This window comes from Erigeron canadensis, chromosome 8 (assembly GCF_010389155.1).
Source record: "Erigeron canadensis isolate Cc75 chromosome 8, C_canadensis_v1, whole genome shotgun sequence".
Classification (NCBI taxonomy): domain Eukaryota; kingdom Viridiplantae; phylum Streptophyta; class Magnoliopsida; order Asterales; family Asteraceae; genus Erigeron; species Erigeron canadensis.
Window position 1 is genome coordinate 26,409,803 of NC_057768.1, and position 72,089 is coordinate 26,481,891.

At 32.7% G+C, this 72,089-nt stretch overlaps 5 protein-coding genes across 5 annotated transcripts; 3 read left to right on the plus strand and 2 right to left on the minus strand.

Annotated features, from left to right (window-relative positions):
• Positions 1-7,828: 7,828 nt before the first annotated feature.
• On the plus strand, positions 7,829-10,583 carry LOC122579597 (cyclin-D4-1-like). Its single transcript, XM_043751794.1, has 6 exons — positions 7,829-8,437; positions 8,640-8,726; positions 8,878-8,976; positions 9,071-9,272; positions 9,490-9,593; positions 10,192-10,583. Exons 1-6 carry the CDS (start codon positions 8,105-8,107, stop codon positions 10,375-10,377), a joined length of 1,011 nt encoding a protein of 336 aa, XP_043607729.1. The 5' UTR covers positions 7,829-8,104; the 3' UTR covers positions 10,378-10,583.
• Positions 10,584-18,068: 7,485 nt separating this feature from the next.
• On the minus strand, positions 18,069-26,747 carry LOC122578593 (beta-adaptin-like protein A). The gene is made up of 11 exons (XM_043750578.1): positions 26,617-26,747; positions 25,417-25,933; positions 24,486-24,610; positions 24,079-24,277; positions 23,678-23,906; positions 23,419-23,585; positions 23,109-23,318; positions 22,894-23,004; positions 22,636-22,812; positions 19,649-20,062; positions 18,069-18,522 (listed from the first exon to the last, which is right to left on the minus strand). Exons 1-11 carry the CDS (start codon positions 26,658-26,660, stop codon positions 18,232-18,234), a joined length of 2,484 nt encoding a protein of 827 aa, XP_043606513.1. The 5' UTR covers positions 26,661-26,747; the 3' UTR covers positions 18,069-18,231.
• A 1,316-nt stretch (positions 26,748-28,063) lies between these two features.
• On the plus strand, positions 28,064-29,205 carry LOC122610514. Its single transcript, XM_043783496.1, has 3 exons — positions 28,064-28,307; positions 28,389-28,480; positions 28,579-29,205. Exons 1-3 carry the CDS (start codon positions 28,064-28,066, stop codon positions 29,203-29,205), a joined length of 963 nt encoding a protein of 320 aa, XP_043639431.1.
• A 1,193-nt stretch (positions 29,206-30,398) lies between these two features.
• On the minus strand, positions 30,399-39,161 carry LOC122580208 (sodium/hydrogen exchanger 8-like). Its single transcript, XM_043752486.1, has 23 exons — positions 39,011-39,161; positions 38,315-38,521; positions 37,459-37,509; positions 37,287-37,378; positions 36,976-37,053; positions 36,733-36,890; positions 36,533-36,631; positions 36,348-36,465; positions 36,055-36,107; positions 35,819-35,884; positions 35,218-35,262; positions 34,917-34,972; positions 34,311-34,495; positions 33,827-33,874; positions 33,610-33,717; positions 33,218-33,449; positions 32,758-33,060; positions 32,383-32,480; positions 32,153-32,284; positions 31,855-32,073; positions 31,561-31,767; positions 31,227-31,488; positions 30,399-30,847 (listed from the first exon to the last, which is right to left on the minus strand). The coding sequence occupies exons 2-23, from the start codon at positions 38,511-38,513 to the stop codon at positions 30,666-30,668; spliced, it is 2,991 nt and encodes a 996-aa protein (XP_043608421.1). The 5' UTR covers positions 38,514-38,521; positions 39,011-39,161; the 3' UTR covers positions 30,399-30,665.
• Positions 39,162-44,018: 4,857 nt separating this feature from the next.
• LOC122610516 lies at positions 44,019-45,062 on the plus strand. Its single transcript, XM_043783497.1, has 2 exons — positions 44,019-44,482; positions 44,591-45,062. The coding sequence occupies exons 1-2, from the start codon at positions 44,019-44,021 to the stop codon at positions 45,060-45,062; spliced, it is 936 nt and encodes a 311-aa protein (XP_043639432.1).
• The last annotated feature ends 27,027 nt before the right edge of the window (positions 45,063-72,089 follow it).

A 72,089-nucleotide genomic window follows, 5' to 3' on the forward strand; every position in this document is an offset into this window, starting at 1 on the left:
AAAAGATGGTGGAACACTAATCTTTTTGATTTCGATATGGTATCATTTTGAAAAAGAAAATGAGACATTGCACACTGCTTTCAACATGTTCAAAACAACAATCAAGCAATTTTCAAAATTCTAGTCATTTCTTGTTAGAATATGAGCACATAAATATATAATAATTCACCAGTGGAAAGAAAGTAAATATGCATTCATATTAATTAACAAAGAGAGAATCGAAACGTGTACCTTTGCGCAAAACTTCCAATATTATTAATAAGATTATTATTATTTAGGGTTTAAAGTAAACCCCTCTACGATCGCACACTAGACACCCCTATACCGTATGCTAGTACTCAATCACAAATCAAACAACCCTATGTTTATCTCCCTTATATCGAAAACCCTTACGAACCGTAACCTTTTGTTGTCAACTAACAAAACCAAAACCTTAATTAATGCAAAGCATTAATTGTATGTATATTTGTTCCATGTGGTTATTCGAACGGCACAAAACCAAAACCTTTTAGAGGGTTTCGATCGAACCAAATAAGAAAGGAGAAAGAGGATAGAATTTCACAACTATATTGTATTGTGAATGTGTGTTAAAACCCTTAAGCCTATCTCTCTATTTATAAGCTTAAATAGGAGGGTTTTAAACTTGATGGGCAAGTAATCTCAAAGACCGAAAAGCCCTTAAGATTTTCGACCCTATGGTGTAGAAATTAGGAAACTACTCTAATTTCTAATTTCACTCCAACAACCCCTCTTTAATTAATTAAACACAATTAATCTTTTATTTTAGTTTAAATAATTAATTCGTGATTATATTAATTAAATATTATTTTAATATACTAATTAATAATATAGAGTTACCGTGTCATTTTGTGTGACCCCGTTGGCTTAAATTATTTCCGGACATGCGTTTATTATAACATAATCACATACTAACAATTATTGGGAAAGGTTAAACATAATCTATGTGGCTATAGTTAATTTGTTTAGACATGCATGATACTATTGTACTCTAATATTTATGCATATTTTTACGAAGTGGTAAATTGAAATGCACAACACTTTAAACATGTCATAACAAATTAAATATAGCTCAATGGGTTATGTTTATCATTATATTTACTTGGTTTGAATTTGGATACCCGAAACTCAATCCAACTCGAACCCAAATAACGTGAATTTTTTTCGGGTTGGGTCACTAGCTAAGTTATAAGTTTTAAAACCTGAATAACCCAAAACCAAATTGATCCGACCGAATAACATCCCTACTTATCAGTGTTCGTACCTTTTGTAAACATCTTTTGTATTTTAGCCTGTAAGCTTGTATCACCAAGAGATGTCGACTTCGACTTCTTTAGGCTTTAATTTCTGAAGTACAATGATTCTGATTATACCATATATGAGTAACTAATTGTTAACTGAAAAAAATAACTATTCACACATTTACATCCTATTGCCATTACCTAAAATGAACCAGGCACACCCTAATTGTTAACTGAGAAAAATAACTGTTCACACATTTACATCCTAATGTCAGTCAAGTAGTCAACAAAATTTGGATGCTCTCAAAAGGTGCAAAAGCAACAAGATACACCTTTTTCTCTATTCTCCTGTCTATAAGTTCTTCAACGACAAAAAGTGAAATATATTAAGTTGTTTCCCTCAAAAATTCATCAAAGTTTTACTATGAATCATAGATATTTGCCCTTCAAAAGAAACACATAATAAACAATTGTGGTATATTTACTAAGTTTTATGGCAAACATATCATTTCTTATTATAGGCTTGTAACCATATGTGTAGCTTTAATGTAGTAAATACCATTAATTGGATGAATTCTATTCGAAGGATATTACTCGTAATAAACAAACTTACCATTTTTTTTTTCAATTTTCTACTTTTAAAATACCCAAAATACCTTTAGGGGTGCCTGGTTGGGGGTTTTGGGGGTAAGGAATAGCAAAGGGGATGAATACTAGTGCTTGGTAAGGGTAAGCAAAGGTAATCAATACTTAGGAGTGGCTAATGGAGCATTACCCAATAAATTGAGGAAGGTAATGATTACTCACAAATTTCTTCTTCACCCTTTCTTTCTTCTTTTTCTGCCGGACTTGCTGGAATCCACCACTGGCCACTGCCACCCGACATCACCTCCAGCAGCCACCGTCATCCGACAGACCGACATCACTCCGGCAGCCACCCATCCGACAACCTCCATCGCCTCCAACAGCCTCCACCACTCAAAAACGTATGTATATATGTGTGTGTGTGTGTGTATGGTGGCCGGAGACATCACCATCGGACTTCACCTCCACCAACCGCCATCCGGTGGGTGGTGGAATGGTGGTGGTTGTTAAAGATATGTATTATTAGAGAAGAAGAGGGAGATGAGATATGGTGATGGTGGTCGGAGACAACTTCGGTGGGTGGTGGTGGTGGTTGAAAATATGTATATTATTAGAGAGAGATAAATAGATATATATATACATATATATATATATATAGAGAGAGAGAGAGAGAGAGGAAGGAGATGATCTGCAATAAAGTTAAATATGGGTGCTTTATGTTTTGATTTTTTTTATATATTATTATAATACTCCATTCTATAATGATAGTATTCCCTTTCCCTTAACCAAGCACCCCCTTAATTTTTTACACATTTCTAACTCTCACACTAAATCTACCTAATATATCCCTAAAATATTTTACATCTATATCTATCCAAACTATCTATCTTCTTTATTAGTTAATTTAAATATTTCCACCTAATATCTCTATAATATTCTTAATAGAGTTATTTATAAAAGATACATCATTTAACCATAAAATAACTACACGATCATTTACGTCAATTACTTTTAGATTAATAACCACATTGTGACCACCACCGCCACTAGCACCGCTCTATGCCGCCACCGCTGCCGCATTGTGCAGGTACCCATCTCGTATTTGAAGGAAGGTATCTATTTAAGTGTTTATAAAATTCTACATCGGTAATTTTGATTCAACGTAAAGACAAACTAAAGGTGTCTGTATCTGGTGCGTTGATGAATTGTGATGTAAAGAAAGCAATCTTAAATTTGATTATCAAAAAATATATTAAAAGTTTAAGTTGATAGGTTAATTATAATTTTATTACATATTAATGACTTATTATATTTAGGTGTTTAAAATTTTTTATTTTATTTTATTTTATATCAAACGATTTATATAATAGTATAGATATAGATAAACTTACTTATCTATTAAAGTAACAAATTTTTCTAGTTGAATTAACTTATTTGTGTATATGTGGTTAACAATTACTTGATTTCATGTTCATATATAGGCTGATATTATTCAACCAATATAACACGTTTAAAAGTCAAATTTTAAACTTGGCAAGTAACAACAAAACATAAAATGAAATTCCAAGAATGCAACCGGATGTATTTCGTGAACTTATCTTGTTTTTTTCATCTCGGCTTTTTGTAAGAGTGTGTAAAAACTAAAATGGAACCCGATGATGTTTAATTATATTTACATGTAGACGGCATACGAACAATCTAATGTTAGTTACAAAGTACACGATAAAATTATTTTTAGAAATGTTATTTACGTGTTTATTCCTTGTTGCTAAATTGCTTCTAATTTTTTTTTTCTTTCAAAATTACCCAATTTATAATGAACAGTTTGATACATGGTTATATTTCAAGAAAATAAGTAATCACAAACATCGCGATTTTGGTTTTATAGAATATACTAGATTATAACCCGCGTGAAACGCGGAAGAAACATATAAAAGAAATTACATTTAGACGTATTAAAAGTTAACACAATGGTATAATAAATACTTAAAAGCTATTGAAAAATGCCAGAATAGTAAATAAAATTAAAAAAATGAAAACAAACGGGTTTTTTTTTCCATAAATCAACCATGGTATAAATATAATTTCAAAGACTATGGTTTGACAATTGTTTCTGATCAACCACCTTACATGTGTTTTATAGATTCACGTAGTATCATAAATGATTATATTTTTAAAGATTACAACATACGTTTTTTTCCAGTAAATTGAAAGCTAAAACGATTGGTCCAATGCATGGACGTAGTTAACTACATATAATATAAAAAGTTATAAGGATTCACGGTATCCACAAGATAATTGGATACACAAATAGTAGTGGTTTTGTAGAAGCTGATTTTATGCCTATGATCCACAAGCATGTAATCACCTTCGTTGAAGCCATAGCGAAGTTATTGATTTTCCTAACGCCTCCTCCATTAAAGAGGGACTCGAATGACAATTTTTGGGTTGTACTTATACGTCTGCATCCAAAGTAAGACAATTTTAACCCATATACAATTTTAACACATATGTTCCAAGATTCCTTGAATGCATCGATGTCAGCCATCCTATCAAACACAATTTGATCTGCCATGATATTGTATATAGTGATATGGAAGCAAATATGTAATCTTTATTATGCTAATGTGTAGTTGATGTATAATATTCATACATTTTTCATATCACGATAATGGCTGTTTGTTACAATATACTTATGAACTCATTCAATGATTCACTATAAACAATAAAAATCCTATTCTCCAACCTTAATTATATATCATCAAGTGTATAGTTATACTTCATAACATAAGGTTAATAACAATAATCCAATACAATATTATTTGTTATTAATTATTTGTAAGAAAATCATATACGAAAAATAAACTATAATGGAACATATATAGATCAAAATATTACTTGACACAAATTTAGCAACTGTAAATATAAATGCTAACACTTATTAAAAAATTAAATATTTAAAAAGTTATAAGATGGATCGACATAGCTTTTTTGAAACAATCATTATTTGTTAATAAATCAAGAGAACACATTTTTTTTAATAATACTAATCTATACGAAAATTTATAAAAAAATCAAATATGAAATCAAAATAAAATTAAAAGAAAGATAGACGATGATGTAGATCAAAAAAGGTATTAAAAAAGTTAGACATATTAAAGGGTATTCAAAAAGTTAGTATTATTAATTTAGATGTGATTAGTAGAATATTAATTAATAATATGTATTGTTGGAACATTTTATCCATAGTTGAAGGACTAAAAGAGTATTTGATTAAAAATTGAATCAATGATGATGTCATCATCTTGATTTAAGGGTGGAGAATTAAGAAGAAAATTTAATAAAGGGTCTAGATTACTTTATTTTTGAATTAAGGGTTCTCCTTTAGTATATATTAAAGATTTTTAAAAGTCTTATGTTATCACAATTCTTTTTTAATTATATAATATAATATAATAATTTTAAAAAGATTATTAACTAAATATGACATCATAAATAGAATAAAAATATTTTGAAAAAATTTGTAGACATGACACATCATAATTGTTTTTAAAAATAGTTTAAAAAACAATCCTTCTTTATTACATATAAAGATTCAAAATGAATGTTTTTTCAATTAGCATAAAAAACCAAGTTACAATTTTGTTATACCAAAAATTTTCACATTGTGATAACATGTATTAGCATAAACAACAAAGTCATCTTTTCATAACAATTATTTTTATGTATGGATTCATTTTCAATGGACAAAAAGGAATATCAAGTGTTGACACTTTCTTATAAACTGCAGCCTGCAGCATCAGATACAAACCAACGAAACAAAAATATTGTCCTTTTGATACATCCGATCGTGTAAATGTAGTAGCTATCGTGACTATATATATTTGATATTTCTATGCGCCAACGTTTGTAAGTTTCTATTAATTCTTAAGGTTATTACACATAACTCTAGACAAGTAAAGCCTAGTGTTACTTGAATATATTCTTTAATATCATGAAACACAAATCTTAAGTATTCTGTTTTAGAGTTCATTTTCAAATAAATTGATAGAGTAAAACAATTAACAAAACTAGAGTTATATCAGCGCAATGCATGATAGTGATTGGTTTTTCAAGGGTGGCGAGGACTAAGGTTGATGGTAAATTCAACTTGCACATATAACTTCGTCAACAGTTTGACTTTGATTTTTTTTTCCCAAATGGAAACGATATTAATATTAACAGGGCAAACTAGCAAGACGCTAGTTGCCGAAAAATACAATTACAATTGTAGTCATGCAATGTATAGCTTTAGTGTAGTAAATTTCATCAATACTATGAACTATATTTGAAGGAAGACATCTATTTAAGTCTTTAAAAATTCTATATCCGTAGGTTCGTTTCAACGTAAAGACAAACTAAGGGTGTCGGTGTCTGGCTTCGTCGATCATCGATGATCAATTGTGATATAGGGTCACCCATTCAAGAATATTTTGTCGTGAAATATCTTGAAGGACAAAGAAAGGTTTTCTAACCATGACCTTTGTGTTTCAAGAAAAAAAAAATACTAATAAAGGTTAAAAAAATCCCTCTATGAATTAGACGCTGATAAATATGACCGGGTTAAGAATTATGGGAATCAAAACAAAAATTCACCTCCACACAAAAGGTCAGGAAGTCCCAAGTATAAATTAAAACAAAAATTCACCTCCACCCAAAAGGTCAGATATTGATGATTTCGAATACTCTTCGGTTGAAAACTTTGTTCCAAGTATAAACCAAAATTCTCGACTCTTACATTTATGAGATCGTGTGGGAAGGGGATTCCCTCAAGTTAGACTAACATGACTAGTCATGTTAGGCTAATCTTGGCTCTTGGATGAAAATCAAGGGTCAAGATTCAAAGACAATGATTGAATCTTAGCCCTTGATTTTCAATCAAGGGTCAAGATGTCTCCAACTTGACTCAAGTTATAAAAATAACTTGAGGGACGATCGTGTGAGGTTGCTTAGAAATTCGCACGTTGATCTTGAAATGTGGCGCTCCTCGGGAGCAAAACAAAGAAAATACGATATAAAAATGAAAAATGATACCAATGTGGAGATGAATTCGCTTAAAAATTCGCACAAATTAGCCTTATAAACTTTTTAGGGGAAAATAATCTGTGTGTGTATGTATTATGTAACTTGTCTTCAGTTACTATTGTAGGAAATAAACTTTGTTTTGGTTCATTGTATGTAAGTTTGTCTCAAAACTAAACGAATTGTGTAAGAAATTGGTTGGATACTAACGTGACACCATCAAACATCTGATACGTGGCCCAATGAGAGACCACCAAATCAGCATTTAGCAGATTATTTACACGATTCGTTCAGTTTAGCAGTTTACTTACATACAATGAACCAAAACAAAGTTTATTTCCTACAATATTACTGAAGACAAGTTACATACACATACAGATTCTTTCCCAGACTTTTTAGAAACAAAATCATCACGATTGAAAAATCAGTAGATGAATTATATTATAAATGTGATAATATTATAGTTTGAAGGTACCAATAAGGAGTTAGTCTGGTGCTAAGAAAAACACTTGATGACCTTAGGTCTCATGTTTGATTTTCGCTTGGCAAAAAAAATAATTTCTTTAAGGTATCCGTTACCAATGAAACCTAGACCGACATGTGAAGTTTAAATAAGCGGGTTCGGTCTCTCGGGGTCCCCAGATCATGTGGGTATTAGGATAGAGATATTGTACCAGTATCATATGACTCATACAAGGTGGAGTCGATGAGTATCCAATTGTGGTACCGAGCAAAGTTTTCTTCCATTATCCTTTATTATGGTTTTAAAAAAAAGTTAATACCAAAATATTTCAAAAACAAAATATCATTTTTGTAAGTTATAATGAAAAACTTATTAATTGCAAATTTAAAACGTACATGTATGTATATACATGTGTGCTATATATACACTTGCATATATTCATCTCTTTTTCTCACTATAGTAACCATGCCCTAAAGCCAAAAACCCCTTCACACACGCCGCATTCTTTGCTCTTTATTATTTAACTCTCACTCTGTTTCTTGATACTTAAAAAACAACGGAGCAAATATAGCCTTGATTCATCTCAAATCTTCAATCAAGATCCATTTTATTTTCTACACAATACCCATCTTTTAATTTGTATATATTTCTTCATTTCTATATATTAAATCATTAAATCACACACATTGGGGAAAACCCAAGTGAAAATTTTAGTGCTTTTTGAAGCTTCTTGTTAATGGCTGATTGCCCATTATCAAGTTTATTATGTGCAGAAGATAATGAGAGTATATGTTATAATAATAATGATGATGAAAATGATGATGCAAATGTAAATGTTGAAAATGGATTATGGGATTATGGAAATGTTATTAATAAAAATCATAACTTTACCAAGAATCTTGAAACAGAGTGCTCTGTTTTTGATTTTCCTATGCAAAGTGATGAGTGTTTGTCTTTGTTGATTGAAAAAGAATGTCAACAATTTGTGGGGTTTGATTATTTGATCAAATTAAGAAATGGGAACTTGGATTTAGTTGCTAGACAACAAGCTGTTGATTGGATTAGAAAGGTTTGTTCATCTGCTACACACACATACTAAATTCATGATTTTTTTTTTCATTTTAATGATAAAATTGATGATTTTTGTTGAAAAGTTTTGATTTTTTGATATGGGGTTTAGTCTTTTTTGTGAAATTTAAATAAATTTTGTTGCTTTATGCTTTGTAGTGCTAATTTTTGACATTTATGTTTTCCATTTTGACTTTGATCAGGTACATGCTCATTTCAACTTTGGACCATTATGTGCATATTTATCTATCAACTACTTGGACAGATTTCTTGCTGTCTATGAATTTCTTGTAAGTAACTTTACTCATTATATCTAAAAGTTTATGAATTAATATGAGTTATTAAATACACATTGCAAGTCCCAATTTATTGTTCATAAGTTCATTGATTGTATTTGTAATTGTAATGTAATGTTCGTATACTATTTTAATTAATGAACAGAAAGACAAATCTTGGATGATGCAATTGCTAGCTGTGGCATGTTTATCAATTGCATCCAAAATGGAAGAAACTGAAGTGCCTTTTATTCTTGATTTACAGGTTCAACTTTTTGTTTTGCATAAAAAGATGGTCACTTTTTTCAATGGTCAAAGTAAAAGAGGTCTTGATGTTGAAAAAATGAATGAATTTGTAGGTTTGTGAAGCAAGATTTATATTTGAAGCAAAAACCATTCAGAAAATGGAGCTTCTTGTGTTGACCACATTGAAATGGAGGATGCAAACTGTAACTCCGTTTTCTTTCATCGACGCTTTCATTGGGAAGCTTAATTGTGATCAACCTGTTTCAAGATCCATAATCTTTAGATCTACCCAAATTATATTATGCTTGATTAATGGTAATAGTAGTTACATTATGTATATATAGTTATATTAGAGGGTGTTTGGGGTTGTGTTAGCCGGTTATTGCATTTGAAAAAAGTGTTACAAAAGTGATTGAGAAAACATGGGACATGATTTTTCAAAGCAAAATCTGTTTCGTTAACGCAATCCCAAACACTCCCTAAGTTTGAGTCGACGAGAAAAAGGAACTAAAATGGTAATTTTACAATGTAGGGATTGACTTTTTGGAATTTAGAGCTTCTGAAATAGCAGCAGGAGTGGCCATTTCTGTGGTTGGACCAACCGAAATGTCTGTTCTCTTTCATTTTGTACAAAAGGTAATCATCACATACTGCCTAAATTTTGGTTTACAGTGTGCATGCAGAGTTGTATTTTAGCTTTGATATGCATGACAATATAAAAAATGACAAGTTGTATATGTAGCTATAGTTTACAATCTTGTAAAAAGGACTACAATGATTTTTACCACACACACATTCCAGATTTTTGTTGAATATAGAATGATAACAAACTTTATCACAAGAGACACATGCTATACAAAAGATAACAAAATTTCCATAGATATGAACAATAATACTCAAGGTCCCCCTTGGGACCAAATTTGGAACAATGATTGTTTTTGACATAGAAAAACTTGTAAATTTTGCATCTTTTTGCTATTGCTTTATCGTATTTTCATAATTAGTAATATCATATTATCATGTTGTAGTACTTATATGAAGTAAAACATTTTAAGTGCTTAAAGATAGATTAGTCAACAATTAATATGGATCATTTTGAGCAGTTTTTTGATCATCGGTTAGGGGTAACACTGTCTACACCCCACCTCCACCAACCTAACCCATTGTGGGATTGGGTATTGTGTTGAGTAGTACTAATTTATTTTGTTTCTTTTTACTATATGAATTATTGCAGGAAAGAACACTTAAATGTGTAGAATTAGTGAATGAGTTGAGTGGTGGTCGTACCAAGAGCATAAAGAGTGGTACAGTGCCACGAAGTCCTGTTGGTGTTCTTGAAGCATCATGTTTTAGTTACAATAAAAGTGAGGATTCAGGTGTTGAGTCAACTGCTAGTAAAAGGAGAAGGCTCAATACTTGAACACCACCTCATTTGGAGCTTTAGATTATCAGATGGAAATAATATGTTTGCTTTTTTTCTTTTAATTCTATTTATTTTTTGGTAGGATGTGTGTTTTATGTGCTTATGACTTTGTCTAAGGAAAAAACATTGAGTCATGGGCTTCTATTTTGTTATTTTTTTTGAAAATGAAGCATAATGAAAATATAAATACAAATTTTGTTTTAGTTTGTCCTAACTTGTACATATGTTCTAAGAGAAGCTAAAGAAGATGAGAGCTTAATGTCTTCGGGTTACTGATTTAGTTGTGCAGATTTAGTGTTCGAAATGCTCTATAGCAAGTGCGACCTACCTTCAGAGGTCATGATGTTGCATCCGACTTCGGGAATGTGTAGGCAAGATATACTTTTAATCTCTTTGGCCTTAGGTATCAACTATCAAGTATGTTGTCGCAATTAGTATGACTGTTTTCTTTGTGAATAGCAAGTGTGAACTACCTTAGTGGTCATGATGTTGCCATGGCTTAAATATGGCTTCATGCTCATAATGTGTTAGCTTATTAACCATCTATGCTTTTGTCATTTAGGCAATATTATTATTAGTTTTTTTTTTTTTTAAAACAAAATGACGTAGCCAGCTCCAATATCATGAAAGGAGAGGAGAAGAGAGAGCTGATGTAAATGATCAATAAGTAAAATTTTCTAAAGTTTGTGTAGGCATTTGTATTTGCTAATATACAACAACAATATTCAATCCTGTCAATGATGACGTATAAGGGATGTGTATATTTTCATTTCTGTGTAGAAAGACTGCTAATATTGTTAAAATGAATCTTAACCTTCACCAAGAAAATCAGCAAGGAGAATCCATGACAATGTGGTAGTATTGGTCATTTTCATGTTATTTTCTCTTTATGATGTTTTCATGAGGAGTTCAGTCGTGTAAAGATACTACGATTGTACAACGCAAGCTCGTGCAAAATCAGACGAAGATCAGAATTATGAGAGGATCGGAACGAGATCATTTTTAGTATTGTAACTTTGTAAGATCGGTCTCGAATCAGATCTTACTATTAGCTCAAAATAGACCATTGCTTAATATCTATGATGCACCGAAACTCCAAACAGGTAGGCGTACCCGTTTCAGAAACTCCATGGGAACGGAAACTCGTATGAAACGCGTCCGAAACGTTTCCTTGAAGTTTCCATATATACCGAAACGTTTCTGTGAAGTTTCCATACCGTATCTAATTAATATTAGGGTTTCAATGAGTTTTTTGTATTCCAAAAACGACTTCTATCTTGCGAATATGCGTATTCCCAAACACAAACCAACTAAATTATACAATTAAGATCACCATTAGACTTTTTCTGTTTCAAAATTGATTATTAAAAAAATTTTTTTATTGCCGTATCTTTGCCGTACCCGTATCCTAAACTTTTTAGTTTTGTCGTTCCCCGTTCCCGTATCGTTCCCGTACCGCTTTGCCGTATCCGTTTCGGTGCTACATAGCTTAATATACTAAATGAACCTACCTCCATATCTAGATGTCTTCCTCTATTAGCATAAAATGTTCAAGTCTATATTTATCACATATAAATCCACATTTATATTAGTTAAAACCACTTTCTAAAAAACAAAGGCATTTTAGTCGGATCTTAAAACCTTGATCCATTTTATAATTCTAATTACGATTTAAACAAACACAAAAAAGATCTTGATTACGATTTAAATACTAACAACGTTACTAATTAAAGAATTTATTATATAGGGGAAGTGAATATGATTTGTTCCCCATTTAAGCTTAGATAGGGAACACCTTACATGTTATTTTTTTAATCATAAAATTTATGAGGGGCAATGTATTTATTTACATTATAAATAAATATTAAAATATTTAAATGTGAGTATTCTCCATTTAAGCTTAGATAAAAATGACCCCATATTCACTTTTTCCTATGGGAGAAAGCAACTTCGCTATGTTAATTTGGAATCACCCAAACAACTTTAAATGAAGGGCGAAAATAAAAAATGATACAAAATCATCATAATCTTTTTTTTGGCCGTTAAATCATCATAATCATATGTATATTACAACTAAATTTAGCCATCCACAACAATCCATGCATTAAACAATTGTACACTGTGCTGTAAAATATATGAGATTGTTGTAGATGGCTAAAAGTTAATGTAGATATATCACACTCCATTATTTAAAGGGTATACACTTATACATTATGGGTCATGACTTGTCAACAAGACCACATCTTCGTATAATTTTTTTAAGTAAAAAAAGGTTTACTATGATAAGATTACATTAGAATATTTACTGTAATATGTTTGTGTAATACGTTTGTACATTGATTAAAAAAATAATAAATAAATGTTATATGTACGAATTTACCGCTTTTATAAATTGAACCTTACTTTTCTTTTTGAAAGGAAAAGTTTTTTTAAAAAAATATGGATATATATGATAACTTAAAGAAAATGTTGGCTATATGTTTATACGAGTATGTTGTACTAGGGTTTTATTACTATTACATTAACCTCAATATAAACTTTTTTATATTTCATGTCGCGTGTAAAAGCTTTTTGGTTAAGAGGAGTAATTCTAGGTTTTTACAAAAAAAATTGTTTGTAATCTCTCTTTGGTTAATAGGTCATAAATTTTCAAGTTCAATCCATTGATAATAATACCTCATGATAGGGAAAAAAAACAAGATTATGGGTACTTATACACTGGTAATGATTCATACATCATTAATTTAATCGTTGTATTATCAAACACACTATATATTATACTTTATTTTATTGTAAAAAAGGTTTAATGGTGTACAAAAAAATAAATAATACAGAAGATCACTTATTAAATGATTAACCAATCCTTAAAAAGGTTTTATATTAAGAGTATGTTAATTGATATTGTTATCATATAATACTAGATTATTGTCTCGCGTAATACGCGAGATAACATATTTAATTAGTGACAAGTTATCGTTTCACAATATCATACATTGACAACCATATATAAAAGATGTTGAAAATAGATTAATTAGTATCATGGTGCCAAAGTTGTAAAATTAATTAGTATCTTGTTGTTAATGTATGTCTTTATATAGAAAAAAAAAACATAAAATTTCATGATTTTATGTTTCTATAAACAATTAGTAACACTTCAAATTATTGTGTCAAGTGATAGTTTGAAATTCAATATAAACAGATTTTTTTTAGCGGAATATAAATAAGAGCTCTATATGGATTTGACTTCTCTTTAATTAGTGTAACTATATTAGTCATTTTTTACAATTTTCACGTAGTTTAATGTTTATATAAATATACATATAAAGAAAATTTAACAAAACAAAAGTAGTTAGCATTTGAACCACGCATGTCTGAGATGAAACCCAGTATTATTGAAAACCCTCTTAATTATCCACTCATACAAACTTCGAAAGTGTGATTTTATACCCTGATGGATTTTTTTAAGGTTTAAGACCTTGCCAGTAGCTCACCTTTTGAAAATTTACTTTTTGTGTTTATAGTTAACCTTTTGAAATTTTTAAAATTAATTTCACATCAATATATTGAGGTTTCGGATTATGTGCTTATAGTTAAATTTTTAGAAATTTTCAAAATATTTTTTAAAATCATGGTTGAATTGTATTATTAATATTAATAATATTTGAAGCAAATATTGGATTTATGTAACAAATTTATAAACTAAAATATTTAGGAAATTAAAATCTTAAACTTTTAATATTTACTTTAATTAACATAACTTATGTAAAAGCAAATTATAATACAATAATTAAGATTTGAAAGTTCATAATATAATCTTATAAGAGACCCTAAATTTCAACTTCTAGATTTATTAGGAAAAACATATAATGAATAACTTATTAAAAAGTGTCAAATAATAAGTTTTTCAATTTGATAGGATCAACAACATAAACAAATGTTAATTAAATGAAATAAAATGTTTCAATTGGTTAATAATTATTTAAAAAAATTGTATTTTTGTATATATATAAAAGTAAAATTATATTTTCTGTATATTACGCGAGACAATATAAATACGCGAAATAAACACAATAAGTTTTAAGAATAACATAATTATTAATTATAGATAAAACATGTTAAAATACAGTTGTATTGTTATTTAAAGTTTTATTTGCATCAAAAATGGCTAGTAAGATATATAAATTTTGGTATAATGACAATGTAATGTTAATACATCTAATACTGGTGAATATAGTAATATTCAAAATTGTTCTTTAATGTAGCTGTTTTCTATAATATGGTTGTTATATATTTGTATAATGACGATATAAAAGTAATTATAAACAAAACACTTTATCTACTATAATTAAATTTCAAACCAACTCATTTAGGTGGGTTGGCCACCATGACATCATTGAGAGTCTGTTGTCTTGAGGGACGCATGTTCAATTCTTGTCGTGGATAAGACTGATAATGATAGCCAATCATCGATACAAAAAAACTCAACATTGAGGCTTCGTAGGTACCAATTCGGTACACGAGATCAAAGGGTTCCCTTCGATCTACCCTGTGATTTAAATGAAATTTCAAAAAACATATTATCTTCTTATTTATATAAAATCAAATACTCGATTATAAATCTTAAACTACATTATGTATATATTTAATAAAATAACATATTTATTTTATGTGTTTTGTTCGAATAATCTAACTTCCAATAATAAATTAGACAATCTAACTTCCATAATTTTGTGTTTTGTTCTAGTATTTTTCCGTATTCTATAACTCTTTTTTTAATTTTTTTTCTTGTAATATTTTGTCAAAATATAAAAGGTAATTGTTCTTGCATTGAAATTTAAATATGCGTCCGAAATGAAACTAAGTTAATAAAAAAAATTTAAGGCTTGTAATGAAAAATTCAAAATTATTATGTTTTTATAATTATATATCAAGTATTCAATCTCTCTATGTAACTAAGAGATTATAGTTTCATAGGTGACATTTTTAGTTTTTTTTGTCACATTAGATTTTTAATGAGGTGCTATATTTTCCATTTAAATTGTTATATCTATGTTGCCATGTACAATCTTTATCATCAATTTTGATCATAATCATTAATCATAATCCTAATAATTAATATTTAATTTTCCATTTTATATATAAGTACAAAGATTATATACATTATACTACTTTTTTTTTAATTAATTCAATGATAGTTATCTTTTATCAAATAAGATTGTTTATTATATTATGTTTATTTTTTGGAAAGTATTTAGTATATTATATTTAATAATTAAATATCATGAGAAAGACTTTTATGATTTAAATATTTATGTTTCATTAGTCTTACTTTTTTACTTGGCGTATATAATATATTCATAAACTATATTTTTTTTATAATACTTTATATTACCATAACTATGAATAATAATGTAACTATCAATTATTGTTTTTATATTTATGTTCTCAATTATCTCGCACAACATACGAGTTTAATCTATTAAATATACAAAATTTAATTATTTCAAATACAAGGACTAATATTGTGTTTTCTTAATATTAGTGATTAAATATTAATGGTGGAAACTATAAATTAGTGATGGAAAACAAAAAAATATAAATTATCCAAAGTAGATGGACTAATGTTGTGTTTACTTAATATTAAATTTGGTAATGGTACTATTATTTAGATCTAAGGGTTGTAATCAAAAGTTTGAATTCATCTAATAGTCTTTGTTTCTCCATAAAAGAATTTAACACCTTGTTATATATATATTGGTAGATACCCAACTTTTATAATTTATCCAAAATAGCATTATTTCTCCCTGTGGTCATTTAGAGAAGGGCATGAAAAGACAAAATAGAAAATGCTGGAAGTAAATGCAAATGTAAGAAATCTATCAACAATCTGCACAAAATTGAATGTATCTATGAGTAGAAACTTGTTTTAATTTATTTCACGGATTTGAGATGAAAGTGTTTTAATATTTTTAGAAAAGAAATATATGGAGTACCTTCTTCTTCCTTACCCTTTTTATGACAATAGAAACGTATCTATAATATTTAATATGTTATATTATTATTTGCTTACATTTTTATATTTACACCTATAAAAATATAAAGATATTTGTTGATTTGTTTACACTTGAGATGTGTAAAATAATTTTACATTCACAGATGAGAAAAAAAAATTGAAATACAAATCAACCTGTCAATTTCTATTAAAATGCCAAAACAAGTAAAAATTAATATCTTCTATAATACAATACCAAACTTTTTTTTTTTTTTTGAAAAGTCAATCCCAACAATTCTTCAAAAAGTTCACACAAAATACTATAAATGCAAAGTTAATATTTGTTTATATTTATAATTTATATTTTTTTTATCACATATATAAGTGTGAAATTTTTTGTGATTATATGACTTTTTCCATACTATAAATGTCAAAATTTAATACACAACTTTAAATATTAAAAATTATAGATAAATGATTAATTTAATTATAATTGTTAAATATAATATACTAAGATTATTATCATTATCATTATTATTATTTTGGAATGGTAGTGTACTAAAATTAGGTAAACACCTTCATTCATCCATAATACCTTCATCATGATTAGACTATGGGAAAATATATAGGAGAAGTGTAATAATGTTATTTTTGGGTGAAGATGAGCAAGCTATAAATGAAGTAAATCAATCAGTAAATGACTAAATTATTTGAGATGTTTCTTCTAAGAAAAACACAATCATTCTTACCCTCTTCCCATACTCATATGAATCATGTGAAAATCAATCAAAGCTACCTTTTTCTGAATTTTACAAATATGGGGAAATGTAAATTTAATAGGACATCAGTCTAAAATATTATTTTGTAGGTTCAAATATAGGATCCTAGATATAGGATATTTGCACATAAATGCATATGAATCATCAATGTCATATTGGCCATAGCTTGTAAAAATTAATTTTTTTTGTTAAATGTCAAAAACGTAGCAAGAATTTTATCATACTTCCTATTATATAATTGCAAATTGGTTTTATTCAATCGTGATGTTAACATAGTTTTCACTCATCATTCGTGTCCAGATAAAACATTCAACAAATGGGAACACATGCATATATATATCGAAAGAATTACAAATATTATTAGCATCAAAATTATCAAAGATTACTGATACTCTACCAATCTACTCGGGGTTTAATGGGATGTGCATATTTATATATGTCCAAGCTAAACATATTTAAATCCAACGGATGTCATCAGCTCACGCATATAGAAATATATAAATGAAAACTTTAGATAACAGAACCACTAGTTTTGCATTCTACAATAATAGCTAGAGGCAATAATATTGATCTTTTCACCTATACATATTTCAAATATCAGTACGTTTGTTACCAAGATAAGATGTCAAATAGTTAAATTAGACGATTTAACCTGGAGAGAAACCGGTCAAACAAGTTAAAAGGAAAGGAAAATTCATATTATAGAGATAAAAGTTTTTTAGTCATGTTTGAGAGAGCAAAATTTCCAAGGAATGAATAAGAAGCATTTACAAGATTTAACATGATCCAACCTGCTTTAACCCTTGTTACTTGCTACAAAATTATGCATTTTTACCACATTGCAGCACGTGTGACCCGTCTATTTTACCACCTTTAGTTTCAATCTTCAGTTGGATTAACTTCACCACATTTACATGTTAAGTAAATTAATAAGCTTGTTATATATTCACTAAAAAACACATACAATAAAATACAAAAATCTAACCAATTGCTCGTAATCAAAAAATGTCTTTAGCCGAGACAATTACAGACTCTTTCACTTCTATAACACCAAAACAATTAGAACAAGACAACAAACAATTAGGCCATTCCAAATTTTGACAAAGCCGATTGGAACAAGTCGGCAAAGGCCTGGGATGCGCTTTGATCATCGGCTTTTATCTTTATCTGTGCTTTACACGTGGATGAATTGATTATACACTCTACAAGAAAGTTTGATGGCTCGTCTGCTTTTTGTGCGAAAAAGAAAAACTTGAAATTGGGGGCCTGCCCACCTGAGGCGATACAATGGATGTAATAAACTTGCATGTGCTGTACAAGTGCTTGTGGATTCATCAACGCTGCTACACCTTGTGGACTAATAGACCCTTCCTGCAACAAGGCAATATCTATTTTAGTGACAATAGATACAGTTATTATGAACTTTCACAGCTTTTTCAATTCAAAGATAGTAAATCTACATGAACAAGACTGAGGAGGCTATTCTTGATCAATAAAACTGAAAGAATGAAACTGATTGGGACTTGACCAGATAGCATGACATTTTAATAGTGAGAACTGAGATCCTCCTATATTAGGACTCCGGATATAATTGAATTGGATTTGAGAATATATGTAACTACTAGATTTCCTTTTTGAGTAATTATATGGAATTTCTATTCCCTTGAGCAGCTTTAGTTTCATAGTACACCAACATGTATTCATCAATCATAACACAGATTAGAGGGTGTTCTAGTGACAATTAGTACTCCCTAGGAAAATTTTCAATCTAACTTTAATTTTGTGGCCATGAGCAACCTTTACCAGTGCTAAGTGACCCAGAACAGACATTGTAATTTTTAAGGCCCGAAAGAGTAACAATAACAAAATCCTAACATCATGTCCTATTTAAACATGTTATCCTCACATTCTCCTAGAGCATAAAAATTCAATAATCAAAGGTACAAAACCTAAACCCACAAGGGCCGCTTTCCCTATTGCTTAGTAGATGGGAAATACAGCGATCTTTAAACTCAAAACTATATGTGTCAAATCTAAGCAGGCTAGATGGAACGTGTTGCATGTAAAAGTGGGTGAATTTTCAATACAAAAGGGACAAGGTTGTCTCCTCTTGATATCTAATTTCATATATATACCTAAATATACAATATCCACACTAAGTCGAAAACACGGATATATTATGTCAGCAGAATTTTAAATCAATTATACAGTGTAATTCTTAAATATTGTCCTTCTGAAATGAGTAATTATATGGATTTTTTTTTTTTTTTGGAACGGCTAATTATATGGAATTTTAATACATTATCTTTGCCACATTTGTTAAACAGATTACATATAAGCACAAGTTAAATCAATTGTCCAATAAAAACTCTAAAATTGAATCATTAACTTTCCTTTATAGTGCATAAATACTATATCTGAATATAAGGACCAAGTGTCACATTAATCAAAGCTTTCATGGATGCATAGAACTTAATTATAGACTGATAAAAAGAACCTGTGATGTTGAAATTGGAAGTTGGCGCCATTTTTGCTGAAAAGTGCTTGGATCAAGCGCCGCTTTACCATTTAGCTTCAACGAAGGAGAGGAGGGAGTGGGACTAGGAACAATAGACAATCCTAGACCAAGTAGGTCATCAATGGCAAAGTTTGCTTGTTGAGTATGTGCTGGTTCAGGTTCATTCAAGGATACAAGTGCTCCTTGAGAAGGGTCATATGCAGCCGCTGCATTGTACGCAGAACTGTTATTGGCATGGGCCCTATTACTTTCTTTATCAGTGGTACTTAAAAGTAAACCCTCATCATTCGCATCAACATCTGCTGAAGGTTCTGGTCCAATAGACAAGTTTCCAAGCTCTTCTGAAAAGGCAAATGGTCCTTGATGTTCCTTATCTGTGAACATGTAACAAGGCTGCCACAACACGAATTTAAGAGGATAACAGTTAGCTTTGGCATCATCCTGCATTAACTTAATTTGGTGTATCTGTTTATATGCATACACAGAAACAAGACGCACAAGAAATAACAATTATACGAAGGACTATTTATGAGATGGGAATATTGTTGCAAAGGATATCAACCTACAAATTGTATTTTCTCAAGGTTAAACCTTGTGGCATCTCACCTATCAACATAGAAAAGCCTCACTTTCATTGATTTTATTTTTAATGTTGTCCCTTTATCAAGTCCATACCTAATCATGTTAACACTGACACACTATACAATTACTATTTGAAAACTTGGGAAAACTCGAATAATGTGTTTTTTACTGATTATTAATTAAAACAAGTGAGCAAATGACCATAAAACAGACTTTAAAATGTAGTTCATGATCTATCATAATCTAAGCTTATCTCAAACTAGTAAGATAATCGTAAATTCGGAAATAACCATTTGCTAAAAAAAACGATCTTCATAAAGGCAAATAATAGACACTGAATACTCCGTACTTGAATGGTGACTATCCAAAATTATAATATGAGTACATGCAAACAAAAGCTCATGAATCAAGATTTACTTTCCACATTCAGTTTAAATTTGAAACAGTGGTCTATAGAAGAGACCATATTCAAGGTAGCCTAGCGGTAAGGCATCTTGAAGGTCAAAATAGACCTGAGTTTGAAAAGATATCTTAAGATGGCCAGGGAAAAATCTAGGAAGCAGCCGCCGGAATACCAGTTAGACCGTGTAGGTCAGAGCTAAAAGCTCGACTTTCAAAATTGCTCAGGAGGAGTTTGTGTGCATGAAAGAGCACATGGTTTACTTTCAATTCGGTTTACTGTTCACATATTATCTACATATATATTCACATATTATCTATATATATGTTCTACAGCTGCAATAACCCTACTGCTATTTTTGTGCTTCATCTTAAAATTACATTAAACAAAAAGAAAAGAAAGACTTTTTGTAGAAATCAATTAGGCTTTAAAGACTAATGTATCTCATCTGGAGAAAATGCCTCACTCAGCATCCCGCTATTAGTATATCCTTCACTCAACATTCTGCTAGTAGTAGTAACTCAAATCTTTTCAATAGAGCTACTCCTAGATAATACTTGATCAGTTATGTATAGTACTTGGACATTAAGGTTATGTAGAGTACTTGGAAATTAAATTTTATTCTGAATAGCATTTGCATAAAATGCATCAAGTTGGGTCATATAATGTTAGAGTTTGGCAAAACAATCTTGTCCCAAAAGTGATGATCTGGTCAGTGAAAGGATGGCTGGAACTTGGAAAGAAACCATGAGTAGTAAACTCCACATTTCTTCCTGATTATCTAGCCCTATACTTTAAGCACTCTAAGGAACCTAATACACCCGCTTTTTTGGAAAAGGATAAATTGCAAGAAGTCGTGTTTGGAGCAAACGATTTATAGTTGTATATCTCACTCATCCCCACTACTTGAAAATTCTAGGAGGTTTAACCAGACACGCATAACAGATAAAGTTGCTGCTCCAATGCTTGTACTTTAAAAAACTTTCTGGCCATATAATTCCTGCTATTGCCATCTATGTTGAGTCGAGTCCGGATGCTAACGAAACTACACATGTCGCATGAATCCTAGCATTATAAGGGTATACATATCGAGGCACATGGAGAAGAAAGCACATACATATGTATATCCTTTAAGTACGGGGAATATCTTCCCGTGCAAGAGTCTATTTTATATATATTACCATTAGTTTTTTATAGTTTGTCAATCACTAGCTACCTCAAACTCTATTATATCATATTCCTGTATACATGCCAGTGAAAAGGAAGATTTTGAAACAAAACAACAGTAACTGTATGATTCAACATATAAACATTGCATTATAAACAATCTTCGTGGAAAAGATTTGAATAGTACACTGCCAAGCGAGTTTTTAATAAAAACTGTATGTAATAACAATATTGATTATAGGTTAACAAACCAATATTTGTACTAGAAAAATATCACAGTACATTTGGCTTCAAGTACGACGAGAAGATACAAATAAGTAGATATATTGACACTACTCAACTAGGATTAAAAAATTGATTTTTCAGGTTAACCTATGTATCCGATCTGCTTAACACTTTGCGCCGAATAATCCCAGAGCGACCACCCACTTTGCAGGTAGACCGGGGTCATCGCATCTGAACCTCCATGGCCACAAAGGGGTATATTTTTTTTACTAGGATTTGAATTTGGGACCTCAAGGTATTGCAAGGAATTAAAAGATCTTATCTTTTTAAACAATTAACAAACCGCTACGCTCAGACTTTAAAGCGGGGAAAGCATTTAAGCTTACAACCTGAAGGCAGTGGGGCTTACAGAGATGCACATCTGATTAATGTCCTCCAAGGCAGTTTTATTATTGCTTAACGGCTGAAAACTATCTGAGACTTATAATCCATAAGCTGAGGACAAAACCAGGACATTTAAAGCAATCTGAAGCACTTTACAGCTATAGTGGAGCTTTCATGTAATATAATGAAAAAGATCAAAAAACAGTACCTTCTGGTATAGGACAGATAAGCTGTTAAACTCATCAAATATGCGATCTTTGATCTCACTACTTTGAGTATCTGCAAAGACCGAAACAGCTTGCTTCGCAGGATTTACCACACTATTTGCTACTGATACATTATGTTGCAAAAGCCTGTAGTAGAATAAGGCTCTATCATGGACATCCTGCAAGCCGAATTAGGGGTAAAATAGTTAATATTACAATTCCAAGTTTTTAACAATTGTATGATAACAGAATATTTCAACCTGGTGCATGTCAGCAAGACCGGCAGCTAATGCGGAGCCCAAGGCTTTCTGAGTCTCTGGAGGTCTTCTGAAAAAACATTTCATTACTGCTGTAAGCAGATGCAAACGTACCTGTAGAATTAAACCATGAAGAATAAACTATATATTCACCTGTGAGGTATGTGAGCTATACTTCTTATTTAAAAAACAGAAAAAGGAAAAAATTCTGTTATTACCTCCGGGGAACTCTCATCCTCCCATTCATCAATCAATCCTTCCAAAGCATAAGGAGCATCTTGCATGTCCTGAGCATACTCGCCTAACATCCAAATAAGAGCTGCCTTGGCTTTAGGTTCTTGGACATTATTGCTGCTTATGTTCCCAATTACGGCTATGCAATCATGACTCCATTGTGGGTACTTTCGCAGAAGATCCTTTACAAGAACCTAGATATATAGTAGAATATTAAGGGGTCACTACCATTACAGTTTTTCAATGCATGATATATGGTTGACTTCAGAACACAAATTCTATCCTTGAACTTACCAGTGTTTCTGCAGTAACATAGTCTTTCTCCATCTCTAAAAACTGAAGCAGCCTATCAACAATCGCATTTACGTCATATTGCTGAAGTGCAATTTTCCCCACAGCTCTAATAGATTCCCTTGCAATGGGGATATCAACATTTGCAGCATACTCACACAATTCAGTCACTAAAAGACAAAAATTTAAAAAATATCAGGAAATTATACATGAAAATTAGAAAATAAGAACCAAAGCACCAACAGATGTATTTAAGACTTGCCTATTTCATAAGTATTGCTCTCATTTGCCACTGCTGTCAACATATCAAGCTTCAACTTTTTAACATAGAACGGATCATTGTATTGACAATAGAAGTGCTTGTAATCTGAAGCAAACAGCATTGGTGCACGCATAACCAAAAGATGCAAGTGGCTAAGTACTGCATAGGACTGCTCAGGACCCCCAGAGCTCACAAGAGTAAGTAGAGGGGCTTTGATCCGCTCATACACCTAAAAAACATTCATTTGAGAAAAAGAGAGTTTTACAATGATTACCCAAAACCAAAACGAATCTCGACTGAATTGACTAGTAAAGCAGTTTAAACAACAGCTAGACTCAAGTCATTTACACTGAAAAGATAATGAAACAACTATAGCTAGATAATGCTGTATACTGAGGCACCTGTTGATGAACATCAGTCATAGACATCGTCAATTGAAGAAATAACTTTATGGTAGCTAAAACAACCGCACCATTTGCATGCTGAAGTCTGTCTTCTAGAAGATTCATGATGTCAAATATCTCATTGCTGTCAGGTGGTGCATACTTAGAAACCAATTCAAGAACTGTACACTGAGCCCATTCACTGAATTCCTTGATCCTGCAAGCAAACAGTTAAAATAGTCAGTAATAGAGCTAGACACCAAACTAGTTTCTTTGTTGCTCTATCCTTTGCTTTAGCTTAAAATTTTTAGATCCAACTTGAAATCCAGAAGCCATGAATCTCCAAGTTCAAAGAATCGCATACTAATATGACGAAAATAAATTTATAAAAAAGACTGTTGGTGATCTTACAAAGACACTCCTACCTATTTAACAGGTAATATATAACTGGTTTACTGATTAAGGCCTCTCTTTCCCTTGCTGCTTCCTCCGATGTACTTGCTTCCAAGCCCCATATCTCTTGTAAAGCAAATAAACAGTTTGCAACTACCTATATAAGTTGCACTTGATTTGTTAAAACGATTCCAGCTTATAGAAGATAAATGTAACATCACGATATACTGAATTATTTCCATGACAAGAACCACAATGGCATAAAGAAAAACATGCAAGTTACTAAGATCTAAAATTATATGGTTTACAACACAGCTACACATGCGCAAAGGTCTAATACAAACAAGCCACCACAAACAAGAATGGAGTGAGCCTTAAAAGCATTGTAAATGTGATGCTAAAACTGCCATCAGTGCTTGCATGCACCAAAGAGTTTCTATTGGTGCAATGAAAGACATATATAAGTTCAATAGGGATATAATCTCTTTGAAATTTGACAGTAGTCCGGAAAAAAATATTATTCCTAGATTAAAACTTTCTCAAATTTTCATTAACAGTTCCAAATTACTGGCCCAAACAAATTCAACCATCTGCACTGTTCTTTTACAACCATTACATTATGATAAACTACAAAGGACTATATATTCAATGTGTCACATCTTCTTTTACTTTTTATTACCTTGATATTTTTTCTAAAAGATGCAAGTGTTAAAGGATTGCTTGGGAATGCTATTTATTATCTGCTTATTGCATTATTTAAACACACGTATACAATTATAAGTGTTTGGATTGCATATGCTTCTCTACTTATATTAGGGTACATCCATACACACTATTCAACAAGCAGCTTAGTACTCACTTAATTCAAGCTGTTCATTAAGTAGATAGACAGCTCTAAAGATAAGCAATCCCTAACACCCTCATTTAAAACGATAACATATTACAAGCGGAAAAATCTCTCACCTGAGCATCCGAATCGTTAAGCATGAGATGCTTAAGAAGAGGTGGAAAATCAGCATCTAAACAAGTAGAAGCCGATATATGATACAACTTCACTACCCCAACAGCCGCAACCATCCTCACATAACTATTGCCATCTTTCAACCCCGCACCCAGTGGTCCCACTAAATACTCAACCAAATTTGGCACACGTAATGAACACAAACTTCTTAACGCCAGCCCTCTTATCATCGGATCCTCATCTTTACAATCTCTTTGTAAAAAATTAATCGTAAGCAACGCAAGATCCGGATTATACTTTGCATAATTACCAACATACAAGTAACACATTTTCTTCAAAACTATATCTGAAGTTGCCGAACACATCACCATCTCACTAAAAACCGATGACACGTCAATCCCGATTGTCATGTAGGATATCACCTTCTTGAATAAATCCCGTTTTGAGTCATCTGTCCCAGGTGCCCTACTCCCTGCCAGCTGTCTTAGCTGCATCTTTAAATCCGTTACCTCCCCTTTACTGTTCAATTTCACATTTCAATATCAATTAGTACTATAACTAAACTATCTTTTTCATGACTTTTTATTTGCACACCAAATATTGACAGACAAAATGCACACATATTTACAATCTGTCAACTACGGATTGAAACTCACAAACTGCTAGCTTATGGTCACCTTAGATACCGTCAGATCAAACACCCCTTTTTTCTAAGAAAATTTTCAAAAGGCATTTCTACACAAATCCGGACATGTTCAAAATTTATCGACAATGGGACAGGAACCCACAAGTCCACGACCTATTAGTTAATGGGTCACCTCAAATACTGTCAGGTCGGCAAAAAGGCCCCTGCTTTATGATTAATAACTACAACTATCATTACACTTATTTAACAATCCACAAATACATACAATTTGTCAGCTATCAAGTATATAACCGACTACCTATTAGTTGATGAGTCAACTCAGATACCGTAACTCGATTATAACCACAACTATAACTATGCATACAATTTAAGATCTACTACATTTTACATTACAATATATAATTAAACTTCATAATAAAGGGATTCAAGTAAGTGGGGTTTTTGTTAATAGCTAAAGAGCTGATATAAAATATGATGTAATTAAAGGGATCAGATAAAACAGATTACTAAAATAGATGTTAGATATAGATTGATATATATATATATATATATATACCCGGAGGGTTGAGAAGGGGAAGCAGATCGTTGAGATGGAGCCATTTTTCTTTTCTTTGTGAGGAAGGAGTTAATATTTGATCTGGTCTTCAGAGGAACATATACATATGTGATGATTTCTTACTTGTTTTTCAATTATCATTACTCGTATTATTTTCTTTATTTATTTTCAAGAATATATGATATGATAGTATTTTTTATTAGCTTATTAATTTATAAATTTTAAAAAATATTACTGTATATATAAAAGCTAAAATATATGGATGTTTTCTATTAATTAAAAATTATGATTATCTTTTAGGTGGGTGTTAAAAATTGGTATGATTTTTCATAAACTAATTGTTTTTATTGAGATTTTTTATTATACTAAAGCACAATTGCTCTAATAACTTATCGATCAATTACAGCTCTCGATTTTTTAAAGTTGACGTACACTTTTGTTATTATCGGCACCTTTATGGTTATTTTAATAGGGTTAAGTGCATGAAAATGTAAAAAACTATGTCCAAAAAGTTATTGTGTGCATAAACTTACAGAACCTCTATTGTATGTAACTAACTCGGAAAAAAGTTCATGCACACAATAACTTTTTGGACATAATTTATTATTTCTTCATGCACTTAACCCATTTTAATATTGTATTATGTGTTAAATGATGACAAATTGTTTTTATTTAACTCTAGTTGCTCTGTTATAGTTTTCTTGACATTGTTTGCCGTGGTATTTTGTAATTAACGTCATCTTTATAACTATTTGATACCACACGTTAAATACTATTTTATGTTGTTATTTTAATTGGCTTGTGTAATTATGTGTGCTAAACAATAAAGATATATTCATACGTTGGTTTTCACAATCAAATTTTTTGATTTTTCTTTACGCGTGCACATGATTCATAATGCCAAAACACTCTTAATCATAGTAAAGTGAGAACTTGTCTAAACCGAATCCCTCAAACTGAGTCGGCTGCCAAAAAAGACCCACTAAGCTTCTCTTAACCACTTGATAATTAACTAATTATTATAAGGGTCAAGCTTGTGCTTGGCAAGACTTGAACCCCCGCCTATACGGAAAACTTGAATATCTCTAGCTAGTTGAACTAACCTTCATTGGCATCAAGAAATTGTTGTTCAAAAAAATGTTACTACACATTATAATACAACGATAACAAATATCTATTGTTGGTTATTTATGTTCCGCAACTATTTTACTTTTAATCATTTGAAATGACAAAATTAATGATTTTCTTCTTAACTTCAGTTTTATTTATTAATAATAACAAGTCATTTACTCGTACATTTAGGGTATGAAGTATCTTTACTCCTTTTTTTTGAGCTCTAACCTTCTATTAGGTAACGTTTTTAATATCACAGTCAACTCGGCATGGCAATTTACAGTTCAACCTCGGTGCGACTTTGGCCTCCAACGTGAGACTAAAGGGACTTTGTATGGTTTGTGCTTCTAGTAAGCGTCACGATGAGTTACAAAAGGCGAAGGCAATTGAGATTAAAGAATTATTGGAGTTGGGTGAAATCAAATCGGGAAAAGGAAAAAACCAGGTCGGGACGTTAAGAAGGGTCGGGGATACACGTTGGGGTTCCCATTATAATTCCATTTGTAGTTTGATTAACATGTTTGGTGTCACTCGGGCTTTTCTCAAGGGAATAATGGAGGACAAAACTAATAATACCCGTGCTTAACGTGGAGATGCTCAAGTGGCTTATACTCACTTGAAGTCATTCGAGTTTGTGTTTGTTCTTCACATGATAAAAGAGGTGATGCAAAAGACTGATGCACTTTCTCAAGGATTACAAAAGAAATCCCAAGACATCCTTAATGCAATGGAGTCAGTTTCAGCCACAAAGGTTAGTCTTAATGATTTTAGAAACAATGGATGAGATTCTTTAATTGAGAAAGTTATTATTATTATTATTATTTTTGTCAAAGATATGACATAGAGCAGCCCGATATGAAGGCTCCATATAAATCTACTCGGTATCGGCCTCGTAAAAATGATCTTCATGTTACATTTGAACATTTTTACCGAGTAGATTTGTTTATGGAGACATTGGATAAGCAAATACATGAGATAGATTGTAGATTCAGTGAGCATAAAGTAGAGTTGTTATCTCTTGGTGCGACTTTATGCTCAAAACAGATTAATATTGGTGACATTGTTCTTCTTGTTGAGAAATATTATCCTATCGACTTTACTGAGCAAGAGAGAAATCAATTAAGATGTCAATTGGAGACTTTTCAAGTTGAAAGGATAAATAATGCCAAGCTAAGTAAGGTACCAACCCTTTCTGATCTCTGCCAAACTCTTGTAGAAACTGGAAAAAATAGTATGTACGATTTGGTTGAAAGAGTGTGTCGCCTACTCTTGACACTTCCGGTTTCGACTGAAACAACAGAGAGGGGAATTTCGACAATGAAGATATTCAAGACTCGCCTACGTAATAAGATGTCCGATGACAATCTAGCAAACAGTATGGTGATTTACATAGAAAAAGAAATTGCTAGCAAGTTTGATGCGGAGTCCATAATTGAAGAATTCAAGGTTCTTAAAGGTCGAAAGGCTAAACTTTAATTTCTTTAGTGAATCGAACCAGGTACCAACCGTTTGTCTCCTTTTTAATGTTTACCATGTCTTGGACAAGTATTTAGTTTTTTAGTGATTGAAACTTTTTTTTTATAATAATAGTATTTAATTTTTGACCCGACCCGAATCAAATCACTGACCCGAATATATTATCCGGAAAATAGCCTTAAGAAAAAAAAAAATTAGATCCCGACCCCCTACTCAAAAATTTCTAGCTTCGCCACTGTTTGTATTGCATTTGAGTTTAGAAATGAGTAATAGGAGTATATGTTAATCACTAATGTATAACTACTTATCACTATCTATACTATATTATAAAACAGATCTCCCCTGTTTACATTTTAAGTTTCAACATTTACTTTCCCAAAATGCTCATATTTCAATTCTATATTTACCTAATATTTTTTTTCTCTCCTCAAATCTCAACCAATCATTTGTTTTCTCTTTCCTCCATAAATCATTTATCACAAGAACCGTAAATCGATAAATTATAAAAATTATATGGGTGTTCTTAAAATTTCATGCTCTTTCATTAGAGATATCATTCAATATACTTTCGACGAATTTTTAAATCCGAGGGCGGATCCCGTACGGCTAAGACATTTGGCTATCACACTCTATGACCTATCACCCTCATCTTCTCACCGTCGCAACGCGCGGGTACTTGCTCTCGTTAAATTTTATGTATTAAGAAGATTAAAATTACAATGTCAGATTTAAAGTAAAAGAAGAAAGAGAGAAAGGTGGGTTTTGTAGTGTTTATGATCGATTTGTTACTTATTTTAATGGTGAATGAAAACATGACCTTGAAAATCACATTAATGTTAAAAAGCAATGGAAAACAACTTTCATGAGGTTGGTGATTCCATAGATCTTGAAGAAATATATATGCTATGGACTGGCTATGAATATATACACAACCAAAAAGTTTTGTAACAAAGATTTAACATATTGAGCAGTTGTAGAGGTGACCAATTTATACACAAAACAAGACTACTCTTCCATTAAACCAACAAAACATAATCATAACTCAAAAATAATCTTGTATGATATGCACATATGATATAGAAGCTCGACCGATCAGATAGAATTGCTAAACGGTTATTTGTAGGTAGTAGCTCTGTCATACTCCCTGCAGCAAATACCCTTCAATCTCACTTAAGTGAGTGGCAGGTGGTCGGTTAACTGGATTGTTGGATGACTTCATTTCATTAAAAAAGCAGATATTACAAAGATATGAAATCAACCATAGATGTGAAACAAAACTGTATTGTATCGCTAATAACTTTGGAATGCTTCATGTTGTTAAAAAAAAAGTACACCTTGGGCGACTTTTAACTTGTTGCAAGTGACCTAAGTGTCAAAATTTTAACACATGTTGTAGTTGCATTTCTTGCGCAAAAGAGTATTTCCAATGTTGATCAATCTGATTTGTTGTTCGATGTTGCCTAGACAATATGGTCGTCTGGCCCACTCATTAGAGGAGAACTTTCTCCTAGTGGACTTCTTGGAGGGTGATATCCCCTATATGATAGTAATGAAGATGTCAACCCATGAGCTTTTCTACTGGCTTCAAATCCTGCAATATCGAACGTGATCATCCTTGCCCTTGTCTCAACCATGTAGGAAGCTGCATCACGAGAAAAAGTTGCACCTTATCATGAAATAGAAACCATTGTTTTAGTAGGACAATTATAATGAATAGTTGAAGATTTTAAAACAAAAAGAAATGGACAAAAAAGTTATATATTGTAGGTTCACAAATTTGTTTGATTCAGAATACATAGGCACCAAGTTTTAGGCTGACTTGTTGCCGAAATAATGTGAAGCTAACCAAAAAATTCCTTCTAAACAAACAGTCGAACTGAAACCCTTATTGAAAATATTTGGTTTCAGAAATAATATGGAACCTTATCATGAATTATAACTTTATCCAAGCAAGGAAAAGAAGAACCGAATTGATGTCTTAACCTATAGATATTCTCAGATGCAAATGAATTGTCATTTACCTGCTATTTCTGGCACTTGGCCACTACGGTCTTCATATGTAGGGAATAATGCAGCTGGAGCAGTAAGAAGTTCTAAAGCACCCTGGCTTCTGATGGATCCTTCTAATAATAAGCCAATAACATTTTTAGGAAGTTCAAAACTTGTACCAGCAATATTTGTGCTCACAGTTGATGTTTCTGCCACTAGAGTCCTTAGATCAAGCATCGTCATTTTCTCAAAGATTTGAGGAAGCAACAGTTTTGAGAGCGTGATTGAGCTTTCCTGCAATGAAAACATTGAAGTGGTAGAATAATTATTATAATATACATACTCAAAATTTAGTTTCGATCTTACCTGCCATAAAACATCTACAGCTTCATGATTAGTTCCAAGTAACGACAGTAGCTTTTCGGCATCAATGAAGAATCCAAGCACCAAAGAATCAGTAACAATGTCACATATGTAAGGCTTTCCAGTCAAAACCTCATAAAGACCCAAAGTACTTCCATGTGTAAATGTTGAATGCAAGGAGTGCATGCTTCCTGTTATCTTACTTCCCCACTATTACAGAAAATATATAGTTTAGTTAAATGATCATTAGATGTGTATAGCAAATTCTTAATGTAATCCACCAGTTTAATCAATTACCTTCACCACACCATTAGAAATCAGCCAAATTCCATTAGACTTCGCCCCCTCTGTATAAAGGGCAACACCACGCAGTCTCATTATCTCTTTGGTGGACCTTACAAGTTGTTCGTGCACGGCTGATGGAAGGCTTCCCAACAAAGGATTGGCACTGACCAGTTGATGTGCTTCGGGAATGACAGCTAAAGGAGGATTTTGCAGAAGTCTCTTCGTGTCTGTCTGCGTTAAAACAGGAATTTTGTATATTCATTTGAATTATTCAGCCACTATTAGATAAGAACATATTTGCATCAAATACCTTGATAGCATTACGAAGATAAACTAGTTCCATCCTACTCAATAATCCAACCTTCTCAAGATCTTCACCATATTCAAATAGATGAATAAGCACTGAACATGCCACTTGCCTTGTTTTCAAAACATGCAGAACCTGAAAATATATCACTTCATGTGGAAGAGATACCATCTGTGAAGTCTAAACTACAGCATAACTAGCTAGTGTATAACAAGAGTGTGCCTTCAACTAACCTGCGGAAAAGCAAGACGGACATCATCCAGGAATTTTTTTGCTTCCTCTACTTCTAGTTCACTCTCACTAATGATTTCTGAAGCAATTTCACTATCACCTAAGACAAGAGCTACAGGTATTATAAATGGTTTCGCAAGTAACCAGTAAGAAGGCACTTTCTAAGTTATAGCATGACAAGACTTTTAATTCTCGAAAACAAATTACTAAGATTAATCTGTAGTGATGTATATTGTAACATTGAAGCCATTATAAGATTTTACATGTCTATAAGATGCATACTGATATATATGTATGCATAAAAGGCAATGTTGACTAATTAGCACATTTTGAGATAAAACTACTTTTTTTTATGTCGATCTTTAAAAAATTTGTACCGCTGAAGTCATGTAGTTGCTTTTGTGCAATCCTATGGGCGCGGAGAAAGGCAGCAGATATGTAACAGGCAGATTCCAACCTTTTGACTGTTACGTAAACTTCAAGCTTATGGGGTAACCAACTGGTTTGCAAAAGGTTATAATAATTAGGGAAATCAACATTAGCTTTCAATCCATTCCAATCACATAGTGGTTTATACGAAACCAAGTCAAGGGCCTCATCCACAGATTGCATTAGAATTTTTGCTGTAGATTGATTGATGTTGCCTTCTACAAGCATCCGCCAATAAGCAGCTTGCAGACCTTGCAATGAAACACACTTTACCATTAGAAAGAGAATACTTAACCCAACAAAGTGAATCCACTATTCTTCATGATACAATAAATTATCCCAGTATTTCCCAACATCCCAATGTTATATGTTCCACATTCTTATCATCTAAAAATGCATATTGCTTACCATTTAAAAACCGCATACGTATATCAGATAGACAGATGTGCTCCACATTATTATCATTCTCTGATGGAGTATGAAGTTGGATATGCTCTCCCTCTGCATCATGCAAACACTTGATATGTTTCTCGACAGTAGGCCAATCAGTAGGTCCTAATTCCTCATCGTCTACAATGTCACTAAAAGCCTTCAGTGATTTTCTCCTCATCTGATACTTGGTGTACTTTAGTATTCTCATCTACCATAAAGATTAAAAGCATCTTAGTTTGACAAAACAACTCTTGAAGTACTAACTCTGAAAAGCAGAAAAGATCACACACACAAAAAGAAAATAACAAAGCATATGTACTAGCCTTGCTTAATATGTAAACCGATTTCATAATTAATTACGACTATACCTTAGCTGGTAATAGATTATCCATTTCTAGCATTCGCAAAACAAACTGAGTAGTCGATCCATTTATAACAATTGTTAGAAACACAATTCCGCCAGTGAAGAACACGAACTGCATGAGTACATAAACAATCACATAAACTATTTATTAAAGATCAAATGCAGCATATCAGTTACTTGAGTAAATTACAATCATCCGGATGCATTGTAGAAAAGGGTACCAAAGTTCCAGTTTTGCGATTGATGTATGCTGAGGTGTCACTAGATTGCTGCAAAGAGAACACAACAAGCAATTACAAGTAGCCATGATAAAAAGTAAAAGATGATACTAGAAATTCTGATAGAAAAATCAATCACGGCAGGAATACTATGTTTAGACCACTTAAGGCTACCTGTATAGAAGCATAAATTTGACATATATTTTGAACATCATTTCGCAATTGGATTACCATTTTAATAATTTGACATCTTATTTATAAATTATAAGTACAATCGAACATGTATTATATTGACAAATCTATGCGAATCGAACATGTATTACTCTAATATCTTATTCTCAACAAGGATTGACTACTTAACGAAGATATTTGCATCACGGGCAAGATTATGTTGACAAATCTATGCAGATGAATATAGGACAATGTTGCAAGAACAGAAAGGGGAGTCACAGTCTCAGGGATTATAAGAGTTTTCAAGATAACTCACCTTAACTGAGAGAGAAAGAGATAATGCCACTGCACCTCGCAAACCCGACCATACAAGAACAATAGCTTCTTTCCAATCTAAGCCATAACCAAAATAACATATAAAGGGATACAGTGATCCAACTACTACAACCCGTGAGATTTGTACCAAAATGTAGAGGAGTATGAGGTAGCCCCAAGAATTTTCTGTGATACATTAAAATATGTTCATGATAAGGGATTAGACTTATGAATACATAGATATGTTATTGCTCAAACATATAAAGAGGTAAGTAGATTCACAGACAATTAGTAGCAATATTGTAGATATATATATAATAACAATAACTCACCATTAACTCTCTTTTCAAACTACAAACCAAAGTCATATTTAATTCAACACCGAGTTCAATCTTTACAAACGTCATCCTAATCTTAGTGTATCCAATCTAATTTCACTAGCTAGTTTTATTATCTTTCAATCATAAGGAATCAGTCATTTGCAAAGCATGTATCACAACGATAACAAACGCAAGTCTTATATAGCTAAAAAAAATGTATGTAGCGTGACAAACAAAATACGGAAGAATTAAATTACAGGTAAGTGGAACCTAGTAGGAGAACTAACGTTGGTTAGTAAGGACGCTTTCACTTCCAAGAATACCTTCAGCTATAACTACTCCACTACAAAAGAAAAAAGATGGTCAAACGGTCCTAATTCTACTTGCTAATTTATCTTGTTTCATTGTTGTTGTTTATCTATATATATCTCTCTAACTCCTAGGAGGCATAAGAAAGCTCTTGTTTTCTATAGGAGGTTTTCTTCATATAATTAAAGATAAAAGTAGTTTGAATAAAAAAATATATCATGGTTCAGGCTGCTCGTGGCAGCTTGAACGAAGAAGAAACTTTCTTCTAGGAACACACACCTTAAGATAAAGATAAGTGTGTTAGCGATATATGCCACCATTTCCCTGCAGTCCAACGAAAGAAAGGAACAACTTAAAAATAGGAGTAAATCTAAAACTACAAAAATAGAGGGATAAGCAACAGATGTGACGTCCCAATGCATAAGCAAATGGTTCTAACGCTTTAGGCCAGGCTATATCACGCAAGTCTAAGACGGTGCACTGTTCTTGTCTATTTTAACTTCATAGCAAGCAAGGCTCACATGAAAACTACAAAATGGTTTGTGACTTGAGAGTTGGCTTGGAACGTGCGTTTAACTGGAAATCCCTATGGCAGAGGGATTATAGACTCCTTTTCTGTTTAAATAAACTAACATATTTGTTTCTGTATAATGTATATCACTAGTGTTATTCAGTTTTGTGAGGTTAGATAGATTTTGTCGTAATTTAGAAATGTTCTTAAAAACTTATTTGGTCATCTGCTGGAAAGGCAATTACTTACGCCCTAGAGGCCAGCCTTTGGAATTTGATCTTATGAAGGGCTAATCCTTCCTTGTTAAGATTTTTTAGACTACTTAGATTAAATGAACATCTTAAGAGACAAAAAGTTACTGAAATTTACCAGAATTGATGCAAGCTTTGTTGTCCTCCACCTTTAAAAAGAGTTCTACCAAATGAGGCATAGAACCTGTTGAAACATTTTGTTTATGAAAATTATAAGACAAAAATAGCTTCCTGAAGGGATGCAATTCTACAGCCCATACATTACTTCATGCACCACAAGTATATATAAATCAATATGCTTGTTGTGTGGTTTGCTATAATAGTTGTACAATGTGCTTAAAGAAATCAACGTACATTCCCAACGTCATTACTGTTAACACCCCAGACACGTCAGCAACTTCTTGAGCCTATCAAACAGGAAACAAAAAGTAGCTTCTATGAAATGTGTATAAAGCACCAAAACGTACATTTTTTTCAGGAAACTATGCTTTTAAAAGATACTTAACTAAACATTTGTGATGGAATCATAATGTTCATAAAGTACCTATACATATGAAGAGGTAGTTCTTACCATATACATCTATAGCAATATGGTGTGGTGTATATCATTATCAAATGGTCTTTTGGAAGTTTAAGAAGTTACATACCACAAAATACACAAGGTAGCTTACAGCAAAAGTCAATGTAACTTCTATCACTGGATCATCATAAATAAATCCAAGCCACAAATAAGACGCCAAACCAAACGCAATACCCAATCCTACACTGAACAACCAAAAATCTATCAACCAAAGATAGCTGTCGCGCTACAAATTAACGGTAGGTTACTTACGCTCCAATAGTAGCTGCTAAGAACTTGGCAACTATCCACCAGCTGAAGTTTGATCCAGTTACCATCCGGAAAAAAAGTGTATAGACAACAATTGCCACACTGCATATATACCAAACTGATCAAATTTAGCTGCCAGCAAATGAAATAATTACATGTCATGATGACGAGATTTTAAGAGCAATAAAAATAGTAACACGTACCCATCATTCATCAATGATTCTCCTTCAATAATAGTACTTAGTTTTTTGCTTGCACCGAGCTCTTTTAAAAATGCAACCACGGCAACAGGGTCAGTGGCCCCTAAAAGTCCTCCAAGAAGCAATGAGGTATTCCAGCTCCAATTATATGGAAACATTAGCTGCAGTTAATATATTTTAGATATTCTTATATAACCAAAACGAAACCCTAACAGAAAACTCAAAAACTGATGTATGTAAGTAAACCTTTAGGACTGAGCCAAGAAAGAATGTAGATATTAGAACCCCCGGCCCAGCAAGAAGAACCATTTGTGCCATGCATTTCTGCAAAGATAAGAAGCAGTTATTTTTTTTACTTATGAAGGACTCTGTTCCAAAGACAAGATATAGCTATACATACGACACAAGAAGACAGATTTCGATAATTGAACATTCTTTTAGTTGATCGTATTATAAGAAACCAATTCTATTCTCTCGTTATATCAAGGATGTCTTGCATTTTCAATGAGGCCATGAAAAAAGAATGTGCCCAAATCCAAATGGGATATAAAATCAACCTTGATTTGATGCACCTCCATAGAAAACGAACTTTCAAAAAGAAGAGCAGGAAGAAAAACAGCTAAAAGAAGATCGGGATCAATATTTGCCCCTGCAATCAAAGCATGTATATGTAACTAAAAGTAGAAAATGCTCAAACTTATCCCAAAAGATAAAGCTGATTCGACTTACAGATTCGGATTCCATCACCAACCTTTCCTAAGCAATGGCGTGTTCCATATTCTGCAGAATAGAGACTTTTCTAACTTAGAAAACAGATATTAGAAAAGCATGAGAAAAAATTATCATCAGGAACATTGTCCGATAGCAAATGCGTTTAAATGTACTCCACATTCCATACTTCAATTCTGGTCAACAAAGGCCATTTCCCCAATTATGCTAAACCCCAATCGAGTTAAATCTTTACAAATTACAAGATACTTGGTAAAAGGTACACTGTTTGTTAACACGGCCAGGGGTACAATTACTTAAACCCCGTCTATTTCAGCTTTTGAACAACCCTAAACATCACGCCTGCCTTACCAGGAGAAAGCCAGATTTCCGATGAGGTCACTTTGGGAATCTAAATAAGTTTGTGTGATCAAGTAATCTCAAACTCAATGGGCTTTAATTAAGCTACTTCTTAGTTCTTACCAAACAGAACACGTAAAGTATATTTCAACCAGAACTATGTGGCTTTTGAGTCACCATGTCTAATTATCATCTTCCGATTCCAAATCCTCGACGTATAACGTCCTTGAATCTTAGCATAATTGTTTCCAATTTGGGTTGGGTTATAACTTGTCTCGAATCAGCTATAAAATTCCAAATTTACTTTAGCAGGTTCCCACAGTCACTTAAACCCCAAAAGTTTATTTCACCATATATTGTTTCTGAGTATGGTTAAGCCCCTACAGATTCATGACTCATTTTTACACAAGTGTTTTTCTTCATATACAGTACATTTTTTTTAATTTAATTTATTCACAGGGCTCAGTTAATCCTCTTCTCTTGAAGTAGTATATACATAAAGTATAGAATCACAAACCTAACGATCCCATGGCAATGCCAAGAATAAGTAAAGCAGCCGTGTAAGGAACTCGAGTTCCTTTAAGTAGATGCCTTGACGCCACTCCCAAAAGCAACGATATTGCTAAAAACAACACCGCATTTGTTGGCTTCGAACCACTCTCTTGAGGCATTAGTATCGGGTTGTTTTGCCAAGAATCTGCGACCTCCAACGCCATTGCCAACACTTGTTAATACAATGAACATGTTAGAAAGACCGATTTTGGAAGTAAAAGGTAAAGACTTCAATGTCCAAATACTTTTTGATGGGCACTTTCTTAATTATAACAACTTAACTCTCACTATATATGCCCGGGTTATATAGATTTCCTTTTGGGATAACACGTTTTCGTTCCGTATTTAAGAAAAAAAATAAACAAGAACCTCTGTTGCAAGAAAGTATCTGAATTGTATATCACATATATATATATAATATATATAAGAGAACACCAAATATCTGCCAAAAACAACTCCAGGAATGTTACAAATTTAGTCAAGTCAGGAACAAGGAAAAATGCATAATAGCTAGTCAAGGAATGTGTGAGAAATTAGTGATAAAGACTCTTACTTAAGTCAGCACTCAGCAATTAAGATAAGCAATGCTAATCAGTGTAAAAGCTAATAACTAGAGAATTGTTATTAACAAACAAACAAAAATAAGGATGAGAAAACAAACCTTGTTATGAAAATGAAAAGACAGAATAACAGCTTGACAAAATAGTACTCGTATTATATTACTCTGAACTAAAGATTTCTTGTCATCATTCTTCCAGAACAGAAATTTGAGGTATCTTTCGTCATGCTTTTAGTTAAAGGTGTTACACTTTTTAGATAAGTACTCGGATATTTGATTGCATTTTGCATATCAAAGTAACAAAGAATTAAACAGCTATTTGTCAAAACAAAATACAGCGAGGGCCTGTTTGTTTTTTTAACCATTGATTGAATTGATTAAATGATTGAATGAATAAATAATGTTTGTATGGATTAAGTCAATACAGTTGTTTTTTGTTTATTAAGTCAGGAAAACAAACATTTTTGATGACTTAATAGATTAAGTATTTTTGATTAAGTCATCACTTAATTTATTAAGTCCCAAACAAACACCACCTAAGGGTCTGTTTGGTATGGGTTTTTAGGGGCTTTTAAAAAAAGCCCTTAATTTTTAAAAATATGATCATTTGAAAATTATAGTCCTGTTTGGTAATACATAAAAAAAATTAAATGCCCGAGCCCCGAAAAACTCCTAAATGCCCCAAAAGGTCTTTAAAATAAAAGCTCGTAGAAAGAAAATTGAAAAAAAAGCCCCAGCCCCTAGCCCCAACCTCAAACTCCAGCCCCAAGCCCTTAACTACAGCCCCAACTCTAACCTTTTATGCCAAACATAGAAGCGGCTGAGATTAAAAAGAAAATTTAATGAAATTCACCTATTACATTTAACATAATTTTAAGATGATTTTTAATTTTACTTCGTATTTTTAATTTTTAATAATTGTCCTTCATTTGCTAGCACAGTGGTTGGACATCCGGATGTTGTAACAAGAATCACATGTTCGAATTTCATCTCGAACATTGTTACTAGCCAATATGCTTGGCGTGCGAGTTGAATTTACCGGGTGGGACGGGCGGGGCAGGGGATCGGGTAGGCCCTCGGTATTCAGTCCGGATAACCGTGGTCCGGCCCTTCGCTATTCTAAAAACAAAAAGATCTTATAAAAATAAAATTAACTGGTTAGAGATTTTGACAATTGAATTAAAATCAATAGTCAAGATTCAAAAATAATTTTTGAGTCTTGAAAAATGATTTTAATCAAATAATTAAGATATATTTAACTCTACTATTAAAATTAGAAACAACTTTAAAAAATTTTAATCCAACATTTAAAAGGATTAATCATTTTCCTCGTCAACTTATTAAAAATAACAGACAGAATTTGTGGTAGAGGATAGATTTGGGGGTTGTGTTTCACTTTTCGTATCCGACACGACACGATAAGACACGAACACGATAAGGTTAAACACAAACACGACACGATAACTAATCGTGTCAGCTTTTCCAAACACGACACGATTTTTAACAGATCACACGATAAGGGACCTGTTAAGGGACCTGATAACGTATCTTATCGTGTCTTAACGTGTCTTATCGTGTCTTAACGTGTTCTTAACGTGTCTTTGACGGGTCTTTAACGTGTTTTAACATGTCCATATATATGCGACTTGTCTTATCGTGTTTTAACATGTCCGGACCTATTAAGACACGAATAGTATACGTGTCTTAACAGGTGGAAACACGATAAGGCCAAACACGAAACACGAAAAAACCAGGTCGTGTCATGCTAACAGATTCGTGTCAGAAATTGCCAGCTCTATTGTTGGGTCACCCATTTCATGGATTTTTATTTGGAAAATGATAAAAACGTCTTAATTTATGCTCTTAATAATCTTCCTAATCATAGGATCATGGCATATGGAAAGATGATTATTAGGCTAAAATTTAAAAGGATATGAAAGATAATAAGTGTGTTACACGTACATATCAAATTTTGAAGCATTTAAGATGATTATTAGGCTAAAGTTTAAAAGGATAAATTATTTCCATTTTTATTTTTATTTTTATTTTTTACAGAATTATTGTTATTTTATATCACGTTTGGATGTTATTGCTTATACACACATTGTTAATCCTTTGTACAAACTACAAAGGAGTACCTCATATGGTCAAAATTTGATTTTGCTAATCGCTTTTAAAAGAACAATTAATCTTTATAAGAAAACCTTTTAAATATCCTCATACTAATAAGATTCTGACATTTGGTAAATCAAAGGATGAGATTAGCATAACATTAGTGAAATATATTTTTGTAGTTATGATATGATATTAGGAGAATTTTTAGGATCATATATAATTTCATTTTTAATGATATTACATTTTTTTTTTGTTCAAACTTACATTCAAGCTTTTTAACCATTCTTTTATTCGAAATTAATTAACTAACAACTTCATAAGGTTCATTTGTAAACATCTAAACCATTTTCGGACTAGCATATTGAAAAGAATATAACAGTATAACATTATATTTGATCTGATTGATATTTATATTACCTGTACATAATAGAGAGGATTTTATATGTAAACAAAGCATTCTTTATTGTGTTTCAACATTTATAAAAATCGTAGTCTTGTACTATGCTATCGAAGAATTATTGAGTCGCGCAATGCCGCAATATGAACCAAGATAAATTTCCTAAAAAACATTGAAAAAAACAAGAAGGCCCAGACATGTCAACACAATAAGCAGCAAAGATTTACCGTAGTTAATGATAAGCCCATAGACGTTAATATGGACACTTGAAGCCCAGTTTTCTCTCTCTCTTTTTCTTCTATTTTTTCCAACTCAAACCTTTTTTACTTTTCATTTTCTGCATATTATTTTTACGAATTATAAAGTTACATCTCGTTCGACATAAGGTTGTGAACGTGAAGAATTTCAATGATTCGAATAATAATAATATAAAATCAATACTGATAGTATAATCCAAAATTATCAACTAGTAAATATATCAATTAATAATATATACAACTAGCGAAACATGTAATAACATCATATTCATATTAAAGCTATAAAACCCTTTCAAATTTATCAATTTTGGTGGTAAATTGACCGTAAATAGATTGTTGGAATCAAGAGATTGAAATTTATTTAAAATGCGAAAGTAAGTTGGTGAAGATTATGTTCAATAAAATGTGGAACGTGGATTGGTGACAAAAAGGACAATTTTGACAACATTTTAACATGTGGATAACATCTATACTATCTTTAAAAAAAACATTAGTTTTCATGTTGAAAATTACATGAGGTAAAATGTCTAAAATACTTTTAATTATTATATTACATGATCAATTATTTATTTTTTAAAATATCTTCATTAACCATTTATATCAAGGGATTTGCTAACTAGTACCACAGGGGCACTAGTTACGGTGCATTTAATGAAGTCAAATTTTCCTTAAATATTTAATTAGGTATTTATGATTCATATAAAAATGGTAATTATCAAGTTGAATTAATGAGCATTAAATGTAATTTTTAATAATTTAGGAAAATTTTGACTTCATTTAATGTACTATAACTAGTGCCCCAGGGGCACTAATTAGCAAATCTCTTATATCAATTACTTTTACATTAATTATTTATACCACTCGACGCCGTCTCTACCACCAACAGTCGTCTTCCATCACCACATCGTCGCCGCCACTAATACTGTCGCATTGGACGGATATCGTACTAGTTTTTAAAGAAGTATAGATAGTTAAGCAATTAATATTCATTTGTAATTTAGCATACATAAATATTATAATTTAAATAGCAATATTTAAGCAATATTTTAGAACGACAATATTATGTAGGATAATCCTATTTCGAAACTACACGAATATATAAGATGAAACCTAGGAGTTTTTAAAAATCACTTAATAATCCATCACCATAAATATGGAGATCTAAGACTTATATCCGGATGGATTTTTCAAAATCAAATATCTTACCTACTAGTTAATCAACCCGGGTTTAACCCGGACATTTTAAATAATATTTTAAATGAAAATAAAATGTAAAGAAAAATATATGTATTTTTTGTTATTTAATACATTATAACTTGGTTTAGAGATATTAAACTGACTAATATAATATTTATATATAAATACTTATTGCATTAATAAAACATAATAGAACATTTCCAATCAAAATTAGAAATTTAAAATAAGTATTTAATGTGTTATTTATCTTTAAAAATGTTCAATACTAAATATGACATCATAAATAAAATAAAAACCTTTTGAAAAGAAAAATAGACATGCCAAATAATCCTTTTTCTAAAAAATAACTTTAGAAGACAATTCTCTTTTATTATATATAGAGATATGCCACTAACCTACTAACAATAAATAAGCAACTTAACACATATGGATATGAATAAATGAAAATTGAACATTGTCATTCTAAGGCCGGTCCTTATAGGTCGTTTTCCCCGCGGCTGAGCCACGTTCGACGCAGTGGTGCCTTCAGACGCTAGTAGCACCGCTGCGTCTGAAGGGTGCGTCCTAGCATTACGTCCAAAATCGAAACGCATGTAGAAGTGGTGGTGGTGGGTCTCAATGGGTTGTTTCCGTTGCCAAAATAAAAAAAAAAGTTTTTTTCAAACTTTTTCAAAAGTAACGGCTACTTTTGTTTAATTTAATTTAATTTAATTTTTTGTTATTCTTCTCCTATATATACCACTATCACACCACCATTTTATTTCACACTATCAAACATACATACTTCTATCTTTCTTATACCATCTCAAGCACACACCACCAAAAAAAAATGTCTAATTGATCAGCATCATCCTCCTCTAGCTCTGATTACAAATCAACCGAATACGAATCAATCAATAGGGTTGTTTCCCAGATGAATGCAGTTTTCAATCCCGAGGCCATAAGCGTTTGTCTCGGTGTTATCTTTGACGAAGAATAAAACTATAGCCGAGAAGCTTCAAGTTTTTCAGCACCCAAGTTTCAAGTTCTTCAGACTAGAAGGGTGATCCATCGAAATCACCTTGGTGCTGCAAAACTTTTACACGATCATTACTTTGCACCTAACTGCACTTACCCACCCGACATGTTTCGTAGAATGTTTAGAATGCGAAAGGAAATGTTTCTCCGCGTAGCGCGAGATATACACTCCTTTAACAGCATTCAACCGCTACTGAAGCACTTTCAGTTTTTTCACAAAGAGGCGACGGATGCTTCTGGTCGTCCCGGTTTTAACATTTTCCAGAAATGCACTGCTGCAATACGCCAGTTACTGTATAGCTATAAGGCTGATGCTTTGGACGAGTACTTGCAAATGGCGCAAAATACGGGGTACCAGTGTTTAGACGCTTTCTGCAAGTGTGTGATACACCTGTATCAACACGAGTACTTGAGAAGGCCAATAGAAGCAGATATCGAGCGGTTAACTGCTAAACATGAGCAGGTTAATGGTTTTCCGTGTATGCTTGGTAGCATAGATTGCATGCATTGGGGAGGAGGAACTGTCTGGTGGCACGACAAGGGCAGTATACGCGAGGCGACAAGGGGCATCCCACAATCATGCTTGAAGCGGTTGCTTCATATGATTTGTGGATCTGGCATGCTTACTTTGTCCCTGCTGGTTCGAACAACGACATCAACGTCCTCAACGAATTAGAATTGTTCGACGTTTTGCTTCAGGACAAGGCTCCTAATTAAAGTAGAGTTTTCGGTGAATGGCCACCGCTTTGGAAAGGGATATCACCAAGCATATGGTATTTATCCTGAATTGGTCACTCTTGTGAAGTCTTTCAAGTGCCCGATGGACACGAAAACCACCAAGTTTAAGAGGTACCAAGAAGCTGCAAGGAAGGATGTCGAGCGAGCATTCGGGGTTCTTCAAGGTCGTTGGCAGATTATTGAGCAACAAGCCCGGGCCTACAGTGTGAACAAGATAAAACGTATCATGTTATGTTGTGTGATTTTGCACAACATGATCGTTGAAGATAACGGGCGCGCAATCACACAGTTTGAAGAAGAGTTGATAACTAATACTGTCCTCCCAACTCGCACGTGGAATGAAAGGTGTTCAACACAACTTCGTATGTACGGGGAGTTGCGCGATAGAAGGACTCATCATGAACTCCGCAATGCTCTGATTGAAAATGTTTGAAACCTCCCGGAACGCGGCCGTCAATGTTGATGCGTAGTTCTCTATTTCATAATAATGTGATTTTTCACAATTTATGTTTTTTAGTTTAATTTTTAAGTTTTAAAATAAATGTAGTGTGTTTTATGTTTTTTTTAAGTGTTGTAATGTGTTTTTAATAATAAAATGTGTTTTGTTTAGTTTTGTGGAAAATATAAATGAAATAATATAATAATGGATGAATAGTATTATAAGTGGGTTAAAAGTGGGGGTTAAAGAGGAGTGTGTCTTGGTGTGTCTAGAAGAGAGAGAAACTGATGAATAGTGTTAAACGTGGGTTAAAAATGGTTCCTTATAAGGAGAGACCTAAGCATAATATTTATTAATGTCATGTTCTTTGACACCTTTACATAACAAACATGAAATGTTTTCCTGATGTTCAAATATATATGAGTGAAAATAAATACGAGTATATATAAAAAAAAAGAGTGGTGTGACTTAAGGCTAGGTTATTTGCACCATACAATGCTATGTGACATTTAGGGTTGCTTTTGATAGCCTGAAGAAAAATGGTGAGAGTGAACCTATCTATTAAGTGAGAGGGTTTCTGACAAGTGGTTCTAGTGATTGGTTTATGATAATATTAATCATAAAAAATAAGAGAAAAAGGAAGACAAATTTAGATGAAGCCAACGATACATACAAATCGTCTAACAAAGATCGTACTACAGAGTGGTATACCCGGCGAGAAACACCCGAATCGTGGGTGGAGTAGCTCTAGGCCGGTTGGCCTAAGGTGGCTCAGTTGTTTCAACTATACCTACCAACGAACTATCATCTAAGTTTTGAGTTTTGACAAACGTCGCTATAACATTTTGACTTTTAAGTTAAAGAGGACTTTTGTGGACGGTAAACCGGGAGCCCCAATTTCAATCCCGGTCCAGTTTTATCCGACCGATCCCTAAAAGACGGGCATTTACTCTGCCAAACTTTTTAACTATTTGCGCGTGCATTCCTGTTTACCTCATCTGACATCTCTTATTAATATATGGTTTGACCATTTCAAACATTACTTTTGTTTTTATATAATTTGAAGTATATGCATTATAGATTTCTAGTTCTAGTTCTAATTCTAATTTAATAACATATCCAAACGAACAATCTGTTAGGCATAACTATATTAAACGTAACATTATATTGAAGCTATAGTGATAACATAACTTGGCTAAACACATAATATTATATTTAAGCTTAATAAGACTGGATTAAATGAAAACCCTTTTTGTCTTTTAAGACAAATTAAAGGCAAATAGTTTGATCGATCATCAATAATTTAAAATGACTGGATGCCTTTGTAGAAACAGTTATGTTACATTATTTGTAATAAAAATGTCCAAATCTCACTCTCATATACCTCATAAAAAATGATATTCGATATATATGGGTATTTAATTCGGTTGTTACTATTTAAGGAAATATAAACTTTTTGTTCATATTGCAAGCTACAGTTAACCTTAAAGCTAAACGTCAAACTATATACGGTTTAGTTCAGCTATTTGCATTACTTAAGAGTACATAAACTTATTTTTTTAACAGAAAATTTTAATTATTAGTAATTAATTTTTCCAAGTTAGTAATTAAAATCAATATTCGAATTTGAATTTAAAATATCAAGAAAGTCAAAGTATCCTACTTCTTTTTAGACCTCTAGATCGACCCAGGGGCTTGTTGGCGACTACATAGCATCATAGTAGCCGAATAATTAATGCATAGCTATGAATTTAGTAATATACCTAATATAATCCTCATTGCATCATTAACATTTTTTTATTGACTTTAATAATAACAATAAATTAGTCAAAGTTGGGATGACGACATATGAGATTCTAAATTTAAGTTGTTTTATTACGAGGAATAAGGTGTGTAAAGCATGCACGAATGCATGCGCGTATAAACACAAGTACACGATTCCTTTTTATCCACATCGTTTTCTGCCCTGTTCTACGGGCATGCTTTTCCCTAACATTTTTTCCTTTTCTATTTTTTTTTTTTTTTTTTTCTTCTGAAATTTCCTTCTTATTAGCGAGCTAGCAATGATGGCTTTAAGGATTTAAGTATCCAAATCAAACCTGAAAAAAATGTCTATGTTTCTTTATATATTGTTTCGGAATTATATTATTTTATTTATATTTTTTGTGTTTAAATTATCAGTTTATTTTTTCTAAAATTTTCAGATTAATTAAATTTATATTTATTAAAATAATTCATCTTATTTTTAAAATGCTGTTAACTTTTTGTATATTTGATACGTGACTGAATTTAGTTTTTCAACATATGGAAAACTCTTGATTAGGGGCCTAAACATATAACTTTTAAACGTACAAGTATACAATAAATTATTAATTTATTATTCAGTCATAGACTTTAGACTTACAACAGTATAAAAAACTACTAGACGTATAGTATGTGGTCTCTAAAAGTATGTTTATCATAATTTTATTTTAGATAAAAAAAAGTATCTTAACTAATTTCAAATTACTCGTAAAATATACGCAAGAGTTGAAAATTGAGCATTTAAAAGAAAACTAGAGAAACATGTGTGGCACGAGTAAAGCGATGTTCCCGTTAAAGCTACGGCAGTATATATTTTTCATAACAAAGTTCATCACCGTACTTGCTGATTTTGTTGTCGGAAAAGATTTAACTCCCGTTTTCTTTATTATCTAAACTTGAATTTGTATATATATGTCAAACGACATATTTTTTAATGAGATTAGTATAATACCCACACAGTGCGATGACGGTAGTAGCAACGACGATGTGGTGGTGGCGGTACAGAATGGGATAGGTAAATTGATGTAAATGTAATTAATTTAAGGTGGAAAGTGGAGATATTTTAAAACATAAGGAATTTATTGTGTAAATTAATCCATTACGAATCACACGGTTATTTCGTATCTACTCTTTCAAATGAGGGGTTCAATAAGGTTATTTTGATTGATTCGCAAATCGCAACTAACTTTTTTCTAGCTATTTTTCAAGTGGAGAGGTGCAGAGCTTTTATATATATCTTTACTCCTTTATAAAAATTATCACACCATCCATTTTTAGAAATAGTTACACAATAGTTAAATACAAAATTACTAAATTACCCTTAATAAATACCCACTATGAAATTTTTTTTTATAAAATACCAAATTTGCCCTTAATAAATTAATTACACTCTAAACTTTTATTTTAATAATTAATACTTTAAGTCTTTATCTTTTAAAAAATTTATAGAGTTTAATGCAAGATTGGTCTCTCAAGTTTGTGCATTTTAGCAAGGGGTCCCTATTCGAGAATCGTTGCAATGGGGGTCCCTATTTTGAGAATTTTTTTGTATAATTGGTCCAAATTTAACGGATCCGTTAAAGGTGGTCGTCAAGTGTGCAACACGTGTGATGGTATTTATGTACTTTCCACTCGACAAGGACCCCAGTGCTAAAATGGAAAAACCACTGGGACCAATCTTGCAACTAACTCTTTTTTATCTAATACTATATTATAAAGCATTTTGCCATTTTTTAAATCTAAATTAAGTAATTGAACTACCTAAATTACCCTTCTTTTTTATTAACTAATTTAAACATCCCTACCTAATATACCTATAATACCCTTAAATCTCAACCATTCATTTTTCTCTCATCTCAAATCTCAACCACTCTTTTTTTTTTCTCTCTACTCCATAAATCATTTTATTCCTCTAATTCATTCAAAAAAATTTATCTTAGAAATCTTATATCGATAAATTATAAAAATTGTATCGGTGTTCTTAAAATTTCATGTTCTTTCATTAGAGATGTCATTCGATATATTTCGGCGAATTTTTAAATCTGAGGGCATAGCCCGTACTGTTAAGGCATTTGGCTATCATACTTTATGACTTGACCTATCACCCTCATCATTTCACCGCCGCAACGCACGGGCACTATCTCTTATATAATAAAAGACTATTGGCCTAACAACTTTTTAACAATTTAAAAATCTTAGTTAAACCTAAAATTAAATTTACATTTATCATAACTAAAATCATAAATAAAAAATATGGAACTAAAAAACTTTTAATTATTAATTTTATTAATAATTTAGAAAAAGTTTAATTAACTTACAATTTTTAAAAATCCATAACTAATTAATACCCTTTAACTTTTCCATAAAAAAATAAATCTTAATAAATAAATAACTTAAATAAAAATTTTAACACTTTTTAGTTTTTGATGATTATTTATTGTTAAATTACTAAAAACATATTTTCACTTAAAAGTTCAAAACTTATAAATACTTCAATTAATGATTAAACTCTAATTCACATAAATTAATAACTTATATCTACATTCTAAGAATATATCAAAGATTTTGTTTTTTAGGGCAAATATCAAATTACTAGTTTGCTTTTTCTTATATGTGTAAATTAGAATTTATAAGTTTTTTTTATTTGCATTTATTTAATAATTTATTTTATTTCAAAAAATGTTGCTGATTTTTTGTGTATTTGACACGATAGTAGATAACTAAAACACCATATATGACATTTATATTATTTGAGCAGATTTGTTTTTTTTAGTATAAATATCAAATTCTTAACATACAATATTTTAATTTTTTAAGCTTATATAATAACAAAAGTTTATATATAAATTAGTTTTCAAAAATAAAAGTATTTATGTAAGGTAGATCACCATTATTTAAATTTTAAAGTGTGCATAAATTTACTATTAGAGACCTAACGAACAGATAATTCTACATTACAATCTTTTGATATAAATCAAAAAATATATTAAGGTGTGATATGTCCATTTATATATACATTCCCATATCGTTTCTAAGTCGTTTTAAGCTTAATTATGTGCAAATTACATGTATATTCGATGCTTTGATGGTATTGTTAGTGGTTGCAGGCTTAGAACAGGTGAAATGGTTAGAAACAGCTTTCGGATGATTAGAAGATGCATTAGGATGGTTCATGGATGCGTACGAGTGAAGACGGAATGAAAACTACAAGTTTTGGCTGAAAACAGAGCAGGTGCGTCGCACCTGGAAGGTTGGTGCAGAGCATTTTCTTCTCAGAAATTTGGAAGATGTGAGAAAGCAGGGAGGTGCGGCGCACCAACCCTGTGGTGCGTCGCATATCGGGCAAAAGAATTTTTGGAAACAAGGCCAGGTGCGCCGCACCTGATGCTTGGTGCGTCGCACCTGTAGGTCGGTTTGTGATGTGCCAAATCGAGCTTTAATATTTGTAAACTAAAACTACCAAAGAACTAACTATTACGCACTCACGGGCAGTGGACCCGATCGTTTGTAATATAGCAAAGAGGTAAGTCTGAGTTCGTTCTCAGGGACTGTGAAATGATTAATTGCTTGTTAAATGGTTTGGAAAACAGGTGTTGCTCGAAATTCCCTTTGATAATTAAACAAATTGATTTGCCAATTGATTGCATAAAATTAAAGAAAGATTCAGACAAAATAATTAAAAGTCATCCACCTTGACTTCCCTTGACTTCAAATGTGATTGCATTTGATGAGGAACAAATTCTTGAGAGTTTGAAAAGTAGTCGTGACAAGATTAAACTATTCACGTGGTACCACCATCCATGAATAATTTATCGATCCACCTGACTAGTCTAATTACCCAAGCCGGTACCACCAAGACCAAGACAATTCTTCTAACAATCAGTTTTTATCTACTTATCAAATTATCAATTGAACCTATGTGACAATAACGTGGTACCACCAACCGATATCAATCACGTTGACAAATTTAACCTTTACTTAAAATGATATTCACTATCATACCATGAACTAGTGATAATTACTTATAGACAAGTAACCGTTTTAAAATCACATACACATTCGACTGGTACCACCAACGAAGAATCATATGCAACCAATATCGATTTTAATTAAATGAAAAGAATTAAAACCATCAAGATCACGGAACAACGATAATTAAATAAACCCTTTTAAATTAAAAATATAGCAATCACATTATCCGTCTAGTTTCATCAAGGTGGACGATTAAACAGTTAGCCACTCATGATCAATTCACAATAATCAAAGAAACAGAAAAGAAACATGAAGTACCAATTGTTTGAAGAAAATAATTTGCAAAACAATAATGTAGATACGATCTAGATGGGTGCCCGTAATATCTTCAATGAGTCCGCCTAAGTGAAACACTTGATTGGAGAAGGAAGAATCCTGATAGAGCAGCTCCTAGAAAGAGTTTGAATACCTCGAAATTCGTGCCTAGGGTTTATATTTATACCTCTTGAAAAATAAGGCTTTAAGTCGGCCGTTGACTTTTGTTGACCAGCCTCCCACTGCGGCGCAGTGGTCATGTGAAGGCCTCCACTGCGTCGCAGCCAAATATCACTGGAATTCCCTTCGTATGCAACATGGATGACTGCGGCGCAGTGGGATCGTGCATGCCATTCACTGCGGCGCAGCCAAATATCTCTGCCAAATCTTCGCGTGCAAAAGGGGTGACTGCGGCGCAGTGGACTCGTACAAACCCACCACTGCGGCGCAGTCGTGCCCTACGACTTGTCTCTGTTGACTTGCTTGATCACTGCGGCGCAGTGATCCTCGATTACGACCACTGCTGCGCAGCCAAATCTTACTGGACAAAAGTCACTCGTGCATGAATAACCACTGCGGCGCAGTGGGTGAATGTGCATTTCCACTGCGTCGCAGTGGACACAAAGACTTCGACCACCTCGTTTTCAACTTTCAACTCGCCACTTTCATCATTTCTTTTGCATAAATCAACTCTCGACTTCATGAATTATTGTATTAGCCAATAGTCTTCCAAATGTGAGCCAAATGACTACGTAACCTGTTAAGCGCCTGAAACTACTAACAAACACCATAAACGCGCCAAATGCACACAAAGTAGACTTAAAACATATAAATAAATGGCCAATAATGATGTGGGTAATGGGTATAAATTAGTCACATCAGTTTGTGAATACTTTTTGTAAACTCTATAAATACAAGACCAAAACCCTCCCATTCGATAAACAATCACCTCCAGTCGATTTTAGGGTTCTTTGAGACAATATTTAGCAGCTTTTTCGTCCATTAAGGTCTAGGGGTTGTTCGTGAGCTTCAAGGCATTTGGTTATCGATTTTCTTAGCTTCTACTTGTTTTCTACACATTGGTACAATATGTTCTTTTATACTTTTACTCTTTGTGCTATGTTTATGATTATGAGTAGCTAAATAACTTCATCATCCACCGAGATGAAGTGACACATTGAATAATGGTTACATAATCTTTTGAATTCAAGTTGATTGTTACACGTTTTGTCGTAATCTTAATGTTTTGAGTTCTTATGCTCTAATATACTGTTTTGTTGATAATGTATGAATGATTTAGAGGTATCTAGGTTTAGGAGTACATTATTCTAGTCGATTGGGTACAATTGATAGGTGTTAACTTGTGGTAACAAGATAATAAACAACAATAGATAATAGAATTCAAAGTGTTAACGGTTTGGTAAAATCGATAGACAAGATTGTTTACAATAACAATACAAATTAGTCAATCTAGTAGGTCTTGATAGGGAAGGTGGTAACCGGAACTTAGGGGTCGAAAAATTAGTTAATAGGTCGGATAGGGTAATAAGCTAGGTGCTCAACTAGTAAGTTCTTTGTTTTACCTCGTTATAAAATCAACAAGTTGAATTGGTTTTAATATAGATGCAACCTAAATAATGTGTTTCATGAAGTCGAAGTGGATGATCTTTTAATTCTATTTGATATACAACAATTCTCTTTTCAATAAATTCTTCGAAATTTCTAACTCTTTTAATCAATTAACTTTTTAATATAAAAATCAAGATGACGTGGTGACTTTAAAAACCAAAATCTCTTTAACTACTTAAAACTCGCTAGCTCTTTGTAGTCTCCGTGGAACGAACCTTTACTTACTTTAATCTATATTGCATACGGACGGGTCCACTGCCCGATTGTGTGTGGTATTCAATTCGGAGTATTTTTAAGGATTTTAATTTAACTAGATTTTCACACATCAAGGTGTTAGTTGCAAGATTGGTCCCTGTGGTTTTTCCATTTTCGCAATAGGGGTCCCTGTGGGGTGGAAAGTACATAAATACCCCAACACATTCCCACTTGACGGCCACCTTTAACGGATTCTTCAAAAGTGGACCAATTTTGCAAAAAGTTCTCAAAATAGGGACCCCCATTGCACCGATTCTCGAATAGGGACCCCCTTGCTAAAATGCACAAACCACAGGAACCAATCTTGCAATTAACTCAAATTTCTATTATCACAATTATACCAACCTACATCACTTAACACCGCCACCACCACCAATAGTACCATCACCCACACCACTAGACCACCTTCCCCAGCATCAACGCCACATTGCGCGGGTACTATGCTCGTATAATAGTAAAAATAAAGATTTGTTGCTTGATTAAGTTTCAAACTACTAAAAAAATTTGGCTTATTGTTTGTTTTATTAAAGACATTTCTTTGATTGTTTTGTCAGATAACTCGGTATCGACCTTGTTAAGAGGAGTTGGGCCGTTGGGGTTCTAAATAGCCTGTCGATGCCACAATAAGTGACAATTTAAACTAGGGTTGAGATTGGATCGATTTTGGCCTAAAACCGAAACCCAAACTGATACTTTCAGTTTTTGAAAACCAAAATCCGTTGGATTCGGTTTTGGCTCGGTTCGGTTTGTCGGTTTTTTGGTTCGGTTTGGTCAATTTTCGGTTGTTTTTTTCCTTTTTTTTTTTAATTTAGAAGTGAATGACACATTTTTATAATCAATATATTTTTGTAAAGTTCAGTATGCTGATTATTAACTTCAAACTATATATTTCTTCTTGTACAGTATGCATTCATAGGAAAAGGTATAGAGATCTAAAATATTGTATGCTAACCAACAATGTATGGTAAACCACTATATGTGGATTATTTATAAATACTAAAATACTAAAATACGCGTAAAACACTAGCGAAAAGAAACTAGTAATACATATAAATATAAATAAATATTAAAATATATATGGATTTCGGTTCGATTCGGTTTTTGGGGTCGGTTTTTATATATGAAATCGAAACTCGAACCAATCCGTTCGGTTTTTATGAAACAAAAACCAAACCAATCCATTTGATTTGGTCTTCGGTTTATTCGGTTCGGATTTTTCAGGTTTTTTCGGTTCGGTCTTCTCGGGTTTTTTAGGTTTTCAATTTTCAGTTATTCTGTTCGGTTTATGCTCACCCATAATCTAAACAGTTTAACTCCTTACTAGAAGTCTAAAATGAAATGAAAGACAAATGAATAATAGAAATAGAATAAAAAGAAAATTTCTCAAGTTGAAATGTAGTACGGTGTCCACGGATGACAAGATATATGTAGAAAATGTATCTTTATGACTCTAGAGATGTGCATGGTCCGGTTTGGACGGTTTTAGCTAAAAATCTCAACCAAACCAATACATATGGTTTAACGATTTTTTAAACCAATCCGTCCAAATTGTTATGTCAAACCAAACCAACTAAAACCACTTAAACTAGATTAGTTTGGACGGTTAAATGGTTTTTTATCTTTCTCTTTTTTTTTCTTCTAAAATTTAATGTATAAAAGCATATAGTGATATTCGATATCATGACTTAACAAAATATAAACAGGTCTTATTAGGCGAAACAAACATAACAAACTGTAAATGTTGCAGACAAATTTAATTGATTAAAAATTTTACAAAAGTTGTATAGATTTGATAACAATAATACAAAGAGCAAGATGAAAATGTAAATAGAAAACTAATAGAGTAATACCTATAATACAAGGATGATGAAAGGAATATAAAATTTTTATAAATTATAAATATATATGTGACAGAACCCAAACTCATTTTAGGAAAATAAGAGAATTTTTATTTTTTTTTCAATTTGGATCCTGATCTCGCCGAGGGGCATTATTGCCCTCTTCGAGATCAAAAGTCAGTGCTAAACCAAAAAAATTGATCTCGCCGAGGGCCAAAACCCCCCTCGTCGAGATCACTGTACAACCTGAATTGAATATCACTTTGACTCTTCCAAAGCATTGCAAACTCACACCATTTGATTTCCACATATCAAATCATTTTACCAAACATTCAAAAATGAGTTAAGGACACATGATTCAACATTTTAAAAACTTACATTTTGATCAAATATGCTATTTACAATGATGTGGGTCGTTTACCCATTTTGATCAAATACATTATGATACAAAAGACCATGACTTTAAACCATCTTTTACTGAAATTTACATATCAAAATATTCCTAATAACACTTCATGTGTACCAATAGCCATTAGTTAAAAAGGGATTGCTATGGGTTCTATTCACCTTACCATTTTCCGCATTTGGCTAATACATCCAATATACATAAATACAACTTCAACTTCAAGTACTTGTCTTGCTTTTACTTCCGGGACAACCTATAAAAAGGGTAACAACTAAAAAAATAAGCCAAAGCTTAGTGAATACCATTGCATACACGTATATACACAAAGGAGGGCAAAAACACGTACAAAGGACTATCACATGTAGCCAATGGCATCGTCATACCATCACTTGCATACTCACCTTTGCGCTAACAAAACATACATGGATCCATATACGCTAAACAATAATCTCAAGAGGTTCTCAGGCCTTATCTCAATTCAACAAGAGGTTATTAGGCCTAATCTCAATTCAACTATGGGATTCTTAGGTCCCGACCTCAAATTAGGCCCTGACGCCAAATCGATTACCACACTCGGAATCCACCATCATATGGTAATCGACCCAACGCACATATAATCGTATGCAAGAGTACTCACCTCTTTCGCGACAACCAAATCTATGATGACCGCAGGAACACAAATTACAAGCTTTCAATCTAGCAAATCAAATTCAAAACACATATAAGGTCATCTATCATATTCAAGGCTATCTAACCATAGTCAATTACAAATAATTCACTAACAATCTTAACCCACTTACATTCTCACCATGCTCTAGAGTTAGCTTCTTTCAAAATCTCAATTTACTTTCTTAACAACATGGCCATAACTCATTTTAACACTAAAAAAAATCATCATCACATGGCTATACAACATTTTACCCAAATATCACTATTTCTATCCTTTCTTAATATCTACCATATGACCATATAATATTATTACTCAAAATATTCATTTTCTTAATTTGATCAAAAAAATCACCAAAGACCTTTTTCTTAAAACATTCATGCATTCCATATCAATATGCACCATTACAAGTAAAAATTTAGGAAAAAGCATTACAATATAACCATCTCACTTGATAACTTCCAATTTATTAATTTTTCATGAACACTGGCTTGAATTTAGATAAATAACTCATTTTAAAGAAAACCTACAGCTTTATTCCATAATAAGAACCCTAAATTTATCAATGGAAAAGCTATAATGGCAAAATAATCATTTTTCTTAAAAATCTCAATTTAGTTGGTTGCATGAACCCTAAATTCTCAAGAACAAACAAAAGTAAGCTAATGGAAATTATTACCTTCAAGATTAAGAATTAGAATTAAGATGGAAATCACTATTGTCTTCTTAATCTTTTTTTCTAAAATTCAGACTACACACACAACCCACACTCTTAATTTCTCCCAATTAGATGATTAAGACTTGAATGTTAATATTATTAGTTAAAGGAAAATTCTTGAACTTGAATGATATTAGAAACATTCTTGAAGAGATTTTAATTGGAAGTAAAATGGAGAAAGGAGATGATGATGAAGAAGAGAAGGGTGGCCGACACTTTCTCTAAGTGTCACACCCTCTTTCTCTTTTAGATGGGTATTATACCCGCTATTGGCTAAAGTTTCAACGAAATTAACCTCATGTCTAAAAATAAAATATTAGGAAACTATTTTAATGTCAAAACTATAATAAAGGTTGATTTTCATTGGCTTAAAAATATTTAGGATGTTACAATATATATATATCTACCAATAAACTAAAACATAATTGTACATTGTTTAATTGACATGTGAAACTATAATTAAAGGACATTTGTATTTTTGTTTTATATTAAGTAAAAAGTTAGATATACCATAAATTATTAATACCATTTATATTAAACTAACTTCCCTATTAGTGTAGAACAATCAAACTTACCTATACCTATATATTAAAAATCTTTTGGTTCTCTCGATCGGAATCAACGAACATAAAGAAACTAAACTAATAATAAGTAGTAAGTAAACCAAACTAATAATAAAAAAAGGGTAATGGAGGATCCCTAGTCCCGGTATCACAATTGGATATCATCAATCCATCCTGTATGAGCCATATAATACCGGTAAAATATCTTCATCTTAATAATATAGATGAAAACAATTGGTTTTGTGATTCTAGCCGACAAAACAAAACATATAGAAGGAGTTATGTTATTCATGCTTTTAATTCAAACAAAACACTATTAGTTTTGTTTTCGACATTGTTGAACCGAGCAAGATGCAAGCCAATGTTAAGTTTTGGCGATTCAAGATCTAGCAATATTTAAGTATCTTTTGGTGCCCGCGTGGACTATGTATAGAGGTTTGCATATTTTTGAATATTGATTTTAACTTTTAACCTATATGTCTTTTAGAATCCGTTATTAATTCAATTTTATGTCAATCATATGTATGCATGTTATTCTACATGTTTAATATGCTCATATTGTAACAATATATAGTAAATCCGTACACGTACGGGTATTAAGGCTAGTATATATATATATATATATACTCCTTATTAAAAATTATCCACTCATGTTGAAAGTTTACAAGATTTGGGACATGCGATTTTACGTTTTTGCCCTTCCTCACCTTTTTAGTCTTCCCTCTCCCAATAAATCTTTATATATAATAAATGAAGATTGTTTCTTATAAGTATTTTTAGAAAGTTTTTGATGTGGCAAATATATATTTCACCTTAAAAACTTTTTATTTAATTATGATGTCATATATAGATAAAATGGAAATAACCCTTTACATGTTTAATAAAATATTAATCATTTATTTAAAGAATAAAAGTTATCTCTTATATAATATTATAAATAAAATATTTTTTTTATTTAATTGATTTATTAACTATATAATTATTGTGTTAGTTGACTTATTAGATTTATATCAAGTTATAATGTTTTAAGAACAAATATTACATAAATTTTTAATATATTTTATAATTTTAAAATTTTAATTAACATGCCCGGGTTGAACCCGAGTTGATTAACTAGTATCTTTCAATAAATATAAATACACTTCATCAAAAGCAAACACATTAAACATTAATATGTGTCTTCTCTATACCCTAAAACACACACAACATATTCATATGGAGTCGGGAATTATGGCGCTACAGCGTCTATTAATATAGATCCCGATCAAGCAAAAATCATAATTAATGAGATCAAAAGATTTCAAGATCAAGAGGCAACGTAATCAACGATATTAAAAGATTTTAAGATTACAACAATCGAAACTCTCTCAGTGATATCCGCCGCAACGCGTAGGTAGCATGCTCGTAAAATAAAACAACTATTAAAGTAAAACTAATAATATATCTATATAATTTACATATATTTTAACATATATTATACTCCCACCTTTACATCAGTTACAATTATATCAACCTATACTACTTGATACTATCACCACAACGAATAATTGTCATCATCACCACATATCGCTGTTGACCTAGTCGTTTTTACCACTTTCAGATTGCAAGAGTACAATGTTGAAGTACTTGTAAAAGTGACCAAGTTATGACTTTTTAACGTTAACAAGTGTGTAAAAAAAGCACTTTTATCTCGGATATTTATATTGATCGTTTACAGTTTATATAAAATTAATTGATAATTGATAATTTTACTAAATTTAATTCTGAACTGATTTTTGTGTGGTTTAAACTTGTATTTTATTCGGTAAAATGAATAATGAAAGCTAACTCATACTCAACCTTAAATAATGAAAAAACATCACTCACCCACTCGTGCACATAATTAATCATGTCTATTTTCAGGTTTAATAACAATTTTGGCATAATTTAATTTTAAAAAATCAATAAAAGCACTGAATTGGGGAAAAAGGATGGAATTCTGTGGACTCAACCTTTAACGAGGGAAAATGTTAATTTTGTTTTAGGGATTATTATAGATAAAATATGGGGCATCAACAAAATTGTATACTCCGTATTTGTCTAAATCAAGTTCATAACTACTAAGAAATTCATATGATGATCCTATAACAATTATCTATCAGTATTTTAATTACATCAGGGTTTTTTTAAGGCTTTAATTACATTAATCAATACTATATTATAAAAAAAATAGCATTTTATTTTTGAAAATGTTGAAAAAATATAATATTTTTTACTTAGCATCCTTAAAATATTTTTACTTATACTACCCATTAACATTAATGATTAAATTACAATATCAATCATTTATTTTTTAAAATTTTCACATTAACCCTCTATATCAATTACTTATATCATTTATAAACACCACTCGACGTCTCATCTACCACCAACAGTCGCCCCAGCACCACGTCGTCGCTGCCACGATCACCGCTGCATTGCGCAGGTAATGTGCTAGTTAACAATAATGTATATTATATATGGATACATAATCTTAACTCAACTCCTACACTTCTTCATGGAAGAGTTGGTCACCAACTGTCACTTTCTATGAGCAACCTGAGTTCGAATCTTGTCAGAAGCAGAATTGAATTTAAGTGGTTGACTTACCTTGACATTATCCCTGCTGCGGGTTATCTGGGTACCAATTCAGTTATTGGATCAAGCCATTCCTATCAATCTACCATTTTCACTAACCCTTTTACAACGATAACCTACACTATTTGTTGTTGTTACCACCATCACCAGTCTCTACAAGCAACCTTAGCAAGTAAAGAAAATGGCAGGCTTGGTTTTGGCAGTCTTCATGCTTTTAATGTTGCTCTTCTCTACAAATGGAGATGGAGGTATTATATGTTTCCGGATTCTCTTTGGGCTAAAATTGTGAAACAAATTCACGGGAAGGGCGAAATCGGTAAGAACAGCAATAAATCTGCAGGTCCGTGGAACTCCATTTGCAAACTAGTACAAAAGTTAGACTCTCATGGGATAATCCACACCGCTACCATTAAACGCAAGATTGGAGATGGTAGAGACACAAATTTTCTGGAAGGATGTTTGGTCTGACAACGTACCCCTTGCTACCAGGTTCTCTCGATTATTCAGTCTCGAGACTGATAAAAATGCCATGGTTAGTGACAGGTGGAATGGAGCAAATTTTATGTGGAATTGGCGAAGGGATATCAGGAGTGGGGTAGAACACTCCTAGTTGCAAAAAAGTTCTCATTGCATAAGGAATGTTACTGTTGTTAATACCCGTGATAAATGGATTTGGGAATGCAACCAAGATAAAGAGTTCATTGTCAAGGGAGTTAGAAATTATATCGATAATTCAATTTTGCCTCGCCATTACGTAGCTACTAGATGGAGCAAATATGTTCCGCGCAAGGTGAATATTTTTATATGGAGGATGTTGAAGGATAGACTTCCTACTAGATTTAATTTGTGGTTCAGAGGAATTCATAATAACTCTTTTATTTGCCCCTGTTGTAATAATGGTATTGAAACTCTTCATCATTTGTTGGTGGAATGTCGAGTTGCTTCTAGAGTATGGAACTCTATTTCTAGATGGCTGGGAATTACCATTTTTCATAATCAGGACCTGATTGATTATGTGGAATCCTTGAATCATCATGCAAAAATTAAAGATATTATAATTGTTATTATATATGTGGTTTGGTGGGAGTTTTGGCAATTTAGAAACGATGCTATCTTTGAAACATCTAAGAAACGTGATTTGGTTCTCGTGGACACTATCATCCACACTGTCTTTTTCTAGTACAAAAACAGAAACAATAAGTCAAGCATTGAATGGGACGAGTGACTCAAAAATCCGATCAACACTTAGTTCTCTCAACCGTTGTTTGTTGTGGGGTGTGTAGAGCTTCGGTTTTTTTCATATCTCTCTTGGAGTTGTGTTCTTGATAGCCTGTTTCACTCGGGACCTGCGTGGGATCTTTTTCTATGATCTTATGAGTTTAGACCTCGAGTTTTGTCTAGATTTTGTTAAAGATTAGTATATCTAGGCTTTCTATAGCATTTTCCTTGTACTTTTTTGACCTCTAGTGTTTTGTTAGCTGGTCTTGTTCGTATAATATATATATATATATATTAAGGGTGATTATGGATCAGTTTGGTTCGGTTTTTGGCTAAAACCGAAATCATAACCGATCCATTCGGTTTTTAGAAAACCCAATCCATTGGATTCGGTTTTTGTTTGGTTAGGTTTATCGGTTTTTTGGTTTGGATCGGTTTCGGTTTTTGTTCGGTTTTTATTATAATTTTTTTTAAAACTTTTTTGTTTATTATGTTATAAATTTAATTTTCAGTTGTTAACAAAAAAAATTATGATATAGAAATTAAAATATAAAGATGTTTTTTATCGATTAATTATATTTTTTAGGTGTTAAAATTGATATAACTTTTATAAAACGAATTGATTTTCTTGTACGTTTTCATCTAAAACCTACAATTTATATAGATTTGTATACTAAAAAGACAAAAAGTTTAAATATATTAACATATTTACAAATTATAAGTAATAAATATAAATGTTATATGATGTAAATATTAAATAATTAATATATAATTGATTTGGTTCGGTTCGTTTCGGTTTTTGATCGGTTTATTGGCATATGAAACCGAAACCCGAACCAATCCGTTCGGTTTTTAGAAAACAAAAACCAAACCAATGGATTTCGTTCGGTTTTCTGTTTTTTCGGTTCGGTTTTTTTCGATTTTTGCTCACCCCTAATATATATATATATAACTTTGTCGTAAAAAAAACAGTCGTCACACTACCACATCGACACTACCACCATCATCGTCGCATCACATGTGCATTCTTTTAGTTTAATTGAAAGGTTTTAATATATGAAAACTACAAATTCGAGCTTCATACATGTACGGGAAAAATGCTTTTTTTAGAGTTAGTTTCGATTTAGAAAAAAATGTTTTTTTTTGTACAGAAAAAATGTTTAATATTTATATATATATGAAATGGTTCATGTGAGAACCACTTGAATTGAAAAAACCATAAAAACCTTTCAATTATAACTTGATATTCATATGTGAATGATATATGAGAACAAATTCGTTCACATATGAACACATCAAATTATACTTAATACGAGTACTACTTATGTTCATATGTGAATAATTCCCACATAAACCTTACCCTATATATGACTCAAAATAACTTTTCCATATATATATATATGACTCAAAATAACTTACCCTATATATATATATATATTGAGAACCCTTTTTTTTTTGCGAAAACCTTTAAGAACTTTTCAAATCAAGCTCAACTGATGATTGTTCTTTACATGAAAATTGTTTTTTGATTGTTTTCTGAATAACTTATGTGTAATTTTGAAGTTTATAATTGTGTGGAGCATAGATTATCATCCGTTTTACAATTATGTGGAGATTTGGATTCTTGATCACATGTACACGAATATTGTTATGATCTGTAACAACCGTCTTAGAAATGTTTTAAATAAGTTTCTAGAATCGTACTGTCGCCATTAGAACGATTAGACAGTTCAATTTATCCAAGTTCTTGACGTGCTTTAGACTTAAAATATGTGCTTATATAAAAGTCAAATTGATCTTAAGTCTTGATTTATTGGACGAGTTCATGATTAAGTTCAACGAAATATTAAAGTTCGCTTCATAAACGTTTGTGTTCATAAAAGTTCTAGTTCAAAATGTTCGCAAATGGTCCTTGCATTTATTGACTTCATTAATTATGAGAAAGATATAAAAAGAAAAGGAATGGAAACCCTTGAGAGAGAAACCACTATTCATTCTCTTCTCCATCTCTCTTCTCTCTCTCTCTCTAAAACACATAGCGCAGCCACCATAAACACACACTAAAATCATCTTTTGATTTTGGGTTGTTAAGCCAAAATCGTTTGTACTTTTAGCATCCTTGTGATAATCAAATCATATTTTTGGAATCAAATCTCAGGTAACAACAACAATTTATGGATTTTTGATCAAATTAAAAATGTACTTTTTCAAGTTTATGTTCTTGATGATTTGGTCCGATTTTTGAATGAAAATCGTGTTAATAGTTAATGGGTTTGTGTCTGAATGTGTTTAGTAACATTTTTATGAACAAATTTGAGTCATAACATGCTTTAATCTACAAAACCCATTTTTGAATATGAAGGTACAACTTGTTCTTGATGTGCCACGACTTGTTTAGGTTATATTTGATCTTGTATTCAGTAAAAGTGTTATTGGTTAGTGTTATTGTGCATATACGTACTAGAGCCATGTTCTAACATGTCCTGAAATCGATCTAGACCTTGTTGTTGATCTTGTACTTGTTCTTGCTTTTGAAACGGCCCAGATGGGACGATCTTGAGGCCAAGATCGTCCTAGGGCGGCCTTTGTTCTCTCTTGATTGCTCGTTTGATCTCGTGTGAAGGTTGTGTTGTGATGTTGTGATGACACTTCTTGGATAACTAATCTTTTAGATTGGTTTTGCTCAAACAATTGTTCTTAGGAAGATTGTTGATGCACGTTGATGTGACAACAGTAACTTAGATTTGATCTGTCTTTTAGATTAAGACATTATGTTACTTTATGTCGTATCTATATATATGTAATTGATAGATTATGACTTTATGTTTTGGTAATGATCGATTACATGTTTTGGTGTTATATATATGTTATGTATGATGTTTGTTGTGTGTTATACAAGTACAAACATAATATGTGTTAGGATTCCTTGTTGATGAAACATTTAGGAATATAACCAAGTCTTACATCTAACGAAGATAAGGAATATCTTCGTTAGAGGCAAACAAAGATAAACTTCGTTTGGTACAAACGAAGATTAACTTCGTTACATGGGCTGGGCTGCTAAGTTCGTAAGAACAAAGCCCAGCAAGCCCAGTTTCGATCTGAAACATATATATACGAATGAATACCCTAAATTGAGGATCACATTCGACATACACATACACCAGGTGACTAAGTTCGTTCTATAGCTTATAGAAACGAATATAGCATCATACGGCTGATTATTTACTTGATAATTAGCGATATACACGATAACTAATCAAACTAGTTATCTCGTGAGGATTCCGCACTCACGACATAACAATAGACGATCTCGAGAGCGATCTGTAGCTATCGAGGGACTCACAAGTGGTATCAGAGCCAATCGATATCTTATCGAAGGTTCGAGATCGTTTGTTTGATTATTTTCTCTCAAAAACCTCCCGAAACCCTAACAAGTCGCTAAGTTCGTTTTCTCAAACGAATTTAGCAAACGAACTTAACCTCATCTTCGTTTACAATCTCTTCAAACGAATTTAGCTTTATTTTCGTTCAGTTCCTTCTAACGAATTTAAAGTTATCTTCGTTCACCTTCACCTCATGAATTTAGCCTTATCTTCGTTCAATTCCTTCAAACGAAGTTAGACCTATCTTCGTTCCATTCCTTCAAACGAATTTAAATCTATTTTCGTTAAGTTTCAACTAACGAATTTAGCAACTATCTTCGTTTCAACTCCTCTTACGAATTTAAAACTATTTTCGTTTCTCACATCCATTTTCGTTAAACAATGGCTTCCTCTTCAACCAACACTGCTGTTGCACAATACCTGAATTCTCTTGTCTATCATGATCATCTCGTTGGACGTACTAATTCTCCACCGAAGTTAGTTTCATTGGCTGACTTCTGGGCGTGGAGAGGCCGATTTGAAGATTATATTCAACGAGAAGATTTGAACATGTGGATAATGATCACCGAAGGATATGAATGGCCAACTCTTACTGTAAACGGTGTTACAACTAATTACAAGGTAGGAGAGTTAAAAGGAGAAGAAAAATCTTTGTATGCTATTGAAGTTAAGGCTCTTTCTACTCTTTGGATGTGCATTCCTCAAGAATTAGTGCACCTGTTTCCTAAACAGGAGTACAAGACTTCAAAACAATTGTTCGAAGCTATTGAAGCTCACTGTGAAGGTGATCCATTGTTGAAGCAAAATAGAATTAAGATGCTTAAGAAACAATTTGATTGCTTTAATGCTACCAAGAACGAACAAGTTGAGGATCTTATATTGAGATTTCAACATCTTCTTGCTGAGTTAGCTTATTTCGATCTTAAGTACACTCCTACTGAGATAGTGGATAAATTCTTGGATGGTTTGCCGAAAGCTTATAAAGAGTTTCGTTATGGATTGCAAGAAAGAGCAGATTATGCAACTCTTCGTATAGATGGTGTTATATCCACTTTAAGAAATAGAGAAATGAAGGATAAGGCAAAGGATCTCCAAGACAACTTCACACAAGATCCATCTCTTTATCATGCCACTATGAAAAATCCAACAGCTGACGTTAATGCATTCTTTTCTGGGGTTGGTACTTCTGGCACGAAAGAGAGTTCTGATTGTGTTATGGATGGAGATGATTCTGCTGGTTTCATGGCTTCTGATGCTGGTTACAAGGCTAGAAAGGCTAATGAAAGTGCAAAGCCTGGAAATATGAAGTTTGGTAACATTTCATCTACTTCTGCTGGTTACAAGTCTATGCCCATGGATATGAAATCAGCTGAGGGAAGGATGAATGTATTTGCCGCAATGTGTGCTGCACATGAAGCTTTTGTTGCAGGAAGGATCACAGATCCAGCACTCATTGATGAAGATTATGACCAAATAGATCCAGATGATGTTGAAGAAATGGATCTGAAATGGAATTTGGCGATGATCACCAGGAGAGTGCAAAGGTTTATGCAAAGAACAGGTAGAAAGCTTATTGGGGGTACTCAGGGCTTCGACAAGTCAAAGGTTAAGTGTTATAACTGCGATGGCTTTGGACATTTTGCCAAAGAATGTCAACGACCAAAGAGAGATGTCAATATTACCCCTACACGTCAAGATAGAGGTGGTAATCGTCCATTTAATCAGAATGCAAGTAGAGCTCTCTTGTTGACTGATGATACTACTGGAAATGGCAATGACAAGGTTATCGTAGCTGCTCTGATGGTTCTTATGTTTGGAATCTTCCACAGGATGAGACCAATAATGCTTATTTGGCTGAAATAGTTGATGATATGGCTCAGATAGTGGATTCTGTTGATGATTTCTTGGACACCACAGTTTACCACAATGATGAGCATTTGTATGAAAATTTTCAAAGCTCGAACATGGAATCTTCTGCTAAGGTATATGATACTGATTCTGAGTCTGATGAAGAGGTTGAGGTTGATGATATGAAAGATTCTGGAGAGGTGAAAGCTGCTGAGATCAAAGACGATTCTGCTACAGAAAAGGTTGAAAAGACAATTGAAGAGCAGATGAAGGAGTATGAAATTCCAGCAGGCATGAGTGTGGATGACTTTGTTGCTTACATGGCAGACTGCAAAGAAGCAGATCAACAAGTATCTTACTCTCTACATACTATTGTTCATGTTTGCAAAATTGTTAATCGAATGTTTGATGAAATTGAACAAAAGAATGAACAAATTAAGCAATTAGAATCTGTTGTCAATGCTGCTCATGAGGAAAGAGATAAGTTGATTAAAAAGGATCTAACTGTCACTGATAGAGAAAAATTCTTAAAGGATAGGATTAGATCTTTAGAGTCTGACATTAGTGCTATGAAAGACAAAGTTAAACATGCTGTGGCTGTAGAAAGAATAGGTGGTGAAGCTTATGCATTGTTAGCTAAAAAGTGTGCTACATTTGAGAAAGAACTTGCTGATGCTAGGATAGAAATAGTGGAATTAAATGCTAAGGTTGATTCTGCTAGACATGCTGAGCTTTTAATGCATATGAAAAAGTTTGAGGATTCTCCATCTAAGAGTTCTGACACTGCTAAGGTTTCTTATAATAGCATGCCTCCTCCTTTCAACAATAACTATACTCCTGTAGAACCTAATATTCCTGAAGTCCTACTTCAACCTAGTGTTGATGATGGTAAATCGAAAGACTCAACTCCTAAGCCAAATTTGACTGAGGAAACAACAGAGTGTAAAGGAGCTTCTTCTCAACCTACCAAGGAAGAGAAATTGAAAGGTGTTGTCCTAGATCCGTCCACTTCTTACAGTCAGAAAGACAGTATTACTCACTTTACACTTCGAAAGAGTAGTAGGGTTTATACTGAGTTAGAATTTCCATTAGCATCTATTGACCCTAAGAGGATTGATAAAGTCTGGGGTGTTGATATTAAGGATATGAAGAAATTAAGTCAGTTGCGTCAAACTCCTTTACCTAAGCAGTCTAGGAATAGCAAATCTGAAGATGAATTAGTTGTTAATGTAGAAGCAACTAAGGTTTTGAAGCATATACTAATGCCTGCACGTAAGAAGTCCCCAAGTAAGTCTAGGATATCACCGACCAAATGAGACCATGAGGATTCTAGAAAAACAAGTAAGTCAGTGGACACTAGTGAATCTGTAAGTACCAATAATAAGGTAGATACAAAGAAAAAGGTTAAGCTCCTCTCTTGCTTTGCTTGTCATGAAAAAGGTCATGTTTACAGTGTATGTCCAAATCGACCTCGGAGATCGGGTTCTCCTTCAAAGGTTTCCACCTCGGAAGGAAAAAGGGGGTTGGGTAATGATAAACAGGTTCATGAGACTAAAGTTCAATCTTCTACAAAACCGTTTACTATACCTCACCGACGTGAATCTCCACCAAAAGGTTCATCCCCTAAGGAACCAAGATTCACAACCCCCAGTGGGAGTTCGAGTCGGTCACAAACACCTCCAAGTCGTAATTCATTTTATGACAGAATTCACTCAAGTGTTAGACCTTCTTTTGGCCCTCATTCCCCAAGAACTTCTCCGACGAGAGGTCAGAAGTCTTCTCCAGTGAGAAGACAAGTCGAGAATCAAGTCACACCCACGACTTCTAGCAATGGATATTGGACTGAACTGATTCTCAAGGATGAGAAGGGACGACCCAAACCTGTGAAGGTTTGGGTCCCCAATGAAAACTAATTTTTCTCATTTTATGTGCAGGGAGTTCCTAGGAAACCAATTCATTTGTGGTACCTTGACAGTGGATGCTCCAGGCACATGACAGGGGACAAGAAGCTCTTGTCCAATTATACTGGTATAAATGGGTCGTATGTTAGTTTTGCTGGATCCAAGGGAGGCAACATCACCGGTCAAGGAGATGTCGTCTATGGACAACTTACTCTAGAAAGAGTTAACTATATGGAACAACTTACTCACAATCTAATGAGTGTCTCACAGATCTGTGATAAGGGCAACAATGTTCATTTCACAGAAAAGGAGGCATACATCTTGAAGCCGGGTTTCGTTATTCTAGAAGAATGGATAATGCTCAAAGCTCCTAGGAAGAGAGACATCTATGGCTTACTTTTAGGTGTTGATAATCCAAAGGAGCCCCTTTGTTTGTTGAGCAAGGCAAATGAGTCTGAATCTCTCCTATGGCATCGTAGAATGGGACATATCAACTTTCGGAAGATGAATGAACTTATTAGTCTTGGGTTAGTTGACGATGTGCCAGTTAAGAAGTTTGGGATGGAAGATAAGTGTGTACCGTGTTTGAAAGGAAAGCAACATAAGAATCCGCATAAGTTAAAAGTACTCAACACTATATCCAAACCATTCGAATTACTTCATATGGATCTCTTTGGTCCTGTGAACATAAGAAGCATTGGAGGGATGTCTTACTGTTTGGTGATCACTGATGATTACTCGAGGTACTCATGGGTATTCTTTCTGAAGACCAAGGATGAGACCGCAGAACGATTTATGGATTTTATTAAACAAGTTGAAAATGTCCATGGAGTCAAAGTTAAGAGAATCAGGAGTGACAATGGTACTGAGTTCAAGAATAATACTATTACTGTATTTTGCTTGACCAAAGGAATTCAACATCAGTACAATGCACCATATGAGCCACAACAGAATGGCGTGGCTGAAAGGAAGAACAGGACATTGATTGAAACAGCCAGGACGATGCTTGCTGATTCAGGGCTTCCTATTACTTTCTGGGGAGAGGCAGTGAATACAGCTTGTCACATTCTGAATCGGGTTTTGACAGTTAAACGGTTTAAGAAAACTAGTTATGAACTTTTGCACAACAAAAAGCCCAATTTGCAGAATGTTGAGCCTTTCGGTGTTCCTTGCACTTTTCTTAAAACTCTTCCTCAAGGGAAATTTGAACCTAAATCTGAGGAGGGTTTCTTTCTGGGTTATGTACCAAGTACACCGATTAGGCGTGTGTACAATCAAAAGACTGGCAAAGTAGATCTTGGTACAAATGTCGTAATTGTCAGTCATAAACCTGCTGTACACATTGGTCCTGCTAATAATTTTGATTATGATGGTGTCTTCACTTCTTTTCGTGGTCCTGTTTCTTTTGCAGGTGTTCCGACTGTGGAGGATGTAGTTACTTTCCATGATCCTCTTGATGGAGGACCGGTTTCTAGTTCTTCTTCTGTTTCCTCACCAATAGTTGAGCCTACTTCTGAATCTGGATAATCTAGTGGGACAAAAGTAGCAGATTCTACCTTAGAGCCTGCTCCTATAAATCCTACTGATCCCTTGCATATACCTCTACCTGATTCTCCTTTCTATGATACTGATGACACGGAAGGTGAAAATCAGGAGGAGCCTAAAACTCCAGATTATAAAACTCCAGAGCAACATGTGCAGACAAACTTGGGAGATGATCTTTCAGTCGATAAGGTTCCTTAAACTAGGGTCAACAAGGATCATCCAGTCGAGCAAATCATTGGTGATGCTTCTGCCTCTATTCGCACGAAGAATCAATCTAAGAAACTGTCGTGTATGTTTGCTGAAGTTAAGGATACTGGGGCAATTACTTGGTACTTGTATTATTGCTTTATCTCTCAGGTTGAGCCTAAAAATGTTGGAATGGCTCTTAAGGAACCGTCATGGGTTGAGGCGATGCAATAAGAATTGGCTCAGTTTCGAAAGCTTAAAGTATGGACGTTAGTTGACTTACCTCCGGGTGAATCTCCTTTAACAACGCGTTGGGTTTTTCGTTGTAAAAGAGATGACAGAGGTGTAGTCACTCGCAATAAGGCTCGATTGGTGGTTAGAGGATTTGAGCAACAAGAAGGCTTTGATTACGATGAGACATTTGCACCTGTAGCTAGACTTGAAGCTATTCGATTATTTCTGGCATATGCTAGTTATAAAGGTATTAAGGTGTATCAGCTTGATGTAAAGAGTGCCTTTTTGTATGGAGAAATTAAAGAAGAAGTGTATGTAGAACAACCTTCCGGGTTTGAGGATCCAGACTTTCCTAATAGAGTATATCGTCTCGATAAGGCTTTATATGGTTTACATCAGGCTCCTCGATCGTGGTATGAAAAATTGTCAACTCATTTGAAGGAAAGTGGTTTTACCAGAGGTTCTATAGACAGCACGTTGTTTATTAAATGGAAAGGGAAGGACTACTTGCTTGTACAGGTTTACGTCGATGACATCATTTTTGGTTCATCTGATGACAATATGTGCAAGGAATTTGAACAGAGCATGAAGGCTAAGTTTGAGATGAGTGCTATGGGGGAATTAACCTTCTTCCTTGGACTACAGGTGGATCAACTGAAGGATGGCTTCTTTATATATCAGACCAAGTATGTCAAAGATCTTCTTACTAGGTTTCGAATAACTGATGCTAAGGATGCTGTTACTCCCATTAAGACTAATCATGGGTTGTGTCCTGATAAGCCTAATGATCCTTACGTCGATGCCACTCAATATCGGGCTATCATTGGATCCTTGATGTATCTGACAGCCTCACGTCCAGATATTACCTTTGCTGATCTATGTGTGCTAGATATCAGGCTAATCTGAAAGAGTCACACTTGAAAGCTGCGAAAAGGATTCTTCGTTATGTGAAAGCCAAGCCTCGTCTAGGTCTTTGGTATCCCATGTATGGTTCCTTTGACTTCGTAGCTTATACTGATTCGGATTATGGTGGTGACAATTCGGATAGGAAATCAACGTCAGGTGGATGTCAACTTTTAGGGGGGAGAATTATATCGTGGCAGTGCAAAAAGCAGACATCTGTTGCACAGTCTTCCTGTGAAGCAGAGTACATTGCTGCTGGATATTGTTGTTCTTAGGTGCTTTGGATACAACAACAATTGCGCGACTATGGTATGAATATCTCCAATACTCCTATTTGTATTGATAATAAGTCTCCCATAGATATTACCAAGAATCCGAAAAACTTTAAAGTCACCAAGCACATAGATATAAAGTATCATTTCATACGTGACTGTTTTGAGAAAAAGCTTATTCATTTAGAAAAGGTTATTACTGATGATAATCTTGCTGATCTATACACTAAAGCTTTTGATGGACCTCGTCTTGAGTTGTTATATCAACTCAATGGTATGAAGAATGCCGAGTAGTTTCTCTCAAAGAACTTAAATGTATTTTTCGTGTCTTTGTAGTGTAAGTCGTACATAGATAGAGTCATAAAAATACAAAAGAGTTGTCTTAGTTTAAGTCGTACATAGATAGTGTCATAAAAATACAAAAAGAGTTGTCTTGGTTTAAGTCGTACATAGAAAGTGTCATAAAAATACAAAAAGAGTTGTCTTAGTATAAGTTTGTATATATCTAGTGTCAGAAAAATACAAAAACATTGAAAAATCGAAAATCCAAAAAATATGAATAAAGTAAGGTTACTGCGCTAAATGATTAGAAGTGACGATACTTTAGCTTTTAAGCCTGCTTAATCGTAATATAACTGCTTAGTTCAGTGATTACAATTTGGGATATATCGGTAGGCACAAAGTACCAAGGTTTCCTTCAATCTGAACTTAAATTATACAATGTTCTTGTGGGAAACATATTCAGA

What these genes read in the sequence shown, in the direction of transcription:
- LOC122579597 (XM_043751794.1), top strand. Translation starts at nt 8,105, where the DNA reads ATGGCTGATTGCCCATTATCAAGTTTATTATGTGCAGAAGATAATGAG. An exon ending in TTGCTGTCTATGAATTTCTT is followed by an intron (nt 8,727 to 8,877) that starts GTAAGTAACTTT and finishes ATTAATGAACAG; the next exon opens with AAAGACAAATCTTGGATGAT. An exon ending in TATATTATGCTTGATTAATG is followed by an intron (nt 9,273 to 9,489) that starts GTAATAGTAGTT and finishes TTTACAATGTAG; the next exon opens with GGATTGACTTTTTGGAATTT.
- LOC122578593 (XM_043750578.1), bottom strand. Translation starts at nt 26,660, where the DNA reads ATGGCTCCATCTCAACGATCTGCTTCCCCTTCTCAACCCTCCGG. An exon ending in TGACTGATGTTCATCAACAG is followed by an intron (nt 23,907 to 24,078) that starts GTGCCTCAGTAT and finishes AATGTTTTTTAG; the next exon opens with GTGTATGAGCGGATCAAAGC. An exon ending in AGGATGAGAGTTCCCCGGAG is followed by an intron (nt 23,005 to 23,108) that starts GTAATAACAGAA and finishes TTAATTCTACAG; the next exon opens with GTACGTTTGCATCTGCTTAC.
- LOC122610514 (XM_043783496.1), top strand. Translation starts at nt 28,064, where the DNA reads ATGGTTTGTGCTTCTAGTAAGCGTCACGATGAGTTACAAAAGGCGAAG. An exon ending in GGACAAAACTAATAATACCC is followed by an intron (nt 28,308 to 28,388) that starts GTGCTTAACGTG and finishes ACATGATAAAAG; the next exon opens with AGGTGATGCAAAAGACTGAT. An exon ending in AGTCAGTTTCAGCCACAAAG is followed by an intron (nt 28,481 to 28,578) that starts GTTAGTCTTAAT and finishes GACATAGAGCAG; the next exon opens with CCCGATATGAAGGCTCCATA.
- LOC122580208 (XM_043752486.1), bottom strand. Translation starts at nt 38,513, where the DNA reads ATGGCGTTGGAGGTCGCAGATTCTTGGCAAAACAACCCGATACTAATG. An exon ending in ACACTTATCTTTATCTTAAG is followed by an intron (nt 34,973 to 35,217) that starts GTGTGTGTTCCT and finishes TTTCTTTTGTAG; the next exon opens with TGGAGTAGTTATAGCTGAAG. An exon ending in TTTCTAATGGTGTGGTGAAG is followed by an intron (nt 31,768 to 31,854) that starts GTAATTGATTAA and finishes TTTCTGTAATAG; the next exon opens with TGGGGAAGTAAGATAACAGG.
- LOC122610516 (XM_043783497.1), top strand. Translation starts at nt 44,019, where the DNA reads ATGCGAAAGGAAATGTTTCTCCGCGTAGCGCGAGATATACACTCCTTT. An exon ending in CCACAATCATGCTTGAAGCG is followed by an intron (nt 44,483 to 44,590) that starts GTTGCTTCATAT and finishes GTTTTGCTTCAG; the next exon opens with GACAAGGCTCCTAATTAAAG.